This window comes from Epinephelus fuscoguttatus, linkage group LG3, assembly GCF_011397635.1.
Source record: "Epinephelus fuscoguttatus linkage group LG3, E.fuscoguttatus.final_Chr_v1".
In the NCBI taxonomy this organism is placed as follows: domain Eukaryota; kingdom Metazoa; phylum Chordata; class Actinopteri; order Perciformes; family Serranidae; genus Epinephelus; species Epinephelus fuscoguttatus.
Window position 1 is genome coordinate 42,815,403 of NC_064754.1, and position 71,323 is coordinate 42,886,725.

General features: G+C 39.7%; 4 protein-coding genes, 3 long non-coding RNA genes and 2 pseudogenes across 9 annotated transcripts; 6 read left to right on the forward strand and 3 right to left on the reverse strand.

The window, feature by feature from the left end:
• The first annotated feature begins 3,753 nt into the window (after window positions 1-3,753).
• chchd10 (coiled-coil-helix-coiled-coil-helix domain containing 10) lies at window positions 3,754-7,373 on the forward strand. Its single transcript, XM_049572749.1, has 4 exons — window positions 3,754-3,962; window positions 5,174-5,399; window positions 6,803-6,944; window positions 7,151-7,373. The coding sequence occupies exons 1-4, from the start codon at window positions 3,922-3,924 to the stop codon at window positions 7,168-7,170; spliced, it is 429 nt and encodes a 142-aa protein (XP_049428706.1). The 5' UTR covers window positions 3,754-3,921; the 3' UTR covers window positions 7,171-7,373.
• Window positions 7,374-9,264: 1,891 nt separating this feature from the next.
• ddt (D-dopachrome tautomerase) lies at window positions 9,265-15,233 on the forward strand. Of its 2 annotated transcripts, XR_007448974.1 has the most exons (4): window positions 9,265-9,441; window positions 11,173-11,348; window positions 13,444-13,587; window positions 15,052-15,233. XR_007448974.1 is itself a non-coding variant. In XM_049572019.1 (3 exons), the coding sequence occupies exons 1-3, from the start codon at window positions 9,334-9,336 to the stop codon at window positions 13,514-13,516; spliced, it is 357 nt and encodes a 118-aa protein (XP_049427976.1). In that variant the 5' UTR covers window positions 9,265-9,333; the 3' UTR covers window positions 13,517-15,233. The 2 variants fall into 2 exon arrangements, 1 of the variants encoding a protein (XP_049427976.1); XM_049572019.1 differs by having other exon boundaries at window positions 13,444-15,233.
• Window positions 15,234-18,972: 3,739 nt separating this feature from the next.
• gstt1b (glutathione S-transferase theta 1b) lies at window positions 18,973-26,362 on the forward strand. Its single transcript, XM_049572327.1, has 5 exons — window positions 18,973-19,172; window positions 21,178-21,265; window positions 21,667-21,817; window positions 23,539-23,715; window positions 26,127-26,362. The coding sequence occupies exons 1-5, from the start codon at window positions 19,061-19,063 to the stop codon at window positions 26,322-26,324; spliced, it is 726 nt and encodes a 241-aa protein (XP_049428284.1). The 5' UTR covers window positions 18,973-19,060; the 3' UTR covers window positions 26,325-26,362.
• Window positions 26,363-30,691: 4,329 nt separating this feature from the next.
• Window positions 30,692-35,402, reverse strand: LOC125885715 (ladderlectin-like; annotated as a pseudogene).
• A 3,260-nt stretch (window positions 35,403-38,662) lies between these two features.
• LOC125885714 (type-2 ice-structuring protein-like) lies at window positions 38,663-43,634 on the forward strand. Its single transcript, XM_049571444.1, has 10 exons — window positions 38,663-38,714; window positions 38,811-38,884; window positions 39,057-39,101; window positions 39,359-39,403; window positions 40,430-40,498; window positions 40,749-40,781; window positions 41,171-41,262; window positions 41,621-41,746; window positions 41,896-41,994; window positions 43,344-43,634. Exons 2-10 carry the CDS (start codon window positions 38,836-38,838, stop codon window positions 43,392-43,394), a joined length of 609 nt encoding a protein of 202 aa, XP_049427401.1. The 5' UTR covers window positions 38,663-38,714; window positions 38,811-38,835; the 3' UTR covers window positions 43,395-43,634.
• Window positions 43,635-48,057: 4,423 nt separating this feature from the next.
• On the forward strand, window positions 48,058-48,869 carry LOC125885717 (uncharacterized). 2 transcript variants are annotated; one of them, XR_007448928.1, is made up of 4 exons: window positions 48,058-48,164; window positions 48,269-48,315; window positions 48,406-48,548; window positions 48,743-48,869. It is a non-coding gene; the product is annotated as an uncharacterized LOC125885717 (long non-coding RNA). The 2 variants fall into 2 exon arrangements; XR_007448927.1 differs by having other exon boundaries at window positions 48,269-48,548.
• A 4,727-nt stretch (window positions 48,870-53,596) lies between these two features.
• On the forward strand, window positions 53,597-58,658 carry LOC125885711 (ladderlectin-like; annotated as a pseudogene).
• Window positions 58,659-60,612: 1,954 nt separating this feature from the next.
• On the reverse strand, window positions 60,613-61,901 carry LOC125885718 (uncharacterized). The gene is made up of 3 exons (XR_007448929.1): window positions 61,777-61,901; window positions 60,809-60,875; window positions 60,613-60,683 (listed from the first exon to the last, which is right to left on the reverse strand). It is a non-coding gene; the product is annotated as an uncharacterized LOC125885718 (long non-coding RNA).
• A 356-nt stretch (window positions 61,902-62,257) lies between these two features.
• LOC125885716 (uncharacterized) lies at window positions 62,258-63,694 on the reverse strand. The gene is made up of 4 exons (XR_007448926.1): window positions 63,191-63,694; window positions 62,972-63,085; window positions 62,589-62,866; window positions 62,258-62,394 (listed from the first exon to the last, which is right to left on the reverse strand). It is a non-coding gene; the product is annotated as an uncharacterized LOC125885716 (long non-coding RNA).
• Between the last annotated feature and the right edge of the window lie 7,629 nt (window positions 63,695-71,323).

A 71,323-nucleotide genomic window follows, 5' to 3' on the forward strand; every position in this document is an offset into this window, starting at 1 on the left:
TAAAGAGTTGAGTTGTAAGATTGAACCATGTTCACCCAGCAGGTCAGCAACAAAAATTATTTTCTTATCACACCATTTTTGATTGAATAAGGTTTTTCTATTTGATGTAATTGTTCTATTGTTCCACAAGGTGGAGTCATGTGGACTAAAGTTGTGGACAAATATCATTTTCCAGTATCTCAACACTTGTTCATGAAATTTTGACAATTTCAATGGTAATTTTGTGACTTCAAAATCACATTGTAACAAAAATTCAAACCCTCCTACTTTTTTAAATATATTTTTGAAGATATGAAACCAGATAGATTCAGTTTGTGACAGAAAGGTTTTTATCCAATTTACTCTAAACATCCCTACCATTGATTCTATATCTAGTGTTTTAAAACCTCCTTTATTAGTATCTTTAACCAAATGTGACTTTGTAATATAATGTGTTTTATTTCTCCATATAAAACTGTATATTATGGAGTTCGCTTTCTTCATGCTTTGAGAATTAACATACAAAGATTGGCATGGATAAACCAATTTCGATATGCCCTCTGCTTTAGATAATATGTTTCGGCCAAAAATTGATAGATCTCTTATAAGCCAATGATTTAGGGTTTTTTTTCATAATCTCTAGTTTTTCATGAAAATTGCTTTCCTCCCTTAATTTGACATCTTTAATTAATTTTATTCCTAAATATTTCACCTCACTTTTTACAGGAATGGACAGTATCTCATCATCTCTGCAAGGATATAGTGGAAGTAGCTCGCATTTGTTCAAATTCAAACTCAAACCAGATGCTTTGGAAAATATAGAAATTATGTTTAAAGCTTTCTCTATTATTGATTTATCCTTTAGAAAAAAATACCGTATCATCAGCAAACTGACTAATCCAAAATTTGTATTTTTTAATTTAATTCCTTTTAGTTCAGAGTGATTTAAAATCAAGTATGCCAGTAGCTGAGTGCATAAAATGAAGAGTTTGGGTGATATGGGACATCCTTGTCTGATTCCACGAGAAACATTTATTCTTGGAGTCATTCCTGGATTAAGAGAAATATAACTGTTTATGTCATTATAGAACATTTCAATAACTTTGCCTGAGTGGAGTATCTCGCTTTATCCAAGATCTAAATATAAATTGTTCTCTGTGTGCAGCCCATCCAGAAACTGTGTCTCATCTGTTTTGGAAATGTCATTTCTCGAGTAAATTATGGAAAGATGTTGTTAAATTTATTAATGACATGGTTTGCAAGGCCTTTGTATTATTGTATGAGCATGTTTTATTTGGTTTTTACCCCAATGATAGGAAATTGCATGAAAAAGCGTATATGATAAATCTACTGGTCATTCTAACCAAATTCATATACACAAGTGCAGATTTTTAGATAGAAGACCCCTGTTCACTGTTTTATACAAAGAGTTTGAACAGTACTTAGAATCTATAAAATCATCTACCAATAATAAGGCCTTACAAACAATTAATGTTTGCGTCAAACTTAAAATCTGTATTTGAACACAGTTTATGTGGTGCTGGATTGTGATGTGATGCTTGATCTGAGAGGATGCTTGGACTGACTGCTGGACTTTAGTCTGAATATGCCTTAAATACTTGTTTTTCCTTTTATTTTCTATTTTATTTATTTCTTTTTTCTTTTTTTTCTTTTTTTTTTAAAAAATCCTTTCTGTGTCATGACCCCCTGGCTTATTTTGTTGAATGCACTCTGAAATTGCACGATGGCTACTGTGTGCATTTGTAAATGATGTGCAACATGTCCAATAAAAACTGTTAAATAAAAAACAACATCAAAAACCAAAAACAAATGCAAAAAAAAAAGAAAAAAAGAAAATCTCGCTTTATCCAATATCTCTGATATGATGGCTGCACAGCAGCGTTAATGTAGGACAGTAGTTTTCCAGTAGGCACTACAGTACAACAGCGCCCCCTCTGTCCAGGAGCGCACCTGCCACACAACACAGTACATAGAATGGGACCATTTACTCTTAACTTTATGTAGAGGCAGATAAGACGTAACTTTATGGATGAGGATAAAATGACGTCGTAGCAGCGCCAGCAAGCTGAAAGTATATTACAATATTATAATTCAGTGTGGGTGATATGATGATAAATACAATGAGACAAGAATTATCAAGCTGTTAGAGATTGCTGTACAGGTGTCTATCCCTTCAATATCTCTAGCTAGTGTGGCACACAGATAAGACAGACAGACAGACAGACAGACAGATATAGATAGATGGATAATTTATTATTATTATTGTTATGACTAATGTAGTAACATGTAGCAGCATGTTAGTGTTCCAGGTAGGTTTTTTAATCTGTAAGAATGCATCACATTTTTATAACAGGATCATGGCCTTTCTTCTTTATGTTTAGTATTGATCAGTTAGCTAACTAATAACTAAAGCTGTCACAAATGTAGTGGATTTAAAAGTAAAATATGTCCTTCTGAAATGTTAGTATAAAATAGAATGAAATGGAAAAACTCCTAAATTTTTGAGTGCAGTACTTGGGTAAATGAATTTATATATTTTAATACTTCAAATTAGCTTTGAGAGATGTATAAATGATCTTTAGGAGTTCTTTGTTTGATGAGTGTTCAAAATAACACAAAAAGGCTGAGCATGATAAGACAAAGAATGGGAGGAAAAAGCTATGTGGAAACAGTATTGAAGTTATGCATTTGAATTTGTTAGAGAAGGTTCTTTTTTCCTTCAAAACCTTTATTTAAAACACAGAAGTATACAACAATTGTCATGAGAAAACAACAAAATGCCAGAGGTGTTAAAAGTCCATTCACATTAAGTCCTTTCAGAGTTCAATAAATGTACTTCTTTTAAAATATTGAAAGTCTTTGTAATGTTTTTTGTCTTCTAGAGAGGTGCTGTGTGCTTGAGTTCAACAATAAAGCGTTCAAAGCAAAGTTTGGAGTCAGACCATTTCAATTTGTGGATATGGGATTTACCCAAGAATGATAAGAGGCTGAATGATACAGGTAATATTGCTATCCATCTCATAGAAGATAAAGTATAACACCACATTAAACAGGGCTGAGCCGAATACTTGGATTAAACGAATATCCTGTACGGATAACATACTGTATACAAATACAACTACTATATGAGTAAAATGTGTCAATATCTGGGTAATTGTGTTTAATCTTTTACTCTTTTGATCAGAAATGACCTGATTAATTAATTCTGGAGTTTGGTGTATGTAAATAGTTTTCCCATAAATAATAAATACAACAACTTATTCTCAACCTATATTAGTTTCAGGCTTAAAATAAAAACTTCTGATTAGTTCCCACCCAGTTTCAATTTAAACTCCACCCTCGTATGGTATAAACTCCGCCCATTTTAAGCCCAGATACAGTTAATTTAGATGGTTAAACAATTACAGACACAGATACAGATAATGGTATACTCGCTTATCCCTAATACATAAATCTGTACATTAGCGCCCATTTTCCTACTTCTAAAGTTTTGCATATCTGTCCAAAATAAACATGTATAATGTGTTTATAGCTTAAATCATTCCAACTCTTCTTCAGATGGGTAAATTGGCTGAAACATTTTAAAGGAACTTGTTAGAAAAGGAACCAAACGCTGTAGCGTCTGTAGTGACGCGCCTGCACTCCAGTCCAGCAGGTGGAGGTGTGTCCACAGTTGCAATCAGCTCACAGCAGAAGAAAACCTCCGGAATTCTAGGATAGCACGCTAAGTCTCGCGACACTTGTGTACGTAGCCGGCGACTTCGCAAGGTCAGTTGCACGTGCACGTAAACTACTGCTGTCAGCTGGCGGCGACCCAGGCAGGGCAGTCAGTGTGGAAAGCACTTTCTCGAAGCGGCAACAGAGCTCTCCCGGTCTTTAGTCCGGTTTATCAATAAAACAAAGTGTAGTGTCGTCTCAGAGATGGCCAGAGGAAGCCGCAGCCGTTCCTCAGCTCCTGCCAGGTAAATACATTTACTATAACTTGCACAGCTGACTCTGTGTGCTGTTGGGATGTCGCAGATAGTCTTCCTATTTGAAGAAAGTACTTCAGCCTTAAAAACATATATTACATAGACAGCAGAGCTCAGATAGTGTGTAGTGATGCTATTAACGACATAATACACCGGACAGCACATACAGTAGAGCCTAATTATTGTTGCGTCATAAGTCACTGAAACCATGTCGGGTCTAAGTGAAGTTAGGTCTCGGCAAGGTCACTGTGTAACAGATAAGGTTTCTTTTAGGCAAGTTAGGAAAGAGCTGCGAAGGTTTGCAAGTTTTATTGGAGAGGAGCTGTGGAGACTCCTGGAAGCTTTACATCTCTGTGCTCCGACATATGGCACTCAGTTGTATGGAAATAACATCATGACAAAAGTTGTGACAGTTTATCTGTACACCTTTTGTCTTTTAGTGACGACAACACAGACATTAGACAAATTCTCAAACTCTCACCAACACAACATCACAGTGTAGTTTTACTGTGTGATGTTGGCCTGAATATATTTCTGCTTTGCTCTATTATAATGTGGCAAGTAAATGAAAGTGGGGGTTACTAATGTCAGAGAGCAACACTGATGATAAACACAAGTAAAAGACATCTAGAAAATACTTGTAAATATTTCACAATTCAGAATTGGACTTTGGAAGGTTGTGTTTGTGGACCATCGAACACTGATGCAGCTTAACTTTAGGTCTGTGGTGGTTAGGTAACACTGTCTGGACAACTGATCCTGTGTGGACAGTTAGCCACTTAATCATTTAGTCTATCATCAACTAACAGTCATCAACATGAGCTGGTTCCTACTTCTTCAGTGTGATTACCTATAACATTTGTTTTTATAAACACATCCAGCAATTTGAATACATCACTGGCACCTTGTGATAGATATTTGACCTTATTTTAAACATTTTATAGACTAACAAATAATCAGGGTTTTTTTTAGCCTCAGTTGCAGAGAAATGCCTGCCTGATATAAGATAAATATAAATATTGTAGTGTGTTGTATGGAGGTATAATTCTTACTAATACTTCATAATCTGTATTTCTGATACAGATGAATGGAAAGGAAAGGTGGTGATATGCCACACAAGAGCTTTCAAAGTTGACACTTGGGCCATGTCCCTGTAAGCCTCTCTAATTCACAAGCCTGTATGGTTTTTGCTCTGTTTGTAGCCCACCTCCATCCTATGCTCCGGCCCCTGCTCATCCACCTCCCTCCTCCCTGGCCCCTGCTCCAGCTCAGTCCCAGGGTCCAGGCCTCATGGCGCAGATGGCTACCACAGCTGCTGGGGTGGCAGTAGGCTCGGCTGTGGGCCACGTAGTTGGCAGCGCCCTGACAGGAGCATTTAGTGGTGGTGGCAGCAGCAGCAGTTCGGAGCCAGCCAAGCCCACATATCAGGTAAGAGGCGGAGTGTAATCAGACATAGGATTATAATGGCTAGACATCTGAACTGGACTTAAACACGTCAGGTTGTGTTTAAAGTTTGTCTTATCTTGGTGTTTTTCCCCTTGCCTGTCTGGAACTGTTCAGTGGCAGAATCTTCTCCGCCTGGCCCAACGATTTGAAGTCTAGAACACCTGCAGATCAGTTTTAAAAAAATGATCAAGCATTATTATTGTAATTATTAGAGACTGGAGATCAACGTAGGAGCACTCATGCTTTAAAGTAAACATCACCAGAAGCGTTGCTGCTTCTGGACCTCCTTTTTTTATCTATAAAAACAAACTGATCTTAGAAAAAAACCCCATCAAATTCTAAAGGAAAATGTGGTGTGGTTGTCAAAATATTATTCATGCATATGTACAAGTTTTAGTCTTGAAGGTCCAGTGTGTAGGATGTTGGGGGATATGTATGTTATGTATGTGCAAGTATGTTTTCTTTAGTGTATAGTCACCTTAAAATAACAATTGTTGTGTTTTCGTTACCTCAGAATGAGCCATTTTTATCTACTCCTCTACAGAGATCCCCATTTTGCACAGCCCAATTCTACAGTAGACCAGAACATACAAACCTAGCACTGGCTTTTAATGCCAGTGCTAGGTTTGTATTTGCCTTTTCCCATCAGCCACCGTAATTAAAGGCCCCTCCATGATGAGAGCATTGGAAAAACAGATTTTCTAACTGCTTTATTCAGTGTTTTTTCTATTTTAAATCACCCGGTCACTTGGATTGTTTTGGAGAGGAGACATCTGCAGATAATTTGACTTACGTTAAAAACCTGCTGAACAATAAACCCTGAGAGAACTCTATTTGGGAGAAGTTTCAGCTGGCTGAAATCTGCAATCCTCACCACTAGACACCACTAAATCCCCCTAAATCTTACATGCTGTATTGATTCATTTAGATATGACAAGTATGAGTCATGCAAGATGAGGACTTTGTCATGATTTTATTATATGGAGAGACAATTGATTGGAAAGGGATATCATTCAACTATTAAACAGTATCAAAGTTGGCATTAAAAGTCAGCTCAGATTCATAATCTTATTTACTTATTCTGTTATCACATAGTTCCCAGTTTAAGTAGTAATTTTGACAGTTTAGACTGTATGTCATTAAAGGAAAGTTGTTGAACAGCTGCTTGTGTTTCAACATTTGAGAACTTTAGCGTTTTTTGTTAACTAAAAAATGTTTTTAGAAATATAAACCTGTTTCTCTCTCTCTAATATTTGAAGACATTCTGGAAAGGCTTGTCAACTGAAAAAACACCTTGACTTTTGCTTGTCAAGTTGTCGCTGAACTGTTGGTTATTTTGGATTCTAAGTGTTTCTTTGCTTCTTTCCTTGCTTTCATCATTCCAGGAGCCCCCCCGGCCCGCTCCAGCCCAGCCAGGCCCCTGCCACTTTGAGGTCAAACAGTTCCTGGACTGTGCCACCAACCAGAATGACCTGAGTTTATGTGAGGGGTTCAGTGAGGCGCTCAAACAGTGCAAGTACTCCCATGGTGAGTCCTTGATAAATGATGACAAACACTTCTTACATTCAGTTAAACCTGGCATAACAACAGTTGTCACCACATGATCATGAACTTTTACAGTTTTCTGATGTTTGAGTTCTCTTAAGGTGCTGCAGCAACTCTTCACTATTTAAAATGACATAATATGATGTAAGTATTTGCTATGTTGATCTCTTTCTTTCTGTTTTCTGTAGGTGTGACATCACTGGTGTGAAGGATCAGTGTCAGCTGTCATGGCAGACATATTTTAATAATGAAACATAATGTAGACATGAGCACATAATACGAAAGTGTACAGTGTACCTCAGGCAGTGAGCATGTTGGTTTTGTTGATTGATGACTGTGTCATGTATGAAATGTTTTTGGTATATTCAGTGACAAACCTTTAATAAATAGCTGCTATCTACTGTACTGTCATTCTGTCAGCGTGTGTTGACTTTATTTGTCATGTTATGTGTTTTGCCACAAATGGTCCTGTACTGTAATATTTATTATAATTGTTTATTTGAAAGCTTTTCATTGTTTTATTGGCCAAGAATTTCATTGTAATGAATGACATGGACCAGCAAAGTTGTCCTGCTTGGTTCTGTTGAGGAGAACAGTTCCTTTCTTCCTCTCGTTTTTACTAAAGCTTGGCACCTTATTCGTAGCTACCCAACCAAGCCTCCAGGAACACGGTGTGCTTTAAAGTAAATTTGACACAGAGCTCTCTAAAAACTGGGTATCTCCCCTGGATGGTCGTGGTTTTGCAGTATGTAGCAGTGCACGCTTTGGGGAGCTCTGTGACCATCTCAGCCTGTGCTCTGAGTGCACATTCATGAGTTTACCACTTTATATGATAACCTGCATGCACCTTTGTAAGAACACAGAATAAAAACTCTTAATTATTATATAAATGAATATTATAAATCAACTGTGTGTAATACACTGACTGGGGATAGGGACAAATACCCCATACAGCCCCACTTCAAATAATCCCAACTATCCTTAACAGAGTACTGAGGAGGGGAAGTGAGATAACTTTATTATGGGTCCCAGCATAAATTGGCATTCTGAGCAATATAAAGGAGGAAAAGCTGTCAAAGGAAGCCGTTCAAAAGAGAGACATAGAGGTAAACATAAAATTATCTAGATCTGAAGGAAAAAACAAACCAGGAGTGGCACCAGCACTGACAGCAGGAGGCAAAAGGGAGACACCTTTACTCACTACAGTCTGGAGAGGGCAGAACAGAGAGCAGAGGAGGGAAGTAAAGTTGGCCAGAATGAGAGTAGGACACACCAGTTTGAACAGGACACTACTCATCGTGGGGAAGCACCCATCCAGGTGATGTGAGTGGTGCTGGCAGCCAGAGACAGCACAATGTGTACTTGCGTCATGTCATGTGGCAGAAAGAGAAGTGGTGCTAACTGAAATGAGGAAAACTGATTCAACAGAAATATCAATACATCCTAGAGTATGGAGGGAAAGAGAAAGGAATAACATGGATGGCTGTTTGACTTCTTCAGATACTCTGGACTGGTCAGAAGGAAAATGAAGAAGGTGCAGTAATGACTACGTCCGGAGGGTGGCAGCGCTATAACATTGCGGATGCCGGCTGCCGTAAAACTCCAAAGAAGAAGGGGAAGAAGGAAAAGTTTGCCCTTCTGCCATACATCTAATCCATGTCATGTTTTTTCCATAACCTTGACCAAGAAATTGCCCTCTGTCAGAAATCCCTATATACAAACTAATGCTGACAGCAAAGTGGATTAAAACGATAGACGCGTAAAGCGTAATAGATGTCGTAAGAGTTCCATGGTAGCTGCGTCAACACGTGCAGAGTGCTACATCCGGTCTGCTTTCAAAATATAACCAGAAACTGGAGAAAACTAACTGGGTAGAAAAATGTATTTATTTATTTAAGGGACTGTTAGTCATTTATGAGGGGCGAGTGGTCGACATGTAAGCCCTGGGGAGGGATTTGTATTTTTATTTCTATATTTAAAGGGTTGTATTTTGTATTTATTTTTGCATGATTTTTTAGAGAAAACATGCCCTCCAAACCAGCATGTAGGCTTTCTTTAAAGAATTGTGAAAGTCACTCCATTTATAATGGGCTGAAACTGTAAAAACAGAAATTACTGTTGGATTTTCAAGTTTCAGACGGTGCCTGGCCTCATCATTTGCGACCAACGCTTCTGACAGAAAAAAGAGAAAAAAAAGAAAACAAATTTGAGCTTCAAATAATGATATTTCATCAAATCACTTCATGCTACATGCTACTATTTTGAAAGTTACAACCGGAAAAACTAGTGTACGGTCGCTGCCTTGTAATTGGTCTTTCGGCCTCACTTCCACACAGAGTTATCAGCGGACTTCATTCCAGCAGTCAGAAAGATGCCTTTCATTAATGTGCAGAGTAACTTACCGGCCAGCTCCTTCTCGGAGGACTTTCTGAAGAAGCTGTGCTCCTGTGCCGCCGCTGCTCTGGGAAAACCAGAGGACGTGAGTACATTTCCAGCTAACCTTCCACCCTGCATGAAGCTGCTGTGCGTGTCCATACTAAAGCACACATGGATTGCGTACATCCTGCACTACAGTTATGTACAGGAGTGTTAGTATGTTCATATGTGCCTCTCTGTGCCGCTCAGACGCTTGTAGCAGTATTAAGGTCTCATATGTAGTTAACACTGAAGTAACTTTACATTAATCTCCTACCAACATGTCAAACCAGCTTTAACCATCTGATTATTGGAGCAGAGGCTTCCAGCCATTGGCTACAGTCTGTACTTCCAGCACCTCAATACATTCTCACCAGAGAATACCCTGGCCCCCGGGCCCTAAATTCTTCGCCCAGTGTAACCACCAAATCACACATACTGCTCATAACACACACTGCTCATAACTGAATGAACACACACACACACACACACACACACACACACACACACATACACATACTGGTATTTTACAATGTATGTATCTTCCAAGGATATTTATTAACCACCGATATAATGTAACCAATATAAAATACAATACTATGATATAGTTTAATATGATTAATAATATAGGCTAATATTGTGATACCACAATTATATAGTAGTGCTGTATTAAAGTGTTAAATTATTATATTATAGGCTATTGTATTGTATGTGTCAGTGAAATTCAAATTAATTCACACATGATTTATAGATTGGAGCCTGTATGTCCCAGAGGAAGTTGTAGCTTTTCAAAGGGTTAAAGTTTTGGCATAAAGCTGATTAAATCTGCCCATAGTAACTGAATTTAATTCCAATAAGTAGGCAGTATGTTGTTTAGTTTCTCACGTTTATATCAAACCAAATTTCATGAAAAACAGTTCCAAATTAAGTGAATTACAACAAGCGATGCTGCTCCTCTACTATTGTCTGTGTGTGTCTGTCTGCTCATCTCTCTCTCTCACTCTCTGTTAGACACAACTGACAATTGCGTGGAATAAGTATGTTATTTAGAACACACGATCACACACACAGCAGTGATACTAGTAAACAGATTCGTCCCATAAATGCTAACTTAATGTCACTGTTATTGCATCGGCAGCTGTGAGCTCCTCACCGTCTCTGTTTGGCTTTTAACATGCTCGTGTCTTCACAAAGGGCTGTTGCCACAACTCTATCAAGAGCACAAAGCTGTTACATTAGTTGCTCAAAACTCTCTATTTCCATTGTCCAATGTGCTCTCCATTATTATACTTTTCCCTTTGTTTTCCTTTGTTTGAGGTCTGTCTTGTGCTCTTTTAATAACATCATCGCGTTGTGCCCTCTTCTGCAGTAGCACCTGATTGGAGAATTAGTGCCATTTACTGCTTATGACAATTAACCAGCTTCCAATATTCCCATAACAGCAATGGATGGAAAAGCACATACATTTGCATTTTCTTTTGCAGATTTTCTGAAAATTCAGTTAAAATCCATGCTACATTTGGATGGAAGCCCAACTTCAGTTAACATTGATACTGTTTCTGTTGTATCTGTTCTGGTTTTGATCGTTTTAAAATCCACTCCCTCACATGGTCAGAGTAAAGGCTCTTACTCTGAATGACCTCTCACAGTGGGGAATTTGCTCACGTTGTCTTTGTTGGTATGGCCTTGAAATAAAGTACTGTGAATTTTTGCTCACTCTCCCCTCCCTGTTATACTGCTTCATATTTAACTGCTGAGCCCTTCACTAATGTTGGCAATGGTGGTTATCTTTCAGAGGATGAATATGGTGGTGACTCCTGGGCTACCGATGCTGATCTCTGGCTCTTGCTCTCCATGCTTGATGCTGTCGGTATCTGCTATTGGTGTGACTGACACCGCTGACAAGAACAAGGAGCACAGTGCCAAGATCTTTGCATTTCTGACCAAAGAACTGGGTCTGACTGAAGACCGGTGAGTTAGGAGGTTACTGCTCTGCCTGCCCGCATGTCATCAGCCTGCATATAAATATGAGGACATACTGGAGTGGTGTAGGTCAAGTCCTCAGAGCTGTTTTGTAATAACACAGCCTGTACTTCATCCAGATTATTTTCCTATGACTACCTTCAGTTACCACCATAAAACAAATTCAGTTGTTTTTTTCAATTCAATAATGAAACACAAGTCTTCCATAACAGTCTGCCTTGTTCATGCTATGGACATGTGCATGGTTCACTTCAGCTGTACTTTAAGCAGGGCTGTCTCCTCAGTCTGAAAACAAGACTCCCAAGTAAAATAACAACAGATTATTATAAACTTTGTAGAAATAACAAAATAACATGCTGCTAAAAGACATGGTTCACAACCACAAGCTGTTTGGCTATGTTCACAGGGAGACTTGAGTGACTGCTACAACCAAGTTGAGGGTTATCAATGGGGTTAGCTGTGTTAGCGCTACAGCTAGCAAACTTTTCCTTTTAGTATGCTTATTGCCAGTTTACCACTGCTGTTAGCATTGATGTGTGAGCTGCTACAATGTTATATTGTTAACCACACTTGCTGTGGGTCTGACAATGTTGTTTGAGTTTTTATTTAAGAAAAATTGTGTGCTCTCTTCCTTATCTGATGTTTCTCTAGACTAACATTGTGATTCTCATTGGTGGAAGTCTGAACAATTGACCCAAACATGAAAAATACAAATATTAATTAAAAAAATTCAAAGTAACTTATATAAAAAGGATCCTTGAATGTGGTTTTCACAATTGACTAATCAGAAGAAAAAACTAGAAGAAGTGAAGCAGATTCATTAATAAGCTTTACCATGTATTTGCCTTTGCTATAATGATTTTTACTATTTTTACTAGTTTATCAAGAACTCTGCTTTTTCACTGATGACCGTCTTACACTAAGAGTTGACAACTTGGCATGGCTACTAAAAACTAGACTACTCTTTCCTTTGTCACCCCTGTCTTGTGGATCATAGGGTTCTTAGAGGGTCTCCCCAGTAAATACATTTAAAAACAGTTAAAATGCACTATCAGTGCATCAGCTTATGCATCCTGTTGTTTCCCAGATAATGCTACATTGTGAACAACAAATCCATGCTGACATCAGCTAAGCTGTTAGCTGTTAGCAGCCATTGGCAGCAACTATCAATCAGACAGATAGACGGCAAACCGGATAGAATTTTAGTGGACAAGAGCAGGATGGTATAATTAGGTGAAGACGGCAGAGAATACTGTCAGCGCTGGTAACTGTAGAAGGCATTACCGTTTGAAGTCAAAATTTCTAAACTTTTTGCTTTCTTCCTTTACTCAGTTTACAAGCAGATGTTATGTCACTTGTTCACACAAAGTGAAAACATGGGCCATCTGTACAATAAATGGACATCACTAGAAAAATGACATAGAATAATAAACACAAAAATATTTTATTTAGTATATTTTATTACATCCTTTGTAAACAATAGGCTTTTCAACATATTGTCATGCAGTGTTGGTTTTACCATCCTTCCATTTTGTCTGACTGCTTGTTTGTTTTTTCCTGTGTTGGCCAGAAGGTGTTGTCTGTCTGCTGTCTACTGTCTGTCTGATTTCATGTGAATGCAGCATAGCTAATAGCGGTTGTATTGAGTTACATTATGATACATTCAAAGACTATAAAATAAATAAGGTAAATACGTCTGAAATCTTGTAAAATGTAGTTTTTATTGAGAATTATGAATAATTACAGCTGTTAGAGGGAGAAATTTGTAGTATTCACAACAATATCAACCAGATATTAAAGAGGCAATTATAGTAGATGACCTCATTCAAAAGCACATGCCCTGTGCACAGCGCTGTCAGTCCTTATAACTTGTTGCAGGTGATGGCAGGAAACATCAGATTGATAGTACATACTGAGTCAGGGTCTGACTCTGCCCTTACAGCAGAAACAGCTCTGAGCTCAGCCTGCAGGCCTTAATCCTTAAACCAGCACACAGCAGTTGAGGGACTCACAAACTGTGCTGTTTCTCTGATTTGAATGAAAGCACTGGGTAAATGATTGACAGCTTTGTTCTGATTTACAGGATCATGATTCAGTTCCATGCACTGCAGCCTCACCAGGTCGGGAAGAAGGGAACCGTCATGAGCTTCTTGTGAAAGGCGACACGCTTGATGCATCTCACAATCTCATTCCTGACAGAGTAGATCAATATGAACCACACAATGAAGTAAAGATAGTCATTTTTTGGCCAAGTACTGTATTTTTATGTCATATCCAGATACACTTAAGGCACATTTTACACATCCGCACTTATTCCCAAAGCTGTATATGTACATGATGTAATAACTTGTATTTTTTAATAATAACAAGACTGTTTGTTGTTGTCGTTCCTAAAATTAGTACCATACTATTGAAGAAAACAACATTTGGACTCCCTCTTAATTCATTCCAGCAATTCAACTAACTACAAATAAGTATTATGAACTAAATCCGTGGTTCCTAACCATCTTCCTTAAGGGACTCCTTTTCTATCATTGATAGATATTTATATATTTAACGCATAACAATAACAGTACAGTTATCCGTACTAGTGAAGGCAATAACTGCACAAAGTTTGTGTTAAACAAACAATTTGGATCAATTTTGATTATTTCCTGTGAATATTATATCAGAGATGAGTTTTCCAGATATTTTTTAGGAGCTTTTTATGATTCTCTGTCTCTATTATGTTTTTTTTTTTAACAATCATACATACTTATTAGGCTTCTTTTTTGACAAATCAATCAATCAATCAATCAATCAATCAATCAATCAATTTTATTTATAAAGCCCAATATCACAAATCACAATTTGCCTCACAGGGCTTTACAGCATACGACATCCCTCTGTCCTTATGACCCTCACAGCGGATAAGGAAAAACTCCCCAAAAAAAACCCTTTAACAGGGGAAAAAAAACCGGTAGAAACCTCAGGAAGAGCAACTGAGGAGGGATCCCTCTTCCAGGACGGACAGACGTGCAGTAGATGTCGTACAGAACAGATCAGCATAACAAATTAACAGTAATCCACATGACACAATGAGAGAGAGAGAGAGAGAGAGAGAGAGAGAGAGATATGTAGGTAATGACAGTAGCTTACAACAACATTGTTGAAAGTAATAATATTATAGTTATAGTTCTGGCTACTGTGGTACAATATGTTGAAAGTATGTATTAATATCTGGCAGTATACATGTGTGACAATAGTCATATGTGTATAATAACAGTAGAAGTATGACTAATGACTAATGATGGCAGCAGCAGCAGGAGGCATCTGGCAGGACCACGGCAGTAGCACAACCACACACGTCACACTGTCCAGGCACTGTTGCGATATGAGTTAATCTGAGAGACAGTGGAGCACAAAGGCTCCGGAGAAGAAGCCGAGTTAGTGACGTCCAGAATGGCCGAGTTAGCAAGATGCAGTAAAAGAATACACACAATTAAGTCTTCCTGACACTTAGTCATTTTCTATTAGCTCTTTGGTTGATTTATCTGCATACTTCTTTTTCAGCAGAGAGTGAAGGCTCTGTGAATATAGTTTGTGTTTAAGTCTTCACTGTGGTCTTATCATGTGAGATTTCTGTTAAGATTTTATATTGAATTATAATCTAAACTTGAAAAATTATGAATTCATTTCGTTTTCTTCACAGATGAAGTTTTTACACCCCAAAAAATCAAGAAAGGTTTGAAGGCAGCCAACACTGAGAAATTCCTAAACCTGTTATTCAATGAGTTTGTCCTGATTAGTTTTGGATAAACTCTTCAGTTTGTTGATGGGACAGAGGAAAGTTCATGAGTAATAAACTGGCATTTGAATGCATCACCTGTAAAATCTGTTTTGTCTTTATTGCTTAAAGCAGGCTCATTTGAATAGTGGCATTTAGCTTAGACCTCAACACAAGTTCAAATAAGATATAATGTGAAACACAATTCATGTACATTCTCCAACTTGAAAGGGAGGAACATGTTTTATTATTTTGACTTTATTATTATTTTTGGGAGGCTCCTTATTAAATAAAAAGTAATGTTAAAATTATTCAATTCGATTTTGATTGAAAGAAAGAACTGTTGCCCTTTTGTTAATAATTACATTACTACACAGCCTAGCATCTTGATACACAGATGTCTTTAAAAATCGAGAGTTCAAGAGATGCACCGATTTGACCTTCAGGTTCTCTCCTCTTGTTCTTGTGTTCATGTAGATGTGTTGCTGCAGAGTTTGATGCCATTTGACAATTCTAATTTTTGACAAATTTTACAAGTTGGTTACTTCTCGCCATAAAAGAGGAAGCTGACACAATCATCACCGGGAAGGGTTTGTCTGGCCAAACTACAGGTTACATGAACTCCAAAAACATGGGAATCGGTAATATGAGGAGTGTCGTGAGTGTATTTGTGAATTTATCATGAGGTGTGTGTATAAAGTAAGAATCAAACAATACTATAAATGTGGAGAGCTGGGGGGCCCATGGGGTGTGACATGGTGAAAGAGAACCAGAGCATGGTCTGCAGCCATCTTAAATACAGGAGAGCCACATCTCCTCTGACGCCCCTGGCCTTCACTCTGGAACATAACCCAAAATATGTAAAAAGGCACACACACAACCCAAACTCAGAGATCAGCCCCAGGGTCTTAACACAACCAAAATAACCACCTCAACAGCAGATAGATCCCAGGGTTAGTTTGGTCGAATGCTGGTTTAAAAATAGTTATGCAAGCCAAAAATGAACATGTAGTTGACTAATATATAACATCTAGTTGATTTTGATGTCCTGATGTCTGTATCTCTATTCGTTTGATTTGACTTCACTGGCATTATGGCTGTTAGTAGAAAAATACTGCCAAAACAATTCAGAGAGCCATAAAGAAATCAGTAGGCCTACACTTAAATCATGTTCATATTTCATGTGATATTTTTTTGTTTGAGACCATGTAAAGCCCAGTGTTACACAACCCCTTATTTGCAGTGTCATGACAAACAAAAGAAACCAAGAGAGTTACATAATCCCTTAGTAGATCCTGTTGCCTTTCACCCAGCGCTCTACAATGGTTTGTCTGGGTACTTGTTAAACCATTGGATTCAATTTTGGATTGCTAGATACCAGAGAGTACAGAGAAGCAAGAGGATTCACTCTTCAATTACTACTTTTACTAATTCTGTTTGACAAATCCCAAACTCTTCATTCCCCCTCTGAATGTTCCTAAAACCAGCAGCAGTGAGAGGAAACTCGAGAAAGTGGATGGGGCCAGAAGAATGAAGTCACAAGAAACTGATATATAACCCTCATGTGTTTGTTGTTTTGAAGCATGCTATAGTTTATGTAGGCTAACTCTTCTTTTATGACACATCCTTGCTAACTCAGTGATCAAGCAGATCATGGACATGTGATTGGCTGAGGATATGTCAGGACACATCAGTTTCAGTCAACAACCTAACGACTGCTCTGAAAGACTACAACTGCCATAAGGCCTATGCTATTAAATCCTAGGAGTTGTGCTTAATGAAATTGGGCTCAAATTGTGCCAGTACGGTGATTATCATTTAGTTTAAAGGGGAACACCACCTAAGTTATGAATTCCAATATCTTATTTCCATGGCCTAGAAAAGTTCAATTAATAAGTCTAAACATGAGCTGCTTTCTCTTAAAGCCAGAAACCAGAGGAGAAAGTCTCACACTTGTGATGTCATAGTGTGGAAAGTCTGAAGCTATACACCATAGACAATAAACGGGACAGTGTTAATTTCGTTGCTGAAAACTATGATGAAAATATTCCTTCAACAACTTTTTTCTATGATGACGAGCTAAAAATAGATCTTGATAATAAAAACTAAGATGAAATTTGTGTTTCATTTTTGTTGATGAGACAATACATGACCAAAATGTTGGTGGACTATGCGACATTGAAAGCCGAGAACAGCCGTGCTTGTAATTATCTTCAAATGCCACATGAACAACAGGCTGGCAAACTCCAGTAAATAGTCGGCACCAGGATGTTTCAGTAGCCAGCAAAAACACTCACACCGGAGCAGCGTCAGCAGTTGGTGCGAGTTGTGCGCTGTAATTCAGGAGGAAATAATCAGCCGTGTGTTTGACTGTGGATGGTGGAGCTGTTGAATGGATTTGTGGAGTTTGTTAGTTGCAGTGGTGGCTGTTAGCAGTTAGCTCCGCTAGTTTGCCATTGAATGGCAGCAATGCAAGCAGCCACCTGCCGCCGGACTTTACAGCTGATCCCCACAAGACTCCACTCAGTCCAGATTGTCTATGGGTTGATGCTGTATGACAGGCAGGTAGGAGGCTCAGTTATATGTGAGTGTGGTCTGAACTCAGATCAGTTTTCTCTAACAGAGATGAAAGTTTAGTTTTAATCTCCAGCTCTGAGAGAGGACACGATTTTAATCAACCTTGAGACTAACATGTTGCAGATGAAGAGAAGATTCAGGCTTTAATTAAGTTATTTTTCTGCTTAACAGTGAGATGGATAAGGTAGAGTTTACCATGGTGAACCTGGGTACAGTTGTCTCTAGTTGTCTCAGATTAGTTATTTGTGGTGGCGAAGTGATTGAGAGCATGAATAGAGAGATGTTGAGTTTTTCAAATGATGATCAGTAAGTGTGTGCATGTAAATCACCCCTTAAACTGGTCAAACACTGCTGGAGAAGTGACAGTTTGTAAGTGTATAGAAATGAGTTGTAGAAAAAAAATTGTCTAAATGCAATTCTTATACAATCTGTCACTTTGAGTCTAAATTCTGATACATGAATTAGCCTAACTTGATTAGTTTAAAGATGAATAAAAACACAGAAAACATATTGACTAAAAGTTGACTAAAATGTTTTGAATTTTCATCAACTAAAACAATGAGGGATAAAAATTACTAGAATGTGACTGAAATTAATAAGCATCATCATTTCAAGACTAAGACTAAATCTAAAATAGCTGTCAACGCTGGACTGGGAGCCTGATTTTGTGGACCCAAACAATTATACCCAAATGAACCTAAATTCTATTGTAATCTCAGTTCTGATATAGAAAATATAAACCAAACCATGACGTCACACTAATGAAAATCATTACTGGGTAGACATCTGGCAACTGATTACAGTTGAAGAGATATGTAAAACTGACAAACCTGTTTATTTCTGTTGTCATTTTCAGCCATAACTGTAACGTTTAAAGATAAATAGTTAACCTATCTGACGTCTCTGCTGTGATTTGTTTATATACTATGTTGCTTTGCTATCATTTTTGATTAACCAAATCTGCATATGCTCAACAATCCTATGACATCACAAATTTGAGTTTTAGCACTCTAGCTGTCTATATTTGTTAATATTTTTTGACTGTCTTAGACCATAGGAACAAAATGTATGAATACTGAAAATGGGTGTACATCCCCTTTAAGTGTGAATAAATAATCCGTGATTATGTTTAATATTGTAGAACAGCTGATGAAAGAGCCTGAAAGAGGACACACTTTGTGTAATTGAAGTTTGTGGGTCAGAGTTTAGATAGTAAAGGGGACGGCCGTTTTCTCCAACACTCAACCCGTCTCACGCTGAGATTGGAGAGACGTGAACCATCTTAGTAAAATAAAACATCTTTGGTGCCTCTGTAAAGTTACAGAGAGAGAAAGTCTTTTTGTCGTCGGAAGCAAAAATGGCGTTGGAGCTGTATTTGGACCTTTTCTCTCAGCCCTGTCGCTCAGTTTATATCTTCGCTAAAAAGAACAACATCCCTGTTGAGGTGAAAAGAGTTTCGCTGATGGACGGTGAGTTCAAGTTTATACAGAGACGAAGAAAACGTGCTTTCTTTTGTAAACCTGAGGTATTAGTGACAGAGCCGAGACACTGGGGCTCAGAGCAGAGCTGCAGAAACAAGTAATGTAACAGTTACTGTCTTTTAGTTGCTCTCTTGTGTAACAGAAGCAGATTTAGGCTGCTCTGCAGGACAGAGAATAAGTCATGGTCTATACCTGCTGTACAATGAAGGAAAGAAACGTTTTTCTGCACTCACACGCAGGGGCGTAAACAGGAAGGGCGATTGCACTGGGGCCCGTGGGGTGGCGAGTTTTTTTCCCCAAGGATGGCGAAGGCCCTACTCTGCCGCAAGGCTAATTTATGCTCAACGTTAAATGTCCGTGCTCCGTGTTCATTTCGTCAGTATTTCTGCACATTTCCATAAAGCTTACGGATATGGGCCAAACGGAGTAGTACCACCGAGAACCGTGGGGGCAGTGTTGCTGTCACTACCCGATACGTAGCTTTAGTGAGACACGAAGAAGAAATAACAATTCAATTTCTTTCCACTGTAGTAACTTCCTTATGCCACTAGTCATATGCAATGTCCAGCTGAAATGATAAAGTCAAAGGCACATGCAGTACATATTGGCTTGGCAGCGTCAGGAGATGTTCACATAGTTTAGTTATAGCTTCTCAAGTGTTTTCTAATTACCTTAAAACTTCAATTAAAAGCCTAGTCCCTTGTACTAGACCAGTGTTGCTCCACATTTTGACAAATAAATGCCTGTTGCAATTAGAGGTCAAGCTGATTTTTTTTTTTTTTTTGTAGAATTTCTTTAGATGTGTAAACCAGGTTGTTGACTACCTCAAATTATGTGTCCATTCCTCAATTACCCTGTAAGTTATTCATATTCCTTTAGTCCGTACGGTTCCACCAATCAAAAGAATCAAAAAAGTTTTTCATTAAAATGAATCCAAGTTGTGAGTATTGTTTTAACAGGATAAAGTGGTGTTGTGTCGGTATGTGGGGTGCTGTAATCCCTGAGTGCTGTAATTCACTCTCTCTCTGATGTGCTGTTGGAGCTAGATCAAATGAATGATTCATTATCGATACTTTATCTGAAGCCTTATTTTTATACAAGTTATATTCATACTGGTTTGAATAAACAATTTGATTGTATCTCCTGATCTTTGCAATGCAGCAGTTTTGTGTGAAAGGAGTTCAATGCCCGTCCCATATAGACGCCTGTCCAAAATATAGGCCTGTTGAGTTCAGTGATTTAAGCAAATAATAGCCTGGGCTACTGAAGTTTTACAGGTATGTCTCTTAATATTTTGTAGATTAAAAAACAAATTAATATGGATGGATATCATTTGAATGTTTTTTATATTAGAGTTTCATTTCAATATTGGTATATTTAAATGCACCTTTTTCTATACAAACCTGTCTTTCATTTAACAAAGCAAAGGGTAACAGGCTGGAAAATAATTTTTAAAAAGCTTATTTAAAACAGGAAAATTACATCACTTTACGATTATGCAGCCTTTAACACCAGGAAAAGACAACACACATCTCAATATCGATATAATATTGATATATTGCCCAGGGCTACTTACTTCTGTGTCCACATTAGACATACAAAACACCATCACGCCCTGGTGGCTGGTGTTGATATAACATTGATATATTGCCCAGCTGTGGTCCCAAGATAAATCTTTCATCACTAGATTATTAAGAGGATATAAAAGAAAACAAATTTACTTTTTAAGTATTTTTAGTACTGGACAGTTTTCCTCACTTCATGCCATGGACACAATTCAGTCAGTACCAAGCAAGTGTTGAGGTTTGAGTCTTGCCCCTGATTGTAAAAAGACTACAAATCTGAAGTAGCCAGCACTAAAAGTATATGGAGGTTTCAGTTTAGCCCTATCAGTCAGTAGCTTCATACACAGACCAGCATGTAGTGGCTTTGTAAACAGCTGTTGATAATTCCAGACTGAAATCGTAATTTTTGCTGCATGTGTTGGTTTCAGGTGAGCAGTTCTCAGAAGAGTTTGGGAAGATAAGCTTGATCAGAAAAGTTCCTGCTCTGCGAGACGGAGACTTCTGCCTGGCTGAAAGGTGATTATTTAAATCAGCTTTTATTTAAATCTTCCTCACCTGGTGCCTCAGTACCCTGCCATGTTACTATACTGACAGTTAGTCAGTGCTGTATGTGTGTGTGTGTGTGTGTGTGTGTGTTATATGTGGGGTTTTTCATTGTTTTTTATTTTGTGAAGCACCTGGTGTTGCATGTATGAAAAGTGCTATATAAATAAAGTAAAAAAAAAAGTGAAAACATCTGACTGGGGAAAAACTTTGCACAGACGCAAGTCAGTATAGTCAAGGTCAGACAATTTAGGAGACATAAACAGAAGAAAAACACATTTTTGAGTTTGAGTTGAGGGGACTTTAAACAGTAACAGCCCTGTAGAAACCCATGTGTTCTGTGTGGTAGCCATCAATTCTGTTTGACTCTGCAGCATTGCCATCCTGCTGTATCTGGCTCAGAAGTTTAAGACTCCAGACTTCTGGTACCCAGCTGACCTCCAGCAGCGTGCATGTGTCAATGAGTATCTGTCATGGCAGCACAGTGCCATTCGCTGGCATGGATCAAGGATTTTCTGGCTGCGGGTAAGTTCACTGACACCTGTCATGGTCTCCTGCTTGTTAAAGCATTGGTTATTATCTTCAGCTTTCCTCCACAGTGAGTGACAGAGGAATGAAGTCAGCTGGAAGGAAAACATCAGCACTGGGTTACACTCGCTGTGTATGAGTTCTCTCCTGAGTTAAGGTGTAAAGTCTAAACCACAGGCTTAGTTACTAATTAGTTAGTTTGTAATTCAATCATGACCACAACAACTTTGGGCATAAGCTAACTAGTTTGGAAGTTAAGTCATAACTAGGGCAATAAACAGTGGATGATAGAGTTGCAGTGCGCATTAGCTGTGTGGCTGGCATGAGCCACTTGACATCATAGCACATCGTATAGGGCTTTTCCATTATTTTGGCTGCGCATAGTCAACCATGCCACATTGATTTGTGTTTCCATAGCCAGTTTAAACACACTCAGTTGTGTTGATTCGAGCTCAAGATGAACTGTCTCCAGAATCGGGTCTAAGAGTGTACGAATGCCTCCAACCGGGATGCAGTGACCCCACATGGGCTTTCATCATTATTCAGCAACATTCAGTGATGATCCTGTCGCATGTTTAAATAAAAAACAACACAAATAAAGAAACAGTTCGGAGCATGTTGCATGCTTCATACACAGTTAGCTAGCTGTAGACTGAGACAAATTAATTGAATTCCCTGCTCTTAAAGGCTGCTGGCAGCTACTGGCATCCCATCCTTGTGAACACAATATCTCAAGAGTGCCTCAAGGGAATTTCTTCAAATTTGGCACAAATGTTCACTTGGACTCAGCAATGAACTGATTGGATTTCTGTGGTCAAAGGTCAAGGTCATTGTGACCTTGCATCTATCTCATTCTTGTGAATGTGGTTTCTCAAGAACCCCTTAAGGGAATTTCTTTAAATTCGACACAAACGGTCACTTGAACTGAAGAATAGATTGATTAGAATTTTGTGGTCAAAGGACAAAGGTCAAGGTCAGTGTGACCTCACATAATATTTTTTTGGTCATAGGAATTCATATGCTCGTTATGAAAAAACTTCACACAGATGTCTAATAGGATCAAAAATTAAGTGATTACATTTTATATCCAAAAGGTCAAAGGTAAACTTCACTATGACATCATAATGTTCTGCATAAAAACTCTTTTCTGCCCAGTATTTAACGTCATAACTCAGGAACAGAGGAACATGTACAATGGGTGTGAAGCATCCACGTTTTCACAGACATGGATCTAAACTGTAAGAGAAACTTGACTGTTACAACCGCGGGGCGGTAATTGTAGTTATTTTATATTATTTTATTACACTATGATAATTTGGTCACACCTGTCGCCCACATCCAGCTGCCGTTGTGCACTTTCAATTAATGTATTGAATTGGCCCAGCAAAAATGCTGTGACGATGGTGATGACTTCATGAGTGTGAGGAAAGAGTTCACCTTCTTCTAGACAGGGTGCTGACAAGCTGAACCCTCTGACTTTTGTTTTCATGCAGTCTCGGAAAGTTACAAGGTTGAATACTGCATATTTACTGGTTTCCTTGGCCGTCTCTCAGGAAAAGCACTCACATAAACTGCTCAGTATCTGCTTTCATCTTCCCCTGAAAAGTGATTCAAACATTTTGTATCAAGAACAAGCTCATTGTCAGAGTTGAATAATATGTTTTTTCACGTGTACTTCCTGGAGATTTAAATTGAAATCTTTCTCGTTTGTCCTGTAGGTTTTGATTCCCAAGATTATGGGTGTCGACGTCCCACAGGACAAGCTGGATGCAGCCTTGGAGGACCTGAATGGCTCACTGGAACTCATCGAAGAAAAGTTCATCCAGGACAGGCCCTTCATCGCAGGAGATCAAATCTCACTAGCTGACCTGGTTGCCATTGTGGAGATTATGCAGGTGAGCAGAAAAGTTTTTCTGCAGTCAAAATGGCCCAAAATCAGAGACTGAATCAAGGCCCATGCCACTGTTTTTGCACACTGAGCCTGTTACATTTCTGCCAACCTGTTGGAATATGTTTATATGCCTCTGCGACAGTGCTCGCTGTGGCCGGAGGCATTATGTTTTTGAGTTGCGCCTTCATCCGTCCTATCCTTGTGAACAAGAACTCTCAAGAATGGGAATCTCTTCAAATTTGGCACACAGCTTCACACAAATGTCTAATAGGCTAAAGTAATGACTTAATGTCATGTTATATCCAAAAGGTCTAAGGTCAACTTCACTGTAGACTCACAAGTCAGTCTTTAGACGCTTTGCTTAACTAAAGACTGATGACTTTCTCCCTGATTTTGTGTTTAGATGGGCGGATACAATTTCAGAGTTTAAAAAAACTCCCTATGTTGCAGAACCAATAGTAAATCTGCAGGGTGGTCCTTCGGTGGCTCACTGAACTCTTGTGCTTGTAAACATAGTCCCACTAGAAACACGTGTAGCGGTACAAAATGGCTCAGCCGTGCTCGCAGAAAACACCGTCAAAGTTAAGTGGATGTTTGTCGCGTTTGCGGCGACACATTCTCGCCAACTAAAAGAAACAAACATAATCTTTTACAAGGCCATGACTCATCCGTCTGGCCAGACTATAACGTTAGAGGGAATTGCCTTGTTGTTTACAAATACTTCCGGGTAGAAAACTAGCAGAGCTTTTAGCTATATATATAGCCTATATATCACATTTTTCACATCACTGTATCACCGTTTGGACTAATCCGATGTTTGTAAAGTCTATAAACACAATGATTGAACAAACATTACTATTTCTGTGTGTACGTTTAGCTGGGCTAACCGTTAGCTGTTAGCCCTGTTAGCTGTTAGCAGTGTCTGTAATAGGTAATAACTCGTTAAACGGTCCGTGAAAAAAATTTTTTTTCCAGCGGATATCTTAGTTACAACATGATTGAGCTAGCAAAGCAGTTTTGTGTTGCTATGTGTGGTATTTATTCAGTTTTGGGAAATCACGATGTCTAGAAAGCATCAGTGGCTGCAGCTGACAGGGACAGCTAACAGCAGCAGCAAAGCTAACATCAGGACGTCATCTGTTAAAAGCCTCCCGTTGTCGGATACAACATGAAACTACTCCAGTTAGCTCAATCATGTTGTAACTAAGACATCCGCTGGAAAAAATATTTTCTTCACGGATGATCACACGTTTGATAAAACGGAGTTTAATCTCTTGGCATCCATTTTCAAGCTCTCTGTGTGTTTGTTTCCTTGCGGACGAGAAAAGGAGGAGCGCACATTTCCGAGAAGGCGTGTCCTTTTCTAAAATGCAAGAGGCATTGCTTTGTTGCCGGCCGTTTTAGCCGGTGTGTTAAACACACTTTAGAAAGGAGTGTCCCCAGACTATCAGAAGGCGGAGATCTCTGATTGTCTGGTGGCGAGACTAACTTCACTGTGACATCATAATTTTCTGCATAAAACACTTTTCTGGCCATTCTTCAACATCATATCTCAGGAACAGAAGGGGAAATATTTGGTCAGATACTTAATTGGTGACACTAATCTTGGGTGTCCACCTTGAAACTGTGCTGATTGTATAGATCTTCTGTGGTGATGGGTTGAAGATGTGTGTGAAGCATCCATGTTTGCACAGACATGAATGTGAACTGTAAGAGAAAATTGACTGGTGTGCGGAGGCATACAACCATGGGACTGTCATCGGGATTATTTCTGTCTGTATGCAGGAATCAAGTGGACAAAAAAACGAATCAGGCGGTCAAAGTGTTCCAGTGTAGCACGAGGGATGGTGTGATAGGCACTGCTGACTTCAGTGTTCTGGTCCTGGTTCGGCATTTAACAAACTGTCTGTATTCAGAGAGTTCATAGCTGAGATCACCTTTGTTAAAAGGCCGAGGATGATAACTAAGGAGTTCAGCTTTGTCTGCTCCACACACAGAGAGCGAGTGTGTGCTGTGCTTTCTGTAAGTTAATTTGAGGTGGAATAAAAACACAGACCAGTTTGAATGAAACAAACTCACGGGGGCAATAGAAGGGTTTGCAGTTAATATAATAAAAATCCAGATCAGGAGAACAATGCTGCAAAATCACTGTCACGTCATTACACCAGCCACTGTTAATGTAAAAACAAATATGTACTTACCTTTTGATTTGCCAGAGAGCTCTGTGTTGTTATCCACCCTGAAAAGTTGGAAGCCTATCAGCTACTGTGCAAAATTGGGTGTTGTATACTTAAGGGACTGGTATTCATACTTACGCATTCATAAGGAATGTTTTGTGTTAGTCGTCCCAGGGGTTAGAGAATAGTTGGCTTGTTCCACATTAACTGGCCTTCTATGTGATTCTCTCACTGACAGCCTGTTGGCTCTGGCCTGGATGTGTTTGAGGGGAGACCCAAGCTAAGCGCGTGGCGGGACAGAGTCCAGGCTGCCATTGGACAGGAGCTGTTTGATGAGGCCCACAAGCCCATCCTTGGGGCCCAGGAGAGTGCGAAACTGATAGATGGCAGCAAGATGGAGTTCTTCAAGCCCAAGATTCTCAAGTTATTCATGTGAAGAGGAGATTTGGTCAATAAAGCTTCAAGTAAAATCTACCTCACTCTCATTTTTTCCCTTCTATGCAACTATGACACTTTGTGAAGGAAAACATCCCCCAGTTAGAGAGAGAGACACACTCTTTTTGAATTGCTTTCTATTGTGCCAGAGAGTAAGAAGCTTATTGCCAAATTAGTGGATTACTTGTTTAAGAATTCTGTATCTGTAAACTGTGTTAGGAAGGAGGACTGCAATTTCCTGTATTCATAGTTCAATGAACACAGGTTAATTCAGTTCAAAGTGATTCACCATTTTCTTTATTCCAATGTCATATAAAAAATAAAACAATTACTCCTCTGTTTCTCTAATCTGTGATGAATGTAAATCAAGTACTTTGTTGCATTTCTTTTGTAACTGTCCACTGATTTACCATTTCTGGCAAATATCTTTTTTCCTTTTTTTCTGAGGTTTACCATAGGACTTTCTCTCCTGACAGAGACTTGGCTCTCTTTTAGAGCCCAGAGAATTATAGGTTGGCCGATTTTATTGGCAGATATTTGCCAGTGGGATCGGGAACAGCATATATGTTTTACGATATGCACATATCTGAAAACTTTTTTTACACTATATATAATGCAGAAAATAATGCTGAGGGTGATTTAGAAGTGGTGCAACTGTGTAGTTTGTCCGGAAGAGCACGCTTCGACTCTATTACAATACCGTCAGCACCTGCAGCACTTAGCAGAGTGCGCTGACTGGGGTGCTGCAGAGTCCAGAGGTGTCCTCAGGGTAAGTTACTAACTAGTTTGTGAAATACATACTGGAAAGTTGATAATCAATGACCCCATCATTTTACCTTTTCATGTAACGAATCAGTGTTGGGGGTAATGCGTTACAAAAAGTTAAAGAAGTAACTAGTGACAGTGATATATTACTTTTTGCAATAACAAAGTGATGTAACTGGTTACCAACAGGATTTTGGGTAATATTACTTTTACATTGTCGCGTCACATGTTCCCATCTGAAAATAACTGTTTATTGTTTCGTTTTTCATTTGTCCTCATTGATCCACACTGCTCTACTTGCACTAGTGCGCCACCAGAAAACACATCCCTCAAGGTTGTTGTGTGTCATGTCATTAAATGCTACATCAGAGAAGGACGCTGGTGATCGGCACATCCGGGTGATGCCAAACTGTGAGTTATGATGTTCAGTATGTCTCCAGTTATACATCTGCAAAGTCTACAACATATCCCATTCTGCTTTTGTGTCCTAAAGCAGTTGGATATGTTTCCATTCATACCCCCTACAAAAACTGCAGAGCAACGCTGGCACACAGTCCCGTTCTTATGCATAGCTCTCTCTCTTTTGCTGTTATGGCTGACCGGCACACCAGGAACCGGCAGGTGGGTCCTCCAGCGTCGGTGTATTAATTTTCGCTCATCATAGTGACTGACTCGCATGGTATACTGTTTGTTGTGCTAAAGTTAACATTTTTGTATTATGTTTCATATCATAGGCCCACAAATATTTATAGATATTTCATAATTATCAGACTTCTATCCTCTGCCTGACCCTCCATGTGTCCAAGGCTATTCATTTATTTAAAGGGCTAGGGGTATTTAATGGTTCTTTATCATTACACTGTTATTAACATAAGAAAGAAAAGTCAGTTTCTTCAATGCAAAGCTGTCTCAGATTTTAGAGAGAGTGGTTTGGTTTTTATTAGTCTGTTAGAGTTATCAAAACACAATATACAGGATGGCCATCACAGCATGAGCTGAAATCCTGTCATGGGTTTCTCCGTTCCACAGGACAGCACTTTATAATGACTTGAATACTGAGGTGTCTTACAAGTGTTTAGACTTAACATAAAAAGATTCAGAAAGTGTCAGCATGTTTATATTATTCCAAATGCTAAAATGATATATACCATTTACAGTATACTGACATCATGTTATATAGCCTCAAAAATAATATCAGTGTTTTAAAAATGGCCATTGTTCTCCTTTAATGCTTCACTGTATATATAAATGCATTTAATCAGTTGTGCTCCATGTTAGGAGACACACATGTTAATGCTCTATTAAGCTTTAATAGAAAGTGTTTTATGTTTTTGTTCCAAACTCTGTTAGTCAATTACGGTGATTAGTTGTTCACACTATGACAATATGTTTCATTGTATGACTCCCATAGTGGGAGATAATGTGGATAATGTAGTGCAAGTGTGATATGGAAAGGTCCTATGTGTACTGTGGTGGTGTTACTCTTCTAATGAAGTTCAAAAAACAGCACTTATTATATTTGAAGTCTGTATATACTCCATGATCAAGGTTCACTTAGGGTTGCACAGCAGCATGCAAGATGAATTACTTTTCTGTACAGGTTGACTGGAATCAATAGTTGAATACGTTTTTCCTCAGCTTGTACTTATTAAGCCGTTGTAGAATTTGCCATATGCTTTAAAACACACCCACACACACAGTTGCTGGAACTCTTAGAAATACCAGCAGTAGCAGTGTTTTGATTGAAATCATGATAGGATTCAAAACTCCAGTACTTCACAAATATTTGATCTTAATAACCCTGAGGATCAAGGTCAGATATGATGTTATTCCTCCTGTTGATTCATGGCGGTTTGCAACCAAATAAAATGTGGAATGCTGTCACCGAGTGGGCAGGCAAGGTCATTTCAATTACATACCAACAATTACATACCTGCCATCATATTCTCCTATTTATGTATGCATATGTTTATGTGCAGTACTTTAAGGCAACAGTTGCTATGGATACCTTGGGAATATAAAGTGAGGTAAATGGTTATTGAGATTAGTAAATAACAACAAGAGGTATTTTTTTAAATGTGACGTCATTTTTTGAGATATGTCCATAACAAGACACATTTGTGAAATAACAGGAAAAAACATTGTGTGAACTGACAAGATAAAGTCTGTTATGACAGTAAAATGTTCAGAGCAGAGGATTGCAGAGGTTGCTGTAATCCTCAGCTCACTGGTTTGAATTCAGCTTGAATGCGTGACTTTTCATAAGGAAATGTCTCAACTTGTTAAGTAAATTTTACTGCACTTAATGAGTAAACTTTCTCTTATTGTTACCTGCCTGCTAACTGTAAAGTAGCAGCAGTTTACAATTGTTTAGATACGTTTTATGTTCCTTATTTAAAACTTCTTTTGTGAGGCAACAACTTAAATAATTAAGTCATTTAGAAACAAAGAACAGTTCACTGTAAGTTATATCATAAAAACTTTTAATGTTCCACCCCACATCTGATTGTTTGTGTACTTTGAAAGTATGAATGAAAGAACAGCAAATAACTGGTTGTTTATGTGTAATTAAGTGACTAAGAATGACAGAGGAGTGGAAACTCCATAATACAGCTCATGCCCCCAATCATACAGCGTGAGGAAAGGGTAAGAGAAGAAAACAGAAGAAACTGTGTGCACCCCCAGTCTTGCAGTGTAAGTAAAGGGGAAAGAGGACATAACAGTGGTGTGAAAAGTTAAGGGTAATAACCCTCACCCCAACCCAACCCTAACCCTGCACTTAAGAAAGGTAAGTTTGTTTTCTGCTGCAGCCTACCCTTTACAAGCTCCTGTGTTGCTGGATGAACACGCCTGCTAGGAGCTAATTTTCAAAAGTATAGACCCACTTTAAAACTTCTCATCTCAATACACCAAATGATACATTGAAGTAGAAGACATATATATGCATAATAAATCCCTGAAGTGTGGGTGTAGCTTGCCTGTTGAAGACACAACTGTGAGAAACATCTGTCACATCTGCCATATGCAAGGGTGGGAGTTTTGTCTTTATGTACTCTTTTAGTAGATTTCATTTTGGTAGCACATTGCAAATGTAAATATGTAATATTATAATTACTTTAGAGGTACCATGTTAGTACCCAGTACTTACAAAATCCTTTCAGTGTAAATCATTCTCTAAAATTCCTTATTGTTTCTCCCTTGTTAGGCTGTACCTACAAGAAATAGCAGTAGGAACAGGTAAGTATTTTCTTTGTACTAGTTCATACGATACTGCACTGAAAGTAAAGTTGTCTTACTCGATAAGTGTTGGGTTATAAGACTGTGAGTCTGTAAATTATAAAGGGTTATTGAAGTTTTTGTTTTCTGTGATTTATTGCCTCTTATAGCCTCAAAATTGTGGATTGAGGCTTTAGATCTGAGATATATTTGCTGTACATTATTTGAACTGCTTTGATAAAAGCCTGGTAAATAAAGACTCAGACTACCTTCTGAGCTACGTCTGTTGGCCTGTTACTCTGAGCTGAATGACTTTTCATCTTCAGACAACAGCTGGACTTTATCAGCCACTTTTCAACCAAGCTCTTGAAGGAAGATCAAACAATGTCCTGTTCTCACACGTCTTTATTACAGAACTGCTGCCATAATCACAAACAAAAATGCCTTTATACAAAAGTTATATAACACTTAATCATTTAACACTCTGCAGAATAAAAAAGGAAAAATATAAATCAGTAAGACACACAACAAAGTTCATCAGATCGCTTTCAATGGAAAAAATATCCTGGCTGATCTATCTAAAGGCCCCAGATGTGAAGTCTGTATATTAACACTTGAAAGGGTTCTTCACACAGATGAAAAGCAGAGTTGCACCTGGTGTTACCCCAGCCATCTGAAATTTGATTTAAGGAAAGAGAAAAGAGAAAGAGAAAAATAACAACATTAACGGCAAATACATATTTTAAGCTAGCAAATGATTCACCATAATGTTCACTGTAATATCACCTATTTGTCTCTTTCCACAGAAAACTGAGTAAATCAGCACTCAGACCAAAAAAAAAGAAGTGAAATATGAGTGACGCTGACTTGTACTCCAGGACACTGATGTACAAGGCAGCCTCATGTTCACTCTGATCTAGGCACATTACCCTATCAAGACATATAAATACAGATATCAGCTCTGTGATAACAAGAAATAAATCCAGGTATAACAGTCACACCTCTGACAGCTACTGTAGGGGTGTGTGATATATTGATCACACTCATTGTATCCTGGCTTGTTACATGTGGGATATAGGCCATGAATGACTATATTGCAAACGTTCATTATCCATAACAGCTTATCCTTTCAGGGGCGGGGGCTGGAGCCTCTCCTGGCTGGCATTGAGAGAGAGGTATGGTACACCCTGGACAGGTCACCAGACTGTCACAGGACTGACACATAGTGACAGAAAAGAATTCACGCTCACATTCACACCTACAGGCAATTTAAAGTCATCACTTAACCCAACCAGCATGTCTTTGGACTGTGGGAGGAGGCCAGATAACGTGGAAAAGACCAACGCTGACAAGAGGAGAACACACACACTCCATATAATAAAAGCACCAGTGGTTCCCTTTGATTTATTTCATTGTAACAATACTTAAGTTAACTTTATAATAACAGTATTTTAACTTCATTGTAACAGTAGTTCGTGTAGTTAAATATTTTAGTAGTCTACAGAAGTTTAAATGATAATTCACAATATTGGGATACATATTTTGTATTGAGATATAGCCTAAAAATACTGCAATATTGCTGCTGGAGGCTTTACTGGTGCTGGACAGTCAGTCATAGCAGGTGAGGGGAGAGGCAGGGCCCATAGAGCATGTTAGAGAGCCAGAGGGTGGGCGGGAGATCTGCAGGGTCCATGCCCACAGCCCAGTGCCCACAGCCTGTGTGGATGTGGAGCCTCCAACATGCTCTGGGGGCTGTGACTTTACCCTCACCTACTATGGCTGCCCCTCCAGCCTGGAGAGGCCCCTAGATCTTTACAAACACACATATATGAAGAGTTATTAAACTACCCTAATGATGGAAGAAAAAAAGCTTGGTGGCTCTGGTCAACATCAACACTCTTACACTGTGAGAGCATGGAAGAGTGAAGATGTAAAAACCAATAAAAGCAGAGTGTCCCTCGACCATCCATCCAGACCATCCATTCTAGCACCAACCCCAAAGCAAACAGGTGGACTTACATGTGGTGCGTAGGTAGGAGCAGAGGGAGCTGCTGGAGGAGGAGTATGAGTACCAGTTGGTGTAATAGAAACCCTCACGGTCAATCCACATCCACTGGCCCTAAGAGACAAAGAACATCAGTGTAAAGATGTGTTGTCCTAGTCTCTTCATTTGCTCTCACATCAATCTTGTGTGAGCCTTTGGACCAGGTCCTGGGCTTGATCTGGACTGACTGAGTGGTGTTTCTGCATAAATCCATACCTGCAGGTTGAAGCCTCCCAGCCATGCAGCATTCGAACTGCCTATCCCTGCGATCTGCTGGAGGAAGCTGTACTCTCTGGGGTTGGTGGCCGAGGCCAGGTGGGCGCCCAGGATGTTGCAGTGCTCCTGTCAGACAGAGGATGCAAATAGGAATCTTTGTGACTAAACAACTAAATAGTTGTTTCATTTCATTTCTGCATTTTCTTCCTCCAAATGACTTGTCTTTAGCTTTGATGTGAAAAGCTCATCTTTTCATGGACTGATGGTGACACACTGACTGACCTACTATCACCATCCTGATGCTCCATGTTGTGGAACATGTTGCATTCATCATGTGCGTCAATGGTAAGTTCTACACTCGCTTAACTGAATTAATAACAAAGTCTATCAGGCGACAGGAAAAGCTACGACTTCAACCACATTGTTCACAGTGTGTACAAGCTCAGTGTTCTCACAATAACAATGTATAAGTGTGATAGTAGCAGTACCTCAGCCCTGTACCAGCTCATGGGAGTAGAGATGAGCCGGAAGCAGCGAGAGCCATGCTGTAACCAGCCGTCTGGACAGAAGTTGAAACGAGCTACAGACAGACAGAAGAGAGAAAACACTGACTTCAACAGAGCAGTTTCACTGACTGAAGTACACAGATAATAGGTCCTTTCTAATCTAACTGTTTACAGCCTCCTTCAGCAGAAACAGCTGTTGTAATGACACCAACATCTGTCTGTATGTATCTGATATATTTTGGAGAACACTTAGCAGCGGAGTAAAAGCTAAGCTGGTTGTAGTTAAAAGCCTAACGTGCAGAAATATGGCTATGGTCCTTTAAGAGCACATATGTGATGTTTGGAAAGAGGTGTTTGGCTTTAATTTCTCATTTTTCTTTCTATGGTGTCATTGTTGTTTCTATGATGACCTCATTAATGAAGGAACATAAAGGAAAGTTTCAAACAGCGATGTGGCTCTTACATTCAGGTGCTGCTGCCTCCTCAGACACAGGTGCTGAAAAATATAATAAATAAATAAATAAATAAATAAAAATACTGTACATAAGGAAACTGTCCAGATATGCAATATATTTCATGATCAAAATATGTCAGTGTGTGTTTAGTTTTCTTATTATGAGCATGTCATTGTTTAAAAATGTCTCATTGAACCTTTAGCACAACAACATAACTGTGTGTATAATTGATTATTAATAGCAGCTACACAACATATTGTTAAGAGTGACATATGTCCTTTGTGATTACCATTTCTGGGGACAGGGACAAATTCTTCTGGCACAAGTACTTCCTCATCCTTCATCATCTTGTCCATCTCTGAAACATCAACAGATTCATCAGAACTCTTTTTAGTTGAGAGTTTTTGACATTACAGAATGTCGCAACTACAAAATGTCAAGCATGTCCAGTGTAAATCATATTAACATGGAAGTGACAAAAGTTAAAACCAGTTGAAGCGTCTACAGCTAAGCAGCTCTGTGAGGCTGTGTTTGGACACACCTGTGCTTTGACCTAAATGCTAACATCAACATGCTAACATACGGATGTTTAGCAACTATGTTTACCATCGTCACCATTGTAGTTTATCGTGTATCATGCATACATTAACAAATTTGGCCCTCCACCTGTGCTACACGTGTGAGTAAAAAAGAAGGCCTATATACAAGTTCTGCTCTGAGCTACTCTCCCGTATTCCAATTTTCATACCTTTGTTGAAAATGAATCTAAACAAAAGAAATAGGGGGAAGGCACTGGGCATGCAGGTGTGTTTAGGGCCTGGCTATTGGACTATAGCCACAGGTCTTTTCTTACTGCCAAAATTTTGAATATGAATATGAAGTATGAGCTCAGACAACCACTGAATCTAGTGTGGTAAAGGTAGCTCTTCCTGCCCCACCTCTCACATGTGACTTCTGACACACACATAGTGTTGCCAACTTGTCTGCTTTCACACTGACTTAATTTTATGATGCTTTTAGCGACTTGCTGCTCAGAGTGAACTCACTCAGCAGCTCCTCTGGCTGCAGCTAAAGTTATATTACTGATGCTTGAGATTATTGAGTCAGCTACAATGTACCATCTCTGGTCTCTCCTTCTTCATCTGTTTTTGTTGTTGCAAGCGAAGGAGAGTGAGCAATAGCCATTATGATGTTTGGTGGTTTACTTACTGTCTGTGTGTGTAAAGCAAAGACCTTCAATACTGACCTGGAGCCTTCGCTTCATTTGTCTTCTCTCCCTCTGGTTGTGGAGCTGCAGGTAAAAACACAACACTGTCAGTGAGATTAAATGTCTGTCAATCAATCAATCAATCAATCAATCAATCAATCAATCAATCAATCAATCTATCTATCTATCTATCTATCTATCTATCTATCTATCTATCTATCTATCTATCTATCTATCTATCTATCATTCAATCAATCTAATCAAGCTAATGTATTTGTCAAATGTTGCTTCTGAGTCTTGCTACTGTGTGTGTGTGTGTGTGTGTGTGTGTGTGTGTGTGTGTGTGTGTGTGTGTGTGTGTGTGCGCACCATGTTAGAGTCTTGCTGATTGACTGATGAACACATGGATGACAGTGTGTGTGTTCTGTCTAAATGGTCTGTGTTGAGTCTGACCTGCAAATGCAGCACAGAGGAGAATGGAGAGGACCAGGACAGTCTTCATGGTGATGATCAACTGATCAACTGTTCTGTGTGGAGAAAAAACAAACAGCCAATAAATATTCAGACAGAGAGCAGAACCATGAGCTCCACTGAAGAGAGGAGAGATACAGCAGGTGTCTTACCTGTCAGGTAAATGTGAGGTGATGTTATTCAGGTATCAGCTGAATGATGCAGTGATGATGAGGGGATCCCTGCTCTTTATGTACACACACCTGAAGCACTGAGTCACGTTCATGTGGCAGAACGTGCCAATGTTTATCTATGACTCAGTCCTGTATGTGGGAAGATGATTGCAGCATGCACATAAAGATATGAAGCTGATCATTAATCTGTTTCCTGACAGCATGTAAACAGTTTTCACAAACCTCTTCCTTGTTGTTGTGTCAGTGTTATATTACTATACATGATATTATTGGATCATTATTACTGATCATCAACATGTAACATTTTAGACATTTTAGTCCTGCAGCAGATTGTGGTGGAGCTGTTTTTTTAAACACTCTGACAAGCGGAGCACTTTAATCTATAACTGTGTATCATATTCTGGAGCTGTAGCCACTGTTCCACTAACTTCTTTAATCATGGCTAGTGGCAGGGTACGGCTTGGTTTGAGTAGTGCCACCAAGAACTGTGTTAGTCCCACCATGGAATAACCAAGAAAATTACAGAGCAGAATAACCAACACCTTCCATTTTCATTTAGGTTTACTTGTGAATGTTACACTGTCCCACTGACGAATGCTGTCAGCATCACACACTACACTGATCTGACTTCAGTAGCAGATCCACCATTCAGTATCCCCACTGGTATTAAAATTAAGGCAGTCACTATCCAGATCAGTGTTGAAGCTTTACTCTGTCACCTGCACTCATGAGCACGCCCTGTGAGTATGGACCAGCTAGCTGATGGTGGTTTTTGTTTCCAGTCTTAAATTAGCTGAAATAGTTAAATAAGTTGGTAAATTGTTTTATGGATCAATTTGTTTTCCAGCATCCCTGAACAGAAGAGGGCCAGGACATTTTAGAAAAACTGTGGAAAATGTGCAGTGTTTTTTGGGTGTTTTGTGTGTGGAGTTGGCCTTGACCCACCCTGATTGTATGCTTTTTTTTTTATCCCCTTGTGTATCTGCTGAATGAGTTGATATAGCAGGAAAGGTTCTCTTGAACTCAGTAATAGTAACCAGAAGTGTGGACTCGAGTCAGATGACTTGGACTCAAGTCAGAATTTTGTTGACTTGCCACTTGACACAAATAACTTTTGACTTCATTTGAACTTGAGCCTTTTAATGTGAAAATACTTAATTAGTATTATTAAGTACCTGTACAATTAAGTATCTGATCAAATGTCTCCCTCTGTTCCTGGAATATGATGTTGAATGTTTTATGCAGAACCCTACGATGTCACGGTGAAGGTGACCTTTGACCTTGCAATATAAAATGTCACCTCATTATTTTAGCTTATGAGACATTTTTGTTAAGTTTTGCCATAATTAGTATATGAAGTTCTTAAGTTATGGTCACACTGACCTTGACCGTTGACCTTCAACCAAAAGCATTTTATTCAGTTCAATCTTCAGTCCATGTGGACATTTGTGTCAAATTTAAATAAATTCCCTTCAGGTGTTCTTGAGATATTGTGTTTACGAGGGTGAGACAGATGCAAGGTCACACTGACCTTGACCTTTGTCCACCGAAATCCAATCACTTCATTGTTTAGTCCAAGTGAACGTTTGCCAAATCTGAAGAAACACCATCAAAGTATTCATGAGATATCATGTTTACAAGAATGACACAGATGAGATCACCTAGACCTTGACCTTTGACCACCAAAATCTAATCAGTTCATCAATGAGATGGATGCAAGGTCATGGTGACCTTGACCTTGGACCCTTGACCACCAAAATTAAATTAATTCATCCTCAAATCCAAGTGGTTATTTGTGCCAAATCTCAAGAAATTCTTTTGAGGTATTTACCTATTGTGTTCACAAGAATTAAACGGACAAGTTCACAGTGACCTTGATCTCTGACCTATGACTATTTAAAGCTAATCATGTTGAGTCCAAGTGAATGTTCGTACAAAATGTGATTTTTTTTTTTTTCTCCAGTAAACTTTGTTTACTGATAAAAGTAGAGTAGCAGAAGTAACTTTACTTTTAAGTAGCTGTGTTGTGTCTTTGATTGAGGCAGTAATGTAAGATAAGATAATCCACTGGAGACTTACAGGAACAATAAACAGACTTTAGACTTCCTGTATTCCACTAGAATCCTTCAGATGTGTGCTCAAAGTGAAAAAAGGGCATATGGAACACTATTTTAAAACACCATACACCAATATATAGTCATTGACAGCAGCATAAACTTTTCAGTGATAGCAACTCATATTCAAACAGAATGTAACATGAAATGTGACAACAAATGCATCATACTATATCAGTGCCTCCCACATGATGAAATCAGAGGGGGGCAGTAATTAAAAAAGTACTTTGAATTATGAATGTGTTATAATGTCATTTGATATTCTCTTTAATTTTTTCAAAAACTGAACAGTAAAATCACAAGAAATTTGATCTGGACAAAATCTGTGTCATTGGTACACTGATGGTTGCCAGGTCATTTTATTTATGGCTAGCTCATTATTAATTTTTAATGTCCTTTTTAATAAGAGCCATGGTGTTCACACAAGAACAAAACAAAACAAAACAAATAAACAAACAAACAAACAAACAAACAAACAAAACGCCTTGACAAAAGGGCACTTTGGACATTAAGGGGCAAAGGGGCAGGTATTCAAGCACCCTCAGCTTCTGCACATATCTGCAAAACCAGGGTGGGCCAAGGCCAACTTGACACACAGAAGACCCAAAAAAGCATTGCACATTTTCCAGAGTTTGTCCTAATGGTCCAGCATCTCTTCTGTCTGAGGATGTTTCAGTCGATTAAGTCTTCAAACAAATCCATCCATAAAATGTTTAAAACGTTACATGTTGATGATCAGTAATAATGATCCAATGATATCATATATAGTAATATAACACTGACAGAAGCCATTCCTCCTGCATAATGATAACTTTATAATGATGAATTTTGTATAGCGTATCACCATTATTCATATGTCCTTTAAAATACAAGTTCAGAACACACTGCTGACACACTTACTGTAACTAAATATCCAGCCCAGTTTGACTGTAATTCTTTTAAACCATTAACCTGATATGAAATCACAACAACAAGGAAGAGGTTTGTGAAAACTGTTTACATGCTGTCAGGAAACAGATTAATGATCAGCTTCATATCTTTATGTGCATGCTGCAATCATCTTCCCACATACAGGACTGAGTCATAGATAAACATTGGCACGTTCTGCCACATGAACGTGACTCAGTGCTTCAGGTGTGTGTATATAAAGAGCAGGGATACCCTCATCATCACTGCATCATTCAGCTGATACCTGAATAACATCACCTCACATTTACCTGACAGGTAAGACACCTGCTGTATCTCTCCTCTCTTCAGTGGAGCTCATGGTTCTGCTCTCTGTCTGAATATTTATTGGCTGTTTGTTTTTTCTCCACACAGAACAGTTGATCAGTTGATCATCACCATGAAGACTGTCCTGGTCCTCTCCATTCTCCTCTGTGCTGCATTTGCAGGTCAGATTCAACACAGACCATTTAGACAGAACACACACACTGTCATCCATGTGTTCATCAGTCAATCAGCAAGACTCTAACATGGTGCACACACACACACACACACACACACACACACACACACACACACAAATTGACTGATTGATTGACAGTGTTGTGTTTTTACCTGCAGCTCCACAACCAGAAGGAGAGAAGACAAACAAAGTGAAGGCTCCAGGTCAGTATTGAAGGTCTTTGCTTTACACACACAGGCAGTCAGACAGTAAGATCTACATCTAACTATAAAGCAATTTCTGTCTGTCTGTCTGTCTGTCTGTCTGTCTGTCTGTATGTTCTTGCACATCTAAAGAACCATTCATCTGATCTACTTTACACAACAGCTCTGTGGGCGGGTAATCGGCCTGTTGGGAGCATGTTTTGAACAGACACTGCACTTGTCTATCTAACACTAACATTAATGTGATTCATTCACAGAAGCAGCAATGGAGGTCCTGAAGGAAGAGGTTGTTGCTGCACCTGGTTAGTGTCCTCTTTAAATATCCTGCAGAGTTTTTCTGTTTGGTTTCATGTTTTATTTAGCCTGTACTGTGACAGCCATGTGAAAACATTAAATGTCAAACTGTGACATTTGTAGCTTCATCAGTCTCGTCAGAACTTGTATGTAGGCCTTCTTCATTACTCACACATGCGATATGGGTGGAGAGAGGATCACTTTTTGTCCTGCAAAACTAATGACATCAACGTCAGCTGTACTTTGTGTTAATGCTAATCAGCAATGTCAGCATGATATGGACTAAGCTATAATTTTGAACGGGGTCAAAATAGCTGCTACACATCAGCATGTTAGTATGCTGAAGTTAGCATTTAGGTCAAAGCACAGGTGTGTCTAAACCAGGGGCGATTGCTCTGGGACAACAAGGGAGGCTGAACTTCCCCTAGAATTTCATAGAAGAAATGGTCAAATATGCACTAATGAATTTAAATTAAAATAAGAATTTAGATTGCATTAAACGTGTGCTAGGATGCATTTAACATCATGACTATGATGTTCAAACGTCAGCTGTTTATCACCAGTTTTCAAACGCAACCTCCCTGTCATACATTCTCGTGTCAGCATGGTGGACTCGGAGCCTCCAGGCATTCCTATGAGACAGCGCTGAGCAGGTTTTTTTCATGCAGCAAAGCGATATAGCTCATTTTCACCATTTGTACAGTACAGTTCAGGTGTTTAAACCCATCTGAAAATCTTTTAAGTGTGTTTTGCTGTGTTTCTTTTATAAGTTACTGCCTCGCTACAATATGACAAATTTTATGATGTAAACTTAAAGTGAGCTTCCCCTGTTTGAAAGACCAGCAGCCACCACTGGTCCAAACACAGCCTCACAGAGCTGCTTAGCTGTAGACGCTTCAACTGGTTTTAACTTTTGTCACTTCCATGTTAATACGATTTACACTGGACATGCTTGACATTTTGTAGTTGCGACATTCTGTAATGTCAAAAACTCTCAACTAAAAAGAGTTCTGATGAATCTGTTGATGTTTCAGAGATGGACAAGATGATGAAGGATGAGGAAGTACTTGTGCCAGAAGAATTTGTCCCTGTTCCCAGAAATGGTAATCACAAAGGACATATGTCACTCTTAACAATATGTTGTGTAGCTGCTATTAATAATCAATTATACACACAGTTATGTTGTTGTACTAAAGGTTCAATGAGACATTTTTAAACAATGACATGCTCATAATAAGAAAACTAAACACACACTGACATATTTTGATCATGAAATATATTGCATATCTGGACAGTTTCACTATTTTATTTATTTATTTATTTATTTATTTATTTATTTGTTATATTTTTCAGCACCTGTGTCTGAGGAGGCAGCAGCACCTGAATGTAAGAGCCACATCGCTGTTTGAAACTTTCCTTTATGTTCCTTCATTAATGAGGTCATCATAGAAACAACAATGACACCATAGAAAGAAAAATGAGAAATTAAAGCCAAACACCTCTTTCCAAACATCACATATGTGCTCTTAAAGGCCCATAGCCATATTTCTGCACGTTAGGCTTTTAACTACAACCAGCTTAGCTTTTACTCCGCTGCTAAGTGTTCTCCAAAATATATCAGATACATACAGACAGATGTTGGTGTCATTACAACAGCTGTTTCTGCTGAAGGAGGCTGTAAACAGTTAGATTAGAAAGGACCTATTATCTGTGTACTTCAGTCAGTGAAACTGCTCTGTTGAAGTCAGTGTTTTCTCTCTTCTGTCTGTCTGTAGCTCGTTTCAACTTCTGTCCAGACGGCTGGTTACAGCATGGCTCTCGCTGCTTCCGGCTCATCTCTACTCCCATGAGCTGGTACAGGGCTGAGGTACTGCTACTATCACACTTATACATTGTTATTGTGAGAACACTGAGCTTGTACACACTGTGAACAATGTGGTTGAAGTCGTAGCTTTTCCTGTCGTCTGATAGACTTTGTTATTAATTCAGTTAAGCGAGTGTAGAACTTACCATTGACATGATGAATGCAACATGTTCCACAACATGGAGCATCAGGATGGTGATAGTAGGTCAGTCAGTGTGTCACCATCAGTCCATGAAAAGATGAGCTTTTCACATCAAAGCTAAAGACAAGTCATTTGGAGGAAGAAAATGCAGAAATGAAATGAAACAACTATTTAGTTGTTTAGTCACAAAGATTCCTATTTGCATCCTCTGTCTGACAGGAGCACTGCAACATCCTGGGCGCCCACCTGGCCTCGGCCACCAACCCCAGAGAGTACAGCTTCCTCCAGCAGATCGCAGGGATAGGCAGTTCGAATGCTGCATGGCTGGGAGGCTTCAACCTGCAGGTATGGATTTATGCAGAAACACCACTCAGTCAGTCCAGATCAAGCCCAGGACCTGGTCCAAAGGGGTCTAGGCTCACACAAGATTGATGTGAGAGCAAATGAAGAGACTAGGACAACACATCTTTACACTGATGTTCTTTGTCTCTTAGGGCCAGTGGATGTGGATTGACCGTGAGGGTTTCTATTACACCAACTGGTACTCATACTCCTCCTCCAGCAGCTCCTCTGCTCCTACCTACGCACCACATGTAAGTCCACCTGTTTGCTTTGGGGTTGGTGCTAGAATGGATGGTCTGGATGGATGGTCGAGGACACTCTGCTTTTATTGGTTTTTACATCTTCACTCTTCCATGCTCTCACAGTGTAAGAGTGTTGATGTTGACCAGAGCCACCAAGCTTTTTTTCTTCCATCATTAGGGTAGTTTAATAACTCTTCATATATGTGTGTTTGTAAAGATCTAGGGGCCTCTCCAGGCTGGAGGGCAGCCATAGTAGGTGAGGGTAAAGTCACAGCCCCCAGAGCATGTTGGAGGCTCCACATCCACACAGGCTGTGGGCACTGGGCTGTGGGCATGGACCCTGCAGATCTCCCGCCCACCCTCTGGCTCTCTAACATGCTCTATGGGCCCTGCCTCTCCCTCACCTGCTATGACTGACTGTCCAGCACCAGTAAAGCCTCCAGCAGCAATATTGCAGTATTTTTAGGCTATATCTCAATACAAAATATGTATCCCAATATTGTGAATTATCATTTAAACTTCTGTAGACTACTAAAATATTTAACTACACGAACTACTGTTACAATGAAGTTAAAATACTGTTATTATAAAGTTAACTTAAGTATTGTTACAATGAAATAAATCAAAGGGGAACCACTGGTGCTTTTATTATATGGAGTGTGTGTGTTCTCCTCTTGTCAGCGTTGGTCTTTTCCATGTTATCTGGCCTCCCACAGTCCAAAGACATGCTGTTTGGGTTAAGTGATGACTTTAAATTGCCTGTAGGTGTGAATGTGAGCGTGAATTCTTTTCTGTCACTATGTGTCAGTCCTGTGACAGTCTGGTGACCTGTCCAGGGTGTACCATACCTCTCTCTCAATGCCAGCAAGGAGAGGCTCCAGCCCCCGCCCCCGACCCTGAAAAGGATAAGCTGTTATGGATAATGAACGTTTGCAGTATAGTCATTCATGGCCTATATCCCACATGTAACAAGCCAGGATACAATGAGTGTGATCAATATATCACACACCCCTACAGTAGCTGTCAGAGGTGTGACTGTTATACCTGGATTTATTTCTTGTTATCACAGAGCTGATATCTGTATTTATATGTCTTGATAGGGTAATGTGCCTAGATCAGAGTGAACATGAGGCTGCCTTGTACATCAGTGTCCTGGAGTACAAGTCAGCGTCACTCATATTTCACTTCTTTTTTTTTTGGTCTGAGTGCTGATTTACTCAGTTTTCTGTGGAAAGAGACAAATAGGTGATATTACAGTGAACATTATGGTGAATCATTTGCTAACTTAAAATATGTATTTGCCGTTAATGTTGTTATTTTTCTCTTTCTCTTTTCTCTTTCTTTAAATCAAATTTCAGATGGCTGGGGTAACACCAGGTGCAACTCTGCTTTTCGCTTCATCTGTGTGAAGAACCCTTTCAAGTGTTAATATACAGACTTCACATCTGGGGCCTTTAGATAGATCAGCCAGGATATTTTTTCCGTTGAAAGCGATCTGATGAACTTTGTTGTGTGTCATACTGATTTATATTTTTCCTTTTTTATTCTGCAGAGTGTTAAATGATTAAGTGTTATATAACTTTTGTATAAAGGCATTTTTGTTTGTGATTATGGCAGCAGTTCTGTAATAAAGACGTGTGAGAACAGGACATTGTTTGATCTTCCTTCAAGAGCTTGGTTGAAAAGTGGCTGATAAAGTCCAGCTGTTGTCTGAAGATGAAAAGTCATTCAGCTCAGAGTAACAGGCCAACAGACGTAGCTCAGAAGGTAGTCTGAGTCTTTATTTACCAGGCTTTTATCAAAGCAGTTCAAATAATGTACAGCAAATATATCTCAGATCTAAAGCCTCAATCCACAATTTTGAGGCTATAAGAGGCAATAAATCACAGAAAACAAAAACTTCAATAACCCTTTATAATTTACAGACTCACAGTCTTATAACCCAACACTTACCGAGTAAGACAACTTTACTTTCAGTGCAGTATCGTATGAACTAGTACAAAGAAAATACTTACCTGTTCCTACTGCTATTTCTTGTAGGTACAGCCTAACAAGGGAGAAACAATAAGGAATTTTAGAGAATGATTTACACTGAAAGGATTTTGTAAGTACTGGGTACTAACATGGTACCTCTAAAGTAATTATAGTATTACATATTTACATTTGCGATGTGCTACCAAAATGAAATCTACTAAAAGAGTACATAAAGACAAAACTCCCGCCCTTGCATATGGCAGATGTGACAGTTGTTTCTCACAGTTGTCTCATCTGAGCATGCCACACGTGCACCTGCATGCCACCGTGAGGAAACCCCCCACCTAGCTGACTGCTGCGTCTTTTAAGGGGAGACTAGATTGGAAACAGCTGATGTTTACTACTGGTCTATGATTACGGGGTGGGACAAATGGGAGGAAGCTCCACTCACTGAATATACATACATTACTAGGAGAAGATGGTGGCAGGTATGTAACTGTTGCTATGTAGTTGAAATGACCTTGTCTGCCCACTTGATGGTAGCATTGCACAATCAATCAATCAATCAATCAATCAATCAATCAATCAATCAATCAATTTTATTTATAAAGCCCAATATCACAAATTACAATTTGCCTCACAGGGCTTTACAGCATACGACATCCCTCTGTCCTTTGGACCCTCACAGCGGATAAGGAAAAACTCCCCAAAAAACCCCTTTAAAGGGGGAAAAAACCCAGTAGAAACCTCAGGAAGAGCAACTGAGGAGAGATCCCTCTCCCAGGACGGACAGACGTGCAATAGATGTCGTACAGTACAGATCAACATAATAAATTAACAGTAATCCGTATGACACAACGAGACAGACAGAGAGAGAGAGAGAGAGAGAGAGAGAGAGAGAGAGAGATGCAGGACAGACGGTAATGACAGTAGCTTACAACAACATTAATGAAAGTAATAATATTATAATTAATAATAATATATTAATATCTGATAGTATACATGCATGACAATAATTAATGATGTATAATAACAGTAGAAGTATGAGTAATGACTAATGATAACAGCAGCAGCAGGAGACATCTGGCAGGACCACAGCAGCAACACAACCACACGTCACGCTGTCCAGGCTGAAATACAAGTTAACCTGAGAGACAGTGGAGCACAAAGGCTCCGGAGAAGAAGCCGAGTTAGTGACATCCAGAATGGCCGAGTTAGCAAGATGCAGTAATAGGACACGAGAGAGAGAGAGAGAGAAGGAGAGAAGGTGCCCGGTGTATTAAAGAGGGTCCTCCGGCAGACTAGGCCTCAGTCAGCCTAACTAGGGGCTGGTACAAGGCAAGCCTGAGCCAGCCCTAACTATAAGCTTTATCAAAAAGGAAAGTCTTAAGTCTAGTCTTAAATGTAGAGACGGCGTCTGCCTCCCGGACCGTAACAGGAAGATGATTCCACAGGAGAGGAGCCTGATAGCTGAAGGCTCTGGCTCCTGATCTACTTTTGGAGACTTTAGGGACCACGAGTAACTCTGTGTTCTCAGAGTGCAGTGTTCTGGTGGGATAATATGGCACTATGAGCTCTCTAGGATATGACGGAGCTTGACCATTTAGAGCTTTATAAGTTAACAGTAGGATTTTAAATTCAATTCTGGATTTTACAGGGAGCCAGTGCAGAGAAGCTAAAACAGGAGAAATATTATCACGTTTCTTAGTTCCTGTTCGTACACGTGCTGTTGCATTCTGAATTAGCTGGAGAGTTTTTAAGGACTTATTAGAGCTACCTGATAATAGAGAGTTACAGTAATCCAGCCTTGAGGTAACAAAAGCGTGGACAAATTTTTCTGCATCTTTTCAGGTCAGGATAGGCCTAATTTTCGCAATATTACGCAGATGAAAAAATGCAGTCCGTGAGGTTTGTTTTAAATGAGAATTAAAAGACATATCTTGATCGAATGTTACTTGAAGAGAAACTATGTCATCAGATAAAGAGTCTCTGAGTTGTTTGGGGCCAAGAACAATAACTTCAGTTTTGTCTGAATTTAACATCAGGAAATTGGTGCTCATCCGGGTTTTTATGTCTTTAAGGCAATTATGAAGTTTAGTTAATTGATTACTTTCTTCTGGCTTCATAGATAAATACAACTGTGTATCATCCGCATAACAATGGAAATTTACAGAGTTAATTACAGCTACCTTAAAGGACTGTGGTACATAGCCTGTTAATAAGGATATATTGATCATATCTAATATATGAGTGTTAACTAAAGGAAAGACCTCCTTAAGTAGCCTAGTTGGGATGGGGTCTAAGAGACACGTTGATGATTTAGATGAAGAAATCACTGCGGCCAATTCTTGAAGAGAAATCGGGGAGAAGCAGTCTAAATATATATTAGGTCTTACAGCTGTGTTTGAGGTTAGACAGGTACTATCTGAGGACAGGAGGTCATGAATTTTGCCTCTAATAGTTAGAATTTTGTCATTAAAAAAGCTCATAAAATCATTACTGCTAAGGGCTAAAGGAATACAAGGCTCAATAGAGCTTTGACTCTCAGTCAGCCTGGCTACAGTGCTGAAAAGAAATCTAGGGTTATTCTTGTTTTCTTCTATTAATGCTGAGTAATAGTTTGCTCTGGCATTGCGGAGGCCCCTCTTATATGTTTTGAGACTGTCTGCCCAGATTAAACGAGATTCTTCCAGTTTGGTTAATCGCCAATTCCTTTCAAATTTTCGCGATATTAGTTTTAACTTACTGGTTTGAGAGTTATACCAAGGAGTGAACTTTCTTTGCTTTGTTAACTTCTTTTTAAGAGGAGCTACAGAGTCGAGTGTTGTTTGCAGCGAGCCTACGGCGCTATTGACAAGATGATCAATTCAGAATGTTAAAGGGAGAAGAGAGGCTGAATCCTCCGCTCCCATTTTGCTGCACAAAATGGGATTCGGTGCTACCATCGTTGGAGAGATATATCATCAGGAGGAAAAGCGCCGCAGAGAGTGCATCACAAGGAGTGAAGTTGCGTCTTCTTTTCCTCGCAGATGACGGTTCGGGTTCATTCTGTCCTGTTGCGTGGTAAGTGTGGTCCATTCGCAAACTTTATAACTAAAAAAACTTTTCACTACTCTCCATCGACGAACTACTAACACTCTCTGCTGTTTCCTCCTCCTTCTTCCTTCCTCCTGCTGTCTTCGTTGGTTTATTTATACATGCGAAACACGTTCTCTGGCTGGCTGGATTGTCCGCTCGGGCTGCCTTACATACATGGCGACGCAAGATTTTAATCGCTGTTTTGGCTAACCCTGTACACAGTTCTGTCAGATTTTCTTCCAGACTGTGGAACCATTGGCGAACATGTGTGTATGTTAGACACTGAACATTGTGGAAGGCTTTGTATTTTTCTTGTGTGTTATTTTTCTTTCTTATTTTTACTATGCTGTCTTTTTACTGTGTTTTTATTGTGATATGGATCCCCCTGGGTCTGAAATAAAGAATTGAACTGAACTGAATAAACGTCCGCCCCCTACAATACCAGAGCAGCGATACACATTGGTCAAGCGGAAAGTTAGTCACATGCCCTCTAGTGGCGGGATAGCGTGTTGCATATCCGACCAAGAACTGACTGAACTTTAGTATTGCTGCGTTGCTGCTGACCAGGAATTCTTGTGCGTTTCCAAAGTCAAGCAAACCTAAAAGCATAATCTACTATAATCTACCGTAATAGGAGCAATATTAACACACAGTGGTCATTAATTGCTGTGTCATGAATGCCTGCTGTTTTAATAATGATATAGCCTACTTTCAAGTGGCTTCACATCTCTCTCATTGGCTAACGTGTTAAGCAAGTTTGTGCGCTAAATTTACTTGTGTTTGTGTTACGTTAGCCAAACTCTGTCGTTGTCTTTATTATTGGCCCAATGGCCCTTCATCTCAATATTAATTTATTGGCTGAATGGATTTACAGAAACGCCTTCTCCACCCCCACCATCTCTATGCAGGTAATGATGGACAGCAAAACAGACACAATACTGCAGACTAGCATCTCTGTGGGCAAATGTGTGTTTTTTATTAACTGAAATCAAACCCTTTTATGCTTATTTCAGGAGAATACAGACTATTTGCAGAGAGGGCCAACTACTAATTTCAGCAGAAAGGACCCCAGCACCATTCAGAAGATTAAAGAGACCCTGAATTTGATGAGAAATCAACACTTTGAGGTACTGCACACATACCTGAGTAGCTGTAATGTATTTTCAGGCCTGCATATTTATTATGGAATTTACTATATTATGTGAAATGTCTCCTCTCTATTTGGAGCCAGAGCTGAACATCAATGATCTGTGGACAGTTTGGCAGTGGGATGAGAAGGTGATAGACCACTACACTATGTTTACTGCATGACGACCACTTCATTGATTGTGAAACTTCCAATCAGTGAGGATTCTCTTGACTTCCTAGTCGACCCAGCTAAAGACGCGTGAACAGAACCTGACCCGCCTGTTCCAAAGGATGCATTCCTACCACTTTGAGCAGAATTCAGCAGACCTGGACAAGCGGCTATCTGATGGAATACGCCCACTCAACACAGCTGATTTAGAGAGGTACAGATGGATAGACTTTTTGTTTGTTTGTACATTCATAACTTGTTTAAGATAATTGTGTAAGAAATGAGTTACAACATCACAGTTCAGTAATGAGATGTTGTTGTTTTTTTGACCAGGCTGAAGCATGTCCTGTTATGCTCTGCTGTAAATACAGCCCTGAGCTAAATGATTTTCTCATCTGTGCTGGGCAGATACGGAGACCAGACTTACTTTGAGGAGATCAAGCAGTTTTACTAGAGAGATGAATTCAGCCACCAGGTCCAGGAGTGGAACATGCAGTGCACCCTTGTCATTGAACGCTGCAGCAATGATGATGACATCCTGCTTCTCAAACCCCATCCCCTGCAGGTAACAGGTCCCTCTGTTATGCCAGTAATGGGCATTCATCCAAATTGAGCTGTAGCAAGAACACACTGGTTGGTCCTCTGTAGCCTCTATCAAATGAGCCTTTTTTGAAGTCAGTCTGTCAGTACTATGCCTTCCTGCAGGTCTATGTGGTGTAGGAGGACCTGCTGAATGCTCTTTAGCCCCAGAAAAGGTTCCCACCTGCTCAAGGTAAACCAATACTGTATATAGCAAGAAAGGAGGGCCAGAATGGGACCCTGTGTAGTTATGCATAGAGTGGAGTATCCTATTTTAGACCTCACTGTGTTTGACTACCATACTTATCTGTAGTTCTAGATCCTGAAACAGAACAACCCTCGTCTGGAAAACGGCACTCAGCTGGTTACCAGCTGTTTGATTCCTCAAACAAAACAGTTGGGGAATTGCAGAGAGAAGTCCAAGACCTCAGGATTAGTTTGGAATTCACTCAAAAGGAATTTCAGGACTTTAAAAATCATTGCAAGTCATGGTGTGATGCTTGTAAAGAAACCAAGAAAGATGTTGAAACAGTCTGCAAAAGTCTCATCTTACTTAATGACAAAAGTGATTATGTAGAAGGATAGTCAAAGCGTAACAATATTGTCACTGATGGTTTGAATGAATCACTAGACCCTCGCAAAATTGAGCTGGAGCGGGCCCATCGGACTGGAAAGCCTTCCTCATCCTCCACCAGACCCAAACTGGAGGTCATCAGCAAAGCCAAAGCCCTGAAAGGCACTGACATTTTTATCAATGAAGATTTTCCTGAAGCTGTTCGACAGAAGCGAAAAGAACTTCTTCCAGCCATGAGGGCTGCCAGAGAGCAGGGGGAGATTGCCTACCTGCGCTATGACAAACTCATTGTACACCCACCATCCCACAAACTAGCACCATGGTCGAGGCGAAACAATGCTCCAACTTCTGACAATTAGAAGCTATGCAATCACACATACATACATGTATACACATACAGTACACATGCTCACACACACACACACACACACACACACACACTCACTCACACTCACACTCACCATCACACAGTATTTTATTTAATTTCAACATATAATTCAGTATGTTTGTCTACTCATGAGCACCTCCATGCCCATCATGCACTATAGCTCTCATTGTTGCCACTGTCACATCCAAATTTCAGCCTCCATTATCTATTGTTCTTGTTGTAAAATGTGTTACCACCTGAGATGCACGTCTGTCAGTGAACGTGAACTGGATGAATGGAGCTCTTGGACTTGTTCTAAATGTGTCTCCTTATTTCCTTATGATATTGATGATGACGGTCTGATTGCTGATATTAATCATGATTACAGGAAGACAACTATTTTAGACCATAGGGTTTTCAGTCCTTTTGAATTGAGTCCACAGAGTGACACTAAATTTATGGAGCTTTTTGATCCTGTTTTAAATTTTTTTAGCTTTCGAATTTCAGAGTCTTTATCCTGTGACTATTTTAATATTAATAAGTTAAATAGTCTACTACTTGAAATGCCAAAGCCCCATTCAAAGATATTCTCCACTTTTCATCTAAATATCCGCAGTCTCTCCAGGAATTATGATCCACTTTGTCAATTTTTGTCTTCATTTAATCATGAATTTTCAGTGATAGCGTTTACAGAAACTTGGTTAACTGATGAGTCTACATCTCTCTATAGCATCCCAAATTATCATGCATTATTGTAGAAAGGCTAGAACTGGTGGAGGTGTATCTATATATTTACATGACGAACTTCATTATAATCATAGAGATGATCTTACTTTTAACTCTGTAATGATGTTGAATCTCTGTTTCTTGAAATTCCGTCCTGTGATATTTTTGATGGTAAAAGTGTTATCATTGGTTGCATTTATAAGCCGCCAGAAACTAACATTGGACTTTTTAATTCTAGTCTTGCTTGTGTCTTAGATAAAATTAACCATGAAGGCAAAGTATGTTTCCTCTTTTTTATCCAAAAGGTCAAAGGTCAACTTGATATCATAATATTCTACAAAAAGACCTTTCTGGCGATTAGTCAACAGCATTTTATTGATGCATTATGACTTGTTTAGGACTCAAGACCACAACAAGGGTGTGTGTATTCATAAACGTCTCTAAGACCTTGAGAAATGGTAAAACGTTGTTATTTCCTTATTCAGTTGCTGTCTTGTTTCCTTATTGAGGCAGTAAAAAAAAGATAAGATAATCCACTAGAGACTTACAGGAACAATAAAATAACTCCAATCTCTCTCTGTATTTCATCACCTTATATTGTTTAGTTGGTGTTAAGTGTAATCATTGTACTGAGGTAATGCCAGTAAACTCATTTCAGGAATTAGCCTGTACGGGAAACTAGTCTTGCTAGGTACTAAGCTAACTGGCAAGCCTAGCTAGCTTGTTGTGTATTACTGTAAAGACACAGTTTATGTGATTTCAGTGTGTTATTATGATAATAACAGTGGTTACTGCAAGGACTGAAAGAACAGCAGAAAGATATATCAGCTATCCTACACATATGAAGTGTGAGATTGGGGATTCTCCGCTAGTATATTTGACTGTTAAAAACACTTCATTTCCTGCATTCTAGTGAATTTTAATGCACCAATTTACCGTAGAATTGCCTTTTTAATGTAAAGGGAAAATTCAGGTGAAAAGTGACAATTCAAAATATAAAAATATGATGGAATATAATGCAGTAAGCTTCTCAGGCATATAGATTTTTATTCTCTTGTAGATCAACTTTCTACTGTTATCCTTGCTGAGTCAGCACACATGTAGACATGATTCACTCTTCAGTCCTCCTTTGTGTCTTGTTGGCACTGCTGTTCGTCGGAGTGGGAAAACCGTAACTCGCGTTGAATTAGATGAATGCAAGGTCACATAGACCTTGACCTTTGACCACCAAAATTGAATCACTTCATCCTTAAGTCCAAGTGAAACTTGCGTTTCTGACAAATTTGAAGAAATTCCCTCAAAATGTTCTTGAGATATTGCATTTATGACAATGGGATGGACAGATGGACAACCCCAAAACATGAGGCCTCCGGCTACAGCTATCGCCAGCAAGGGGGCATAAAATAACGATGCGGACATTAAAATTCTGACATTTATGAGCCCTACCACTGTATGGGTTAGCCCCGCCATAGTTAAGCCATGAGTAATACTCCGCCTTTGCTGCTGCCACTGTGTGTAACAAAAGACAAAAAATGTAACAAACATTTTATCAGTCTTCTGAGTACATTGGTGTATGTGACATCACGTTTCACCTAATGCAGCCCTGCCCAGCTCTAACCAGTGAGCAAAATGGGTAAATTTCCTCCAGAGTGACGAGAATAAAACCATGACTGTATGTTGGGAACCCAGGTAGCTTTTTTCCACTCCAGGAACAGTAACATTCCCAGCTGCCAGACATCAGTGTTAAAGAGGACTCTACTTTCATCAGTAAAACTTTGTTTACTTTTAAGTAGCTGTGTTGTGTCTTTGATTGAAGCAGTAATATAAGATAAAATAATCCACTGGAGACTTACAGGAACAATAAACAGACTTTAGACTTCCTGTATTCCACTAGAATCCTTCAGATGTGTGCTCAAAGTGAAAAAAGGGCATATGGAACACTATTTTAAAACACCATACACCAATATATAGTCATTGACAGCAGCATAAACTTTTCAGTGATAGCAACTCATATTCAAACAGAATGTAACATGAAATGTGACAACAAATGCATCATACTGTATCAGTGCCTCCCACATGATGAAATCAGAGGGGGGCAGTAATTAAAAAAGTACTTTGAATTATGAATGTGTTACAATGTCATTTGATATTCTCTTTAATTTTCTCATAAATTGAGCAGTATAATCACAAGAAATTTGATCTGGACAAAATCTGCGTCATTGGTACACTGATGGTTGCCAGGTCATTTTATTTATGGCTAGCTCATTATTAATTTTTAATGTCCTTTTTAATAAGAGCCATGGTGTTCACACAAGAACAAAACAAAACAAAACAAAACAAACAAACAAAAATAAAACCACCTTAACAAAAGGGCACTTTGGACATTAAGGGGCAAAGGGGCAGGTATTCAAGCACCCTCAGCTTCTGTACATGTCTGTAAAACCAGGGTGGGCCAAGGCCAACTTGACACACAGAAGACCCTAAAAAGCATTGCACATTTTCCAGAGTTTGTCCTAATGGTCCAGCATCTCTTCTGTCTGAGGATGTTTCAGTCGATTAAGTCTTCAAACAAATCCATCCATAAAATGTTTAAAACGTTACATGTTGATGATCAGTAATAATGATCCAATAATATCATGTATAGTAATATAACACTGACAGAAGCCATTCCTCCTACATAATGAGGACTTTATAATGATGAATTTTGTATAGCGTATCACCATTGTTCATATGTCCTTTAAAATACAAGTTCAGAGCACACAGCTGACACACTTACTGTAACTAAATATCCAGCCCAGTTTGACTGTAATTCTTTTAAACCATTAACCTGATATGAAATCACAACAACAAGGAAGAGGTTTGTGAAAACTGTTTACATGCTGTCAGGAAACAGATTAATGATCAGCTTCATATCTTTATGTGCATGCTGTAATCATCTTCCCACATACAGGACTGAGTCATAGATAAACATTGGCACGTTCTGCCACATGAACGTGACTCAGTGCTTCAGGTGTGTGTACATAAAGAGCAGGGATCCCCTCATCATCACTGCATCATTCAGCTGATACCTGAATAACATCACCTCACATTTACCTGACAGGTAAGACACCTGCTGTATCTCTCCTCTCTTCAGTGGAGCTCATGGTTCTGCTCTCTGTCTGAATATTTATTGGCTGTTTGTTTTTTCTCCACACAGAACAGTTGATCAGTTGATCATCACCATGAAGACTGTCCTGGTCCTCTCCATTCTCCTCTGTGCTGCATTTGCAGGTCAGATTCAACACAGACCATTTAGACAGAACACACACACTGTCATCCATGTGTTCATCAGTCAATCAGCAAGACTCTAACATGGTGCACACACACACACACACACACACACACACACACACACACACACACACACACACACACACGATTGATTGATTGATTGATTGATTAATTGATTGATTGATTGATTGATTGACAGTGTTGTGTTTTTACCTGCAGCTCCACAACCAGAGGGAGAGAAGACAAACGAAGCGAAGGCTCCAGGTCAGTATTGAAGGTCTTTGCTTTACACACACAGACAATAAGATCTACATCTCACAATAAAGCAATTTCTGTCTGTCTGTCTGTCTGTATGTTCTTGCACATCTAAAGAACCATTCATCTGATCTACTTTACACAACAGCTCTGTGGGCGGGTAATCGGCCTGTTGGGAGCATGTTTTGAACAGACACTGCACTTGTCTATCTAACACTAACATTAATGTGATTCATTCACAGAAGCAGCAGTGGAGGTCCTGAAGGAAGAGGTTGTTGCTGCACCTGGTTAGTGTCCTCTTTAAATATCCTGCAGAGTTTTTCTGTTTGGTTTCATGTTTTATTTAGCCTGTACTGTGACAGCCATGTGAAAACATTAAATGTCAAATTGTGACATTTGTAGCTTCATCGGTCTCGTCAGAACTTGTATGTAGGCCTTCTTCATTACTCACACATGCGATATGGGTGGAGAAAGGATCACTTTTTGTCCTGCAAAACTAATGACATCAACATCAGCTGTACTTTGTGTTAATGCTAATAAGCAATGTTAGCATGATATGGACTAAGCTATAATTTTGAACGGGGTCAAAATAGCTGCTACACATCAGCATGTTAGTATGCTGAAGTTAGCATTTAGGTCAAAGCACAGGTGTGTCTAAACCAGGGGCGATTGCTCTGGGACAACAAGGGAGGCTGAACTTCCCCTAGAATTTCATAGAAGAAATGGTCAAATATGCACTAATGAATTTAAATTAAAATAAGAATTTAGATTGCATTAAACATGCGCTAGGATGCATTTGACATCATGACTATGATGTTCAAACGTCAGCTGTTTATCACCAGTTTTCAAACGCAACCTCCCTGTCATACATTCTCGTGTCAGCATGGTGGACTCGGAGCCTCCAGGCATTCCTATGAGACAGCGCTGCGCAGGTTTTTTTTCATGCAGCAAAGCGATATAGCTCATTTTCACCATTTGTACAGTACAGTTCAGGTGTTTAAACCCATCTGAAAATCTTTTAAGTGTGTTTTGCTGTGTTTCTTTTATAAGTTACTGCCTCGCTACAATATGACAAATTTTATGATGTAAACTTAAAGTGAGCTTCCCCTGTTTGAAAGACCAGCAGCCACCACTGGTCCAAACACAGCCTCACAGAGCTGCTTAGCTGTAGACGCTTCAACTGGTTTTAACTTTTGTCACTTCCATGTTAATACGATTTACACTGGACATGCTTGACATTTTATAGTTGCGACATTCTGTAATGTCAAAAACTCTCAACTAAAAAGAGTTCTGATGAATCTGTTGATGTTTCAGAGATGGACAAGATGATGAAGGATGAGGAAGTACTTGTGCCAGAAGAATTTGTCCCTGTTCCCAGAAATGGTAATCACAAAGGACACACGTCACTCATAACAATGTATTGTGTAGCTGCTATTAATAATCAATTATACACACAGTTATGTTGTTGTACTAAAGGTTCAATGAGACATTTTTAAACAATGACATGCTCATAATAAGAAAACTAAACACACACTGACATATTTTGATCATGAAATATATTGCATATCTGGACAGTTTCACTATTTTATTTATTTATTTATTTATTTATTTATTTATTTATTATATTTTTCAGCACCTGTGTCTGAGGAGGCAGCAGCACCTGAATGTAAGAGCCACATCGCTGTTTGAAACTTTCCTTTATGTTCCTTCATTAATGAGGTCATCATAGAAACAACAATGACACCATAGAAAGAAAAATGAGAAATTAAAGCCAAACACCTCTTTCCAAACATCACATATGTGCTCTTAAAGGACCATAGCCATATTTCTGCACGTTAGGCTTTTAACTACAACCAGCTTAGCTTTTACTCCGCTGCTAAGTGTTCTCCAAAATATATCAGATACATACAGACAGATGTTGGTGTCATTACAACAGCTGTTTCTGCTGAAGGAGGCTGTAAACAGTTAGATTAGAAAGGACCTATTATCTGTGTACTTCAGTCAGTGAAACTGCTCTGTTGAAGTCAGTGTTTTCTCTCTTCTGTCTGTCTGTAGCTCGTTTCAACTTCTGTCCAGACGGCTGGTTACAGCATGGCTCTCGCTGCTTCGGCTCATCTCTACTCCCATGAGCTGGTACAGGGCTGAGGTACTGCTACTATCACACTTATACATTGTTATTGTGAGAACACTGAGCTTGTACACACTGTGAACAATGTGGTTGAAGTCGTAGCTTTTCCTGTCGTCTGATAGACTTTGTTATTAATTCAGTTAAGCGAGTGTAGAACTTACCATTGACGCACATGATGAATGCAACATGTTCCACAACATGGAGCATCAGGATGGTGATAGTAGGTCAGTCAGTGTGTCACCATCAGTCCATGAAAAGATGAGCTTTTCACATCAAAGCTAAAGACAAGTCATTTGGAGGAAGAAAATGCAGAAATGAAATGAAACAACTATTTAGTTGTTTAGTCACAAAGATTCCTATTTGCATCCTCTGTCTGACAGGAGCACTGCAACATCCTGGGCGCCCACCTGGCCTCGGCCACCAACCCCAGAGAGTACAGCTTCCTCCAGCAGATCGCAGGGATAGGCAGTTCGAATGCTGCATGGCTGGGAGGCTTCAACCTGCAGGTATGGATTTATGCAGAAACACCACTCAGTCAGTCCAGATCAAGCCCAGGACCTGGTCCAAAGGGGGTCTAGGCTCACACAAGATTGATGTGAGAGCAAATGAAGAGACTAGGACAACACATCTTTACACTGATGTTCTTTGTCTCTTAGGGCCAGTGGATGTGGATTGACCGTGAGGGTTTCTATTACACCAACTGGTACTCATACTCCTCCTCCAGCAGCTCCCTCTGCTCCTACCTACGCACCACATGTAAGTCCACCTGTTTGCTTTGGGGTTGGTGCTAGAATGGATGGTCTGGATGGATGGTCGAGGACACTCTGCTTTTATTGGTTTTTACATCTTCACTCTTCCATGCTCTCACAGTGTAAGAGTGTTGATGTTGACCAGAGCCACCAAGCTTTTTTTCTTCCATCATTAGGGTAGTTTAATAACTCTTCATATATGTGTGTTTGTAAAGATCTAGGGGCCTCTCCAGGCTGGAGGGCAGCCATAGTAGGTGAGGGTAAAGTCACAGCCCCCAGAGCATGTTGGAGGCTCCACATCCACACAGGCTGTGGGCACTGGGCTGTGGTCATGGACCCTGCAGATCTCCCGCCCACCCTCTGGCTCTCTAACATGCTCTATGGGCCCTGCCTCTCCCTCACCTGCTATGACTGACTGTCCAGCACCAGTAAAGCCTCCAGCAGCAATATTGCAGTATTTTTAGGCTATATCTCAATACAAAATATGTATCCCAATATTGTGAATTATCATTTAAACTTCTGTAGACTACTAAAATATTTATCTACATGAACTACTGTTACAATGACGTTAAATAAAGTACTGTCACAATGAAGTTAAAATACTGTTATTATAAAGTTAACTTAAGTATTGTTACAATGAAATAAATCAAAGGGGAACCACTGGTGCTTTTATTATATGGAGTGTGTGTGTTCTCCTCTTGTCAGCGTTGGTCTTTTCCACGTTATCTGGCCTCCTCCCACAGTCCAAAGACATGCTGGTTGGGTTAAGTGATGACTTTAAATTGCCTGTAGGTGTGAATGTGAGCGTGAATTCTTTTCTGTCACTATGTGTCAGTCCTGTGACAGTCTGGTGACCTGTCCAGGGTGTACCATACCTCTCTCTCAATGCCAGCCAGGAGAGGCTCCAGCCCCCGCCCCCGACCCTGAAAAGGATAAGCTGTTATGGATAATGAACGTTTGCAATATAGTCATTCATGGCCTATATCCCACATGTAACAAGCCAGGATACAATGAGTGTGATCAATATATCACACACCCTACAGTAGCTGTCAGAGGTGTGACTGTTATACCTGGATTTATTTCTTGTTATCACAGAGCTGATATCTGTATTTATATGTCTTGATAGGGTAATGTGCCTAGATCAGAGTGAACATGAGGCTGCCTTGTACATCAGTGTCCTGGAGTACAAGTCAGCGTCACTCATATTTCACTTCTTTTTTTTTGGTCTGAGTGCTGATTTACTCAGTTTTCTGTGGAAAGAGACAAATAGGTGATATTACAGTGAACATTATGGTGAATCATTTGCTAACTTAAAATATGTATTTGCCGTTAATGTTGTTATTTTTTCTCTTTTTCTTTTTTCTTTCTTTAAATCAAATTTCAGATGGCTGGGGTAACACCAGGTGCAACTCTGCTTTTCGCTTCATCTGTGTGAAGAACCCTTTCAAGTGTTAACATACAGACTTCACATCTGGGGCCTTTAGATGGATCAGCCAGGATATTTTTTTCCATTGAAAGCAATCTGATGAACTTTGTTGTGTGTCTTGCTGATTTATACTTTTCCTTTTGTATTCTGCAGAGTGTTAAATGATTAAGTGTTATATAACTTTTGTATAAAGGCATTTTTGTTTGTGATTATGGCAGCAGTTCTGTAATAAAGACGTGTGAGAACAGGACATTGTTTGATCTTGCTTTTAAAGTTTGTTTGAGAAATGTGTCACAAATCTGTTAGTTTTGAAAAGAGTAATAGAATAGAATATATCTTTACTGTCCACCATGGGAGGAAATTTGTCTTCAGCCTCCCAAACACAAAAGACAACATTGTAAAAGCAGGTAAATAGTTAGTAAAACAAACAAAACAGAGTCATTACAGAAATACTTAACAAATTACATCAGCTCAGTGTCTGTCTGTGGTTTAAAGCTCATCTGTCACTTTGTTAAGGATATTGATGGCACTCAGGATGAAGGACTTTTTAAATCCATTTTTGGTTGCCAGAGGGACTGTATAGCGCCACCCAGAGCTCAAGAGTTCAAACTGGCTAAAGACAGAGTGAAAACTATCTTCCAAGATGTGCCTCGCTTTCTTCCTCGTCCCTTCTGTGAAGAGTTGGGTCTCAAGGGCTTTTGTGGCCTGCCAAAAACCGTACCGAGGTATTTAAAATTTTCCAGTTTCAACATAATGCATTACTTGACTGCATTACGCCCTGTAGAAAGTAATCCCAGTAACACTTCCTGTGAAGACCACATCTATAATGCATTATGACAGCATTTATACCGTGCTGTTTGTAAACTCCAGTCTGCTCGAGCATTACTGCGGGGAGGGGGCTCCTGACTGCTCTGTAGCACCCACTAGTGGCGGGCGGCTGCATGACAGTTATTTTTTAAAAAAAATACTTTTATGGTAGTGCCTCTGAAGTCACCAAACATCAATTGCACTATCCTCTTTTTATACATGTACATGGAAATTGAAATATAAAGCACACAAAAAATAAAACAGAACAAATAGCCATAGAAACGTAAAAAAAGAAAAAACAGGCTTTTGTTTGTGTCGTGTGTTTTAAGCCTCACGCGCCCTCTAGGGGGCATTAGCGCATTACATTTCCGACCAGAAAACCCATTCACTTACAGAATGTCTGACGCGCACGTGCTTGTAAGTTGATGAAAACGGCCTTGTTTTTACTTTTAGGTGTCTTGGTCATATTAAGTCATCCTTATAATTGTTTATTTCAAAATGTAGAGAGTAACATTATGGTAGCCAACTGTTTTTAGAATCTAATAAGTGATAAACATGCATTAACATCAAGCTATTGGCCAAACTGCATGGATAGACATTAATATACTGATGTGCTATTATACTGTTACATGCATCACATACAAGTGCCTGTGTAGCTTAGTCAGCAGAGCATTCATATCAAATTGAAAGGTTCAAGGTAGGATAGGCTCCACCAACTCAATGTATGAACAGCTTGAAAAACTGTTTCCATATTCCTTTTTGAACAGTACAGTACTCTTTTTAAAAGCCATATTCACTTGGTTTATTACAATATATCTGCATTTATATAAATTAAATGAACATGGAAATCTGTTTGTTCCAAGTGTCCTGAAGTATTACTATAGTTTATGAGACAGAGAATAACATTTGCAATTATATGCCACTTACTTTACAGGTAATAATCTCAGTGGCCTTCTCCAATGAAAAAAATAACTTACTACACGAACAATGAAGCTGCAATAAGTGAAACATTAAGTTACTAAGATACTGGCCTTACTACATTGCTGGGGTTGCTGATGTTGTAATGTAGTAGGCTTGACTATAATTTCTTGCAGATGAACACATTTGAAACTTTTTTTAATTTTAACCAGTCCAACACAAGTAGTATGAGCAAACACCACAAATCTGTTTTGATTATTTTCATAGTTCTCTCAGGAGTTCTCATGCACTGTCAGCACCCCTGCAGCTTCTCCTCAGCAGCACCCAGTGGATCCTCTGCCTTGATTTTCTCCTGCACATCTGCCTCCTCGTTCTTGACTTCAGTTTATATCTCCAGTTCCTGGTTCTGTGCACAGGAGAAGAAGTCAGCAAGTGTTAACACATACGCCCACTCCCACCCTCTATTTCACTCTACTTACGTGATGATGTGCAGAGAGGCACGTGTCCCATTCTGACAGCTGGTGATGTTTAACTGCAGACCTGCTGCCAGCTATACGAACACACAGTGAACCACATTGACTGTCAACAGGCTGTTTGTGTGTCTACTTGGAGGTTGGACACAATATCAGCTTAAGACTGACCCGTTATTTGAAATTATCTCAAACTTGAACTGACCTGCTATATTAATGTTAGCTGACGTGGAATTAATGGAGTCTTCTGCTAGTGCTGCTTGGAGTAATGCCTGTTGGAGAAAAACAACATACATCAGAGATACTGAACTGAAAACACTGTCGAGCCTGAATCATTCTGACCTCTTTTTTCACTTTGAGCTGTTATAAGGACAGCATTTCTGTAGGCTCGGACCTGGCACTGGCTCTTGGTAATAGTCCTTGAACCAGCGGACGAGTCCATTGAGGTCATCTGGGATCTATCTGAAACCCTCAGGCATGAGGGTTTCAGATAGATCCCAGATTTTTCCCATGATGGTCACAAACTCAATCCTGAAAGAAAGGGTTATGACATCCTGAAAATGAACTCTAATTATTAGTTGAGGTGCTCCAGATTGTGACGATTATTCCTGATGAGACCAAACGTTCACACAGAGAGGGAGGTAAGGGTTAAAGTTCATTTCAGTGTCCTTTCCTAGCTTGAAATCAGCCCCAGAATCACACTTGCTGCTGGCGGATAAAAGACAAAAGACCCTTCATGCCTCCTTATGCTACTGCCCTGACACACATTTTGGGTGGGTGTGAGCAGTTCCAATACATTCCTACACATAAAAATGAAACTAAGTACATCTCCAGCATTTCTATATCAATGCAAATGTGTGCATCTCATGAATTGGTCTTCTTTAGAAAGACAAAGACGGGTGGGTAGTGGTTGGCAGTCCTTAGCTGACCTTGGTTTTCCACAGGGTTGGTACTTTACTGTCAGCTCTCTACTGGCAGACACATATTTGTGTGTCTCTGGGTGCTCACGTGACCTGTCCAGAACCTCAATGTATGAATCAGTGCTGCGGGGAACATTAGTAGTTTTGTAGGTATGCTCATGTTACTACAATAAGTTGAAACCAGATGTATTTCAATTACGTCTTTAGTATATACCATATTATGTATCACCACCATACTGCTCAAAATTCTGACCTGTGTCCCAGAGAAGCTGTGTCAATCTTAATGAATCCGGCACAGTTAATGAAGACCTTGGGCCTCATGTGGCACATGGTAACCAGCTGAGTGCCGTTTTCCAGACGAGGGTTTTTCTGTTTCAGGATCTAGAACCACATATAAGTATGGTAGTCAAACACAGTGAGGTCTAAAATAGGATACTCCACTCTATGCATAACTACACAGGGTCCCATTCTGGCCCTCCTTTCTTGCTATATACAGTATTGGTTTACCTTGAGCAGGTGGGAACCTTTTCTGGGGCTAAAGAGCATTCAGCAGGTCCTCCTACACCACATAGACCTGCAGGAAGGCATAGTACTGACAGACTGACTTCAAAAAAGGCTCATTTGATAGAGGCTACAGAGGACCAACCAGTGTGTTCTTGCTACAGCTCAATTTGGATGAATGCCCATTACTGGCATAACAGAGGGACCTGTTACCTGCAGGGGATGGGGTTTGAGAAGCAGGATGTCATCATCATTGCTGCAGCGTTCAATGACAAGGGTGCACTGCATGTTCCACTCCTGGACCTGGTGGCTGAATTCATCTCTCTAGTAAAACTGCTTGATCTCCTCAAAGTAAGTCTGGTCTCCGTATCTGCCCAGCACAGATGAGAAAATCATTTAGCTCAGGGCTGTATTTACAGCAGAGCATAACAGGACATGCTTCAGCCTGGTCAAAAAAACAACAACATCTCATTACTGAACTGTGATGTTGTAACTCATTTCTTACACAATTATCTTAAACAAGTTATGAATGTACAAACAAACAAAAAGTCTATCCATCTGTACCTCTCTAAATCAGCTGTGTTGAGTGGGCGTATTCCATCAGATAGCCGCTTGTCCAGGTCTGCTGAATTCTGCTCAAAGTGGTAGGAATGCATCCTTTGGAACAGGGGTCAGGTTCTGTTCACGCGTCTTTAGCTGGGTCGACTAGGAAGTCAAGAGAATCCTCACTGATTGGAAGTTTCACAATCAATGAAGTGGTCGTCATGCAGTAAACATAGTGTAGTGGTCTATCACCTTCTCATCCCACTGCCAAACTGTCCACAGATCATTGATGTTCAGCTCTGGCTCCAAATAGAGAGGAGACATTTCACATAATATAGTAAATTCCATAATAAATATGCAGGCCTGAAAAATACATTACAGCTACTCAGGTATGTGTGCAGTACCTCAAAGTGTTGATTTCTCATCAAATTCAGGGTCTCTTTAATCTTCTGAATGGTGCTGGGGTCCTTTCTGCTGAAATTAGTAGTTGGCCCTCTCTGCAAATAGTCTGTATTCTCCTGAAATAAGCATAAAAGGGTTTGATTTCAGTTAATAAAAAACACACATTTGCCCACAGAGATGCTAGTCTGCAGTATTGTGTCTGTTTTGCTGTCCATCATTACCTGCATAGAGATGGTGGGGGTGGAGAAGGCGCTTCTGTAAATCCATTCAGCCAATGAATTAATATTGAGATGAAGGGCCATTGGGCCAATAATAAAGACAATGACAGAGTTTGGCTAACGTAACACAAACACAAGTAAATTTAGCGCACAAACTTGCTTAACACGTTAGCCAATGAGAGAGATGTGAAGCCACTTGAAAGTAGGCTATATCATTATTAAAACAGCAGGCATTCATGACACAGCAATTAATGACCACTGTGTGTTAATATTGCTCCTATTACGGTAGATTATAGTAGATTATGCTTTTAGGTTTGCTTGACTTTGGAAACGCACAAGAATTCCTGGTCAGCAGCAACGCAGCAATACTAAAGTTCAGTCAGTTCTTGGTCGGATATGCAACACGCTATCCCGCCACTAGAGGGCATGTGACCAACTTTCCGCTTGACCAATGTGTATCGCTGCTCTGGTATTGTAGGGGGCGGACGTTTATTCAGTTCAGTTCAATTCTTTATTTCAGACCCAGGGGGATCCATATCACAATAAAAACACAGTAAAAAGACAGCATAGTAAAAATAAGAAAGAAAAATAACACACAACAAAAATACAAAGCCTTCCGCAATGTTCAGTGTCTAACATACAGACATGTTCGCCAATGGTTCCACAGTCTGGAAGAAAATCTGACAGAACTGCGTACAGGGTTAGCTGACTCAGATGCCCTACACATAAATCCATACATCAGGTTATGCAGAACAGCAGCGCAGGTAGGTAGGCTACCCCGACACTAACATCCTTTCCTGTAACAAGTAAAGAATTTATCTCTGTGATAAAAGCTTTTCCTGGCGGCCTGTCTCACCTAATGAAGTGTCACCTACAATTCCAAGAAGTACTAAGGATAGAATCTCTGTTATTTGTAAATGGTCTAGATTTTATGGATTGTAAGTGTAACAATAAACACATACATAATGCACTCTATGAAAAAAGGAAAATTAGTCCCAGAGGGAAAGCTTTTTGGAAAACAACTTTACTGACATTGACTGGCAGAGAGCTTGGCTTTTACCATACAAATTCTGCATTAACAATAAAATTAAACAAGCGCACATCAAAATTTTACACAGTATATACAGTACAGGCCAAAAGTTTGGATACACCTTCTCATTCAATGCGTTTTCTTTATTTTCATGACTATTTACATTGTAGATTCTCACTGAAGGCATCAAAACTATGAATGAACACATGTGGAGTTATGTACTTAACAAAAAAAGGTGAAATAACTGAAAACATGTTTTATATTCTAGTTTCTTCAAAATAGCCACCCTTTGCTCTGATTACTGCTTTGCACACTCTTGGCATTCTCTCCATGAGCTTCAAGAGGTAGTCACCTGAAATGGTTTCCACTTCACAGGTGTGCCTTATCAGGGTTAATTAGTGGAATTTCTTGCTTTATCAATGGGGTTGGGACCATCAGTTGTGTTGTGCAGAAGTCAGGTTAATACACAGCCGACAGCCCTATTGGACAACTGTTAAAATTCATATTATGGCAAGAACCAATCAGCTAACTAAAGAAAAACGAGTGGCCATCATTACTTTAAGAAATGAAGGTCAGTCAGTCCGGAAAATTGCAAAAACTTTAAATGTGTCCCCAAGTGGAGTCGCAAAAACCATCAAGCACTACAACCAAACTGGCACACATGAGGACCGACCCAGGAAAGGAAGACCAAGAGTCACCTCTGCTTCTGAGGATAAGTTCATCCAAGTCACCAGCCTCAGAAATGGCAAGTTAACAGCAGCTCAGATCAGAGACCAGATGAATGCCACACAGAGTTCTAGCAGCAGACCCATCTCTAGAACAACTGTTAAGAGGAGACTGCGCGAATCAGGCCTTCATGATCAAATAGCTGCTAGGAAACCACTGCTAAGGAGAGGCAACAAGCAGAAGAGATTTGTTTGGGCCAAGAAACACAAGGAATGGACATTAGACCAGTGGAAATCTGTGCTTTGGTCTGATGAGTCCAAATTTGAGATCTTTGGTTCCAACCGTGTCTTTGTGAGACGCAGAAAAGGTGAACGGATGGATTCCACATGCCTGGTTCCCACTGTGAAGCATGGAGGAGGAGGTGTGATGGTGTGGGGGTGTTTTGCTGGTGACACTGTTGGGGATTTATTCAAAATTGAAGGCACACTGAACCAACATGGCTACCACAGCATCCTGCAGCGACATGCCATCCCATCCGGTTTGCGTTTAGTTGGACGATCATTTATTTTTCAACAGGACAGTGACCCCAAACACACCTCCAGGCTGTGTAAGGGCTATTTGACCAAGAAGGAGAGTGATGCTGCGGCAGATGACCTGGCCTCCACAGTCACCGGACCTGAACCCAATCGAGATGGTTTGGGGTGAGCTGGACCGCAGAGTGAAGGCAAAGGGGCCAACAAGTGCTAAACACCTCTGGGAACTCCTTCAAGACTGTTGGAAAACCATTTCAGGTGACTACCTCTTGAAGCTCATGGAGAGAATGCCAAGAGTGTGCAAAGCAGTAATCAGAGCAAAGGGTGGCTATTTTGAAGAAACTAGAATATAAAACATGTTTTCAGTTATTTCACCTTTTTTGTTAAGTACATAACTCCACATGTGTTCATTCATAGTTTTGATGCCTTCAGTGAGAATCTACAATGTAAATAGTCATGAAAATAAAGAAAACGCATTGAATGAGAAGGTGTGTCCAAACTTTTGGCCTGTACTGTATATATTATTAACTCTTACCTATCTAAATTGTTAGACATTGAAAATAATTGTACCTTCTGTAATAATGAGGTTGAATCCATATTTATTTATTTTATCAGTGTTCATACTCACTTAACTTCTGGTCTCAGATTGAGAGATATTCATTCATTCATTCATCTTCTAACCGCTTCATCCTCTTGAGGGTCGCGGCTATCCCAGCTGACATCGGGCGAGAGGCAGGGTACACCCTGGACAGGTCGCCAGACTATCGCAGGGCTGACACATAGAGACAAACAACCATTCACGCTCACATTCACACCTACGGACAATTCAGAGTTATCAATTAACCTAGTCCCCAATCTGCATGTCTTCGGACTGTGGGAGGAAGCCGGAGTGCCCGGAGAGAACCCACGCTAACATGGGGAGAACATGCAAACTCTGCCCGGGATCGAACCGGCAACCCTCTTGCTGTGAGGCGAGAGTGCTAACCACCACACCACCGTGCCGCCCAGATTGAGAGATATGTACTGTGTAAATCTAAAAATATTATCAAAATTGATTGTAAAAGTGTCATTGTTTATTTTGACCACAAGATAAAACAGAATTTATTGTTAATTTACTGATTTTGTTTGGTAAATTTCATATCCACAAATGTAGATTTTTGAAAGTAACCCCTAATTTCATCAGATATTCACTGGAATTTGTTGAATATATTGAAATGCTAGATTTTATTAATACAACAAAAAGTAACAAAACTGTCAATATATATAGAGAACTCTTTGAAGAAGAATAATGTAACCCTTTTCCTTTTGCAATGATGAATTTTTGTTTTTAATGCATTTTATATGTGAGTCCCACTTTTTATTTATTTATTTATTTTGTTCTTAAATTTTACGTTTTTATTACTGCATTTGATCTTGAATTGTTTTCTTGTACCCCTTGATTGAATTGCTTGTTGAGCACTTGTCTGCTTGTTTTGTACATGCTGTTTTCTGAAATAAAGTTTGTTAAAAAAAAAAAAAATACCCCAACACTAACAAACTTGCACTGGAGCTTCTTGAAGCTCTCAGCAGCAGCAGCCTCATGCTGTCATTATAAGCCACTGTGAGTTTTCTCATGCTGCCTTGTTTATAACAACACCACAGGTAGGCATTATACAAATGTGTACAATACGCTCTAAAGAGTGAGATCTTCACAGATACACAGCACATGCTGAACTTACGACACAGCATGTTTGCTAGGGCATACAGCTGCCGACGCTGCCTATAGATATCCTCGTCATCAGACAGGTCATTTGCGATAATATGGCCCAAATATGTAGGCTAATCTCATTGCACACACTGAGTGCAGTGCCAGACAGATAGAAGTCAGGGAAGGTTGACTGTCTGTCTTCTCTACTTCTGACAATCATGATCTTACTCCTTTTAGCATTGTATTTTATTTCAAAACCAGCACCATACAGTGTGCATATTCTCAGGAGCTGTTGGAGACCAGCACAATGTGGGCTAAAGATGACCAAATCATCTGCGTACATAAGGTGATTAATTAGTGAGTCACCAACCCTACAACCTGTACCACATGCATTTAAAATCAAAGACAAATCATTCATATACATATTAAAAAGAAAAGGAGACAAAATTCCACCCTGGCGAACACCATTGGTCACATGGAAGGGAACAGATGTTACATTCCCCCATGGCACCCTCATTGTCTGATGCGAGTACCAATAAACCAAGATTCTAATTAAAAAAAACAGGGACCCCAATTTTAGACAATTTTAAAAATAATTTCTCATGATTTACACGATCAAATGCTTTAGAAGCATCAATGAAGCACATGAACATTGTAGAATTTTGCCTATTATATTTATCTAAAATTTCCTTGAGTGCAAAAATACATAAATCAGTGCCATGGTTTCGTTTAAAACCAAATTGGTTGTCAGTAGACAGGACGTACCTCTTAAGTCTACACAGTAGAACTCTCTGAAGTGTGATATGGCAAGGTTCTCTGTGTATTGCGGTGATGTCACTCTCTGCACTAACACTGTATTTGATGTCAGCTGCATACTCCATGTTGAAGGTTCATTTAGGGTTGCACAGTAGAATGCAAGATGAATTACATTTCTGTACAGGTTGACTGGGATTAATAGCTGAATACATTTTTTCTCAGCTTGTACTTATTAAGACGTTGTAGAATTTGCCATATGCTTAAAACAATAAAGACTCACACTCAGTACAAAAAAAGATTCAGGCTGAAGTCTGGATTTCACAAATCTATATTTTACATGTTGCAGGGCTGTACAGACAGTAAAAATTGAGCAAATGTGCATAGAGTGCAAAAGTGCAAACTCTTGCACCTGTAAAAGTGACCTATGTATATATATATATGCATCAGTATGCATGCCTCATTCTGCACTGGGGAAGGTCCAACAAGGACTGAGACGTTTGCACTTTTTGCACTCTATGCACATTTTTTCAGTCTCTACAGCCCTGCAACATGAAAAACAGAGATTTTGAAATCAATCATTTTTTGTTCTGTAAATCAGTCCTCCTTCACTACATTATGACATTTCTCTGACTTCCACGCCAGAATAGAAGACTAACATAAAGGTACAGCTCATCCCATGCCTACCCTTAAAACACACCCACACACAGTAACTGGAGCTCTCAGAAATACCAGCAGTAGCAGTGTTTTGATTGAAATCATGATAAGATTCAAAACTCCAGTACTTCACAAATATCTCATCATGATAACCCTGAGAATCAAGGTCAGATATGAAATTATTCCTGTTGATTCATGGTGGTTTGCAACCAAAACAGAGCAAAACAAAACAAAACAAAACAAAACAAAAAAACAATGTGCAATGCTACCATCAAGTGGGCAGACAAGGTCATTTCAATTACATAGCAACAGTTACATACCTGCCACCATCTTCTCCTAGTAATGTATGTATATTCAGTGAGTGGAGCTTCCTCCCATTTGTCCCACCCCGTAATCATAGACCAGTAGTAAACATCAGCTGTTTCCAATCTAGTCTCCCCTTAAAAGACGCAGTAGTCAGCTAGGTGGGGGGTTCCCTCACTGTGTATGACCTCGTTACTGCTCGCTACTGCTGTGTGAACATCAGACTAAGGTGCACATGTGGCATGCTCATGTGCCCAGATGAGCAGGCTACACATAACTTGTGGTTCAAGGGAGCGAGGTAGCATGGTGATGCCGGACGGAGCTCTGCCATTGCTGTTTTTGTCCGGTAGTTATTCTTTGTGTAATTTGTTCATGATTACCAGGGGTTATTTTCTGCAATTTGTAATTCATTCATTCATTCATTCATTCATTCATTCATTCATTCATCCATCTTCTAACCGCTTCATCCTCTTGAGGGTTGCGGGGGGGTGGAGCCTATCCTAGCTGACATCGGCAGGGTACACCCTGGACAGGTCGCCAGACTATCACAGGGCTGACACATAGAGACAGACAACCATTCACGCTCACATTCACACCTACGGACAATTCAGAGTCACCAATTAACCTAGTCCCCAATCTGTGGGAGGAAGCCGGAGTGCCCAGAGAGAACCCACACTGACACGGGGAGAACATGCAAACGCCGCACAGAAGGGCTCCCACGCCCGGGATCGAACCGGCAACCCTCTTGCTGTGAGGCGACAGTGCTAACCACCACAACACCGTGCCGCCCGCAATTTGTAATTGATTTTGTCATGTGTCTTCATTAGGAAACTTTCTTTTGGTCTTATTTCTAATTATTGTTAATTAATTTACTCAGTGTGATTGTATGTAGTGGCCACTCCGCTAGTGGTTGAAGAGGGCATTATTTTTCTCTTTGCTAAACCAACTGCCGTGTGCAAAATTTTGTTAGGTTGGTGCTCTTGCTTATAGCAGGCTGGGTGGATTGCTGGGCCCTACAGGTGGTGGGTTGGCAGGTAGAGCTTTCACCTTTTTCCACTGTTGCCAACTTAGCAACTCTTTTTCAAAAAAATGCAAAAAATCTTGCGACTTTTTCTGGTGTTATTGGAGACTTTTGGAGACTCTGATTTGAAAGCACGTATCGTTCTCACTCTTCTCAACGAGCAGCGGGTGCTGCCATGGGCCCCTCCCCCATCCTACAGCACTCACAGGTGGTCCAGTCCTTGAGCAGCAGTCCCTCCCAGCTGCAGTTACAGCAGGAGATGTTCACCCCTCCGCATCCAGACTGCAAATAAATCACGCATGCACGCATGCTCGAAGCCGCCGCTGGCTGATCCCGCCTTGGATCAGCAATGTAAATGTAAAATTTTCGTTGTCTAAAATAAATCATGCACTAAGGAAGAAGCAAGCAAGATTTAGCACCTTGTTTGTAGTAAGCAGCCTACGAGGTGTGTTTTGGTTTAAATTCATTTTCATATCGTTAAGTACTGTGATAATTATGTGAGCATGATGTCGCAACTACATCTTTCTGCAATATATAATGAAATACATAATTTAAATGTCATATAAGTGAAAACTCAGGGTTAGGCTGGAGGCTGTGCGACTGTGTCTATTATCTCATGCAAAGATATATAGCACCTGTTATAGCTGCAGGGACATACTTACATGCATTTTTGTTCATTGTATTTTTATTTATTTTCCTTTTACCCAGTTCTCACAGGTTGGTCTTGTCATGTATTGGGTTACGTAGGTCACATGGTTAAGAAAAACAGGAAGTTTGGAATCACGGCAGTCCGGAGGCGTGCAATGCGGACTTGTGATGTTACTGTCAGTTTGGACAATAAAGCAAATAAAAGGGAGAAGCTTCATGTCATGATTAGATTCGGAATGCCCTGTCTAATTGAGTATTAAGACAGGCACACAACAATGGTGACGAGGACGTCGGACTTCTGAAGAAAACTGCAGCTAAGTTAGCTTGAATCGCAGCTAGCATGGAAAAATCAGGACTTCAGCCGTTTGCATGTTACACGGAACCAGCTACACTCGGACCAAGATGGACACGTTGGCTGACATCATTTGAGTTATATGCGGATGGGAAAGGACTGATAATTAATGATGATGCGTCGGATACTACAAAACAGAGGAGACGTGCCCTGCTTCTGCACCTCGCGGGTCCGGATGTACAGGATATATTTTCGACTTTGCCAAACGCCGGAACAGCAACGGACTATACAGCGGCAGTCGGCGCACTGAATACATACTTCGTTCCCCAAGTTAATACAGCGTTTGCCCGCCAGACGTTTCACAAGTTGTACCAGAAACACGGTGAGACTGTACAACAATTTTCCACACGTCTGAGACAAACAGCCAAAGACTGTGATTTTAGTGGAGACAGATAACCAGATAAGAGATGCAATTCTGAGTAAGTGTACGTCAGTAGTATGCGCAGAAAACTACTAGAGGAAGGGCGTGAGCTAACACTAGCCCGC

Coding starts and splice junctions, on each gene's coding strand:
- LOC125885714 (XM_049571444.1), top strand. CDS start 38,836: ATGAAGACTGTCCTGGTCCTCTCCATTCTCCTCTGTGCTGCATTTGCA. Junction 38,885..39,056: donor CCTCTGTGCTGCATTTGCAG/GTCAGATTCAAC, acceptor TTTTACCTGCAG/CTCCACAACCAGAAGGAGAG. Junction 41,747..41,895: donor TGGGAGGCTTCAACCTGCAG/GTATGGATTTAT, acceptor TTTGTCTCTTAG/GGCCAGTGGATGTGGATTGA.
- ddt (XM_049572019.1), top strand. CDS start 9,334: ATGCCTTTCATTAATGTGCAGAGTAACTTACCGGCCAGCTCCTTCTCG. Junction 9,442..11,172: donor CTCTGGGAAAACCAGAGGAC/GTGAGTACATTT, acceptor GTTATCTTTCAG/AGGATGAATATGGTGGTGAC. Junction 11,349..13,443: donor CTGGGTCTGACTGAAGACCG/GTGAGTTAGGAG, acceptor TCTGATTTACAG/GATCATGATTCAGTTCCATG.
- gstt1b (XM_049572327.1), top strand. CDS start 19,061: ATGGCGTTGGAGCTGTATTTGGACCTTTTCTCTCAGCCCTGTCGCTCA. Junction 21,266..21,666: donor GACTTCTGCCTGGCTGAAAG/GTGATTATTTAA, acceptor TTGACTCTGCAG/CATTGCCATCCTGCTGTATC. Junction 23,716..26,126: donor CCATTGTGGAGATTATGCAG/GTGAGCAGAAAA, acceptor TCTCACTGACAG/CCTGTTGGCTCTGGCCTGGA.
- chchd10 (XM_049572749.1), top strand. CDS start 3,922: ATGGCCAGAGGAAGCCGCAGCCGTTCCTCAGCTCCTGCCAG. Junction 3,963..5,173: donor CGTTCCTCAGCTCCTGCCAG/GTAAATACATTT, acceptor CTCTGTTTGTAG/CCCACCTCCATCCTATGCTC. Junction 5,400..6,802: donor CAGCCAAGCCCACATATCAG/GTAAGAGGCGGA, acceptor TCATCATTCCAG/GAGCCCCCCCGGCCCGCTCC.